Source organism: Arvicanthis niloticus, chromosome 9 (genome assembly GCF_011762505.2).
Source record: "Arvicanthis niloticus isolate mArvNil1 chromosome 9, mArvNil1.pat.X, whole genome shotgun sequence".
NCBI classification, from domain to species: Eukaryota; Metazoa; Chordata; class Mammalia; order Rodentia; family Muridae; genus Arvicanthis; species Arvicanthis niloticus.
In genome coordinates this window covers 14,497,188-14,569,276 of record NC_047666.1, presented here as the reverse complement: position 1 = coordinate 14,569,276, position 72,089 = coordinate 14,497,188, and positions in this window count along the sequence as shown.

The window sequence follows — 72,089 nt, the reverse complement described above, 5'->3', positions numbered from 1 at the left end:
CCCAAATAAACAAGGCCCGTGGTCATGAGCAGCAGCGAATTATTTCCGCAGGCTCAGACCACCGGCTCAGGCGGCCAGAGACACCAGCCCTGCCACCCGTGAGATGCCAGCATGGGAGATGGCTCTGCCAATGGAGTCTATAAGCATTGATAATACTGAATATATTAGAGAACTAAAGCCTTAGTGAGTGGCATATCCACAGAACCAGAACAAATAAAAAAATGTTTAATACAGTCTCACTTTTTAATCCAACTTTCATTAGCCAACATTCCAGAAATATAAAGGATTGACAGGTTGTGATTGGCACATGCCATTGAATAAATTAAACTGTTTCTGTTTCAATGAAGTATCTTATAATTACTGCAGATTTCCTTTACTTCATCAGAGTGTTAGATCATTATATTTTGTAATTCTAACACAGAAATGGTGTGTGAGATAATAGAACAGAAAAGCATTTATAATTTTGTTGCCTGCCTTCACTTCTTTTTTTTTCATTTTTGAGATTGTAATATAATTACAACATTTTCCTCTCTCCTTTCCTCCCTCCAAACCTTCTGATATAACACTTCTCAACTTTCCTACAAATGTATGGCTTCTTTGTTTATTAATTGTTATGAAACCACATATATACATATATGTGTGTGTATAGTATATGTATATACACAATTATATTAAGTATATTTCTAAGTATAAACTATTCAGTCTGTGTAATATTAGTTGTATGTGTGTTTTTTATACTTTTTAACTGTGCTGAGATAAGTTTATGTAAGCACAGAAGCCTTCTATGCTCTTTTTAAACCTGGTAATATCTTCACCCTGTTTGTATAAAATATAAAAGGAGGGGAAATAGTACTTTGCCTATTGACTAGCTAAAAGTGATACAATAATCTATAAAAATACATTGTAACATCTTCCAGTTATAAAAAAAACATAAGACATGGACAATACCATTAATAACTTTCTAATCCAGGAAAAAGGATGAGGCATCGTTATATATTAAGTCCAAGATCCGAAAGACTTTGCCATAAGATTTCATAAGATTGCATGACACCCAAGGTGCTATGATAATTTCCTCAGAAAATTACACAGTGTGCACCTCACATAGCTGTGAAATTTATGAATTACATGAACAATTTGGTGAAATTTATTTCCATTTCACATATATTAAAAGAACCTGCATTCTATCATGTGTCTTTCCCTCCCATTAAGTGTACTTTGAAAATGTTCTTGCAAATAAAGTTATAAAGTCAGAAACACCATAGGTAAAGCTCAGATATTTACATGTAATCTGCAATATTGGGCATATAGTATCTTAAAGTGTTACTTGAGAATTACTATATAATATTTGTTTGGTGGAGCTACAAAACACTAATATTGGCTAGATAAAATGAGCATAGAGGATCTGCAAGCTATGGAATCAGAGGATCAGCTTATCTTCAGTACTCGTGATAGTCAGTTTAGAATCTCAATCTCCTGCAGATTAGATATGTTTGAATAATCTCTTCAGGCTCAAAAGTATAGGCCTGGTCCAAGGTGTCTGACACCAGGCCCAAGGTTAATAGTAAGGATAAATGCTGAAACCCATAAAGGATGTGAATAAGGTATGTTCAAATAATTGTTCATGACAAAGTGGGGCTACCTCTATCCAAGAGCTTTAATCCTGAATCAAGGCAACACTGAAACAAATGTTATATTGTAACATCTAACCACAGCACCTCAGTATGTTAAATGATGGACAGTTATTTCTTCTTCATCCCCTGTGGTATCACTTGAACCATTTTATTTAGCTTGTCTGAGCTCTACTGCCCTGCTGCCATGCTTAACGGGCAGGTAGTAAATGCTACCTCTTTATTCAGGTTTATTCTCTGTGTGTCTGTGTGTCTTATATTTTGAAGGCTCTGAGAACAATTTTGACATCCTTTTTTTCTAGGATATTTTATTTATTTACATTTCATATGTTATCCCTTTCCCCATTTCCACCCCACCCCCAGAAACCCCTTATCCTATCTCCCCTCCTCCTGCTCCTATGAGAGTGAGCCCCCACCTACTCACATACTCCCTCCTCCCTGGCCTCAAATTCCCCTACACTGGCGCATCCAGCCTTCATGGGACCAAGGGTCTCCTCTCCCACCTCTGCCTGACAAGGCCATCCTCCACGACATACATAGCTGGAGCCATGGGTCTCTCCATGTGTGTTCCCAGGCTGACATTTTAGACTCTGGGAGCTCTGGTTGGTTGGTATTGTCACTCTCCCCATGGGGCCACAAACCTTTTCAGGTCCTCCAGTTATCTTTCTAACTCTCCACTGGGACCCAGTGATTAGTTTAATGGTTAGCTGCAAGCATATATATATATATATATATATATATATATATATATATATATATATATGTCAGGTTCTGGCAGATCTGTCTCTCAGGAGACAGCTATAATAGGCTCCTGTCAGCATGCACTTCCTGGTATCCACAAAGATGTCTGCATTTGGTGACTGCACATGGGATGGATCCCTAGGTGGGGCCGTCTCTGGATGGCCCCTCCTTCAGACTCTGCTCTAGACTTTCTCTCCATATTTCCTCCCATGAGAATTTTGTTCCCCTTCTAAGAAGGACAGAAGAACCCACATTTTGATCTTCCTTCTTCTTGAGCTTCATGTGATTTGTGAATTGTATCTTGGGTATTGTGAGCTTTTGGGCTAATGTCCACTTATCAGCACATGCATACCATATGTGTCCTTTTATGATTGGGTTACCTCACTCAGTATGATATTTTCTAGTTCCATCCATTTGCCTAAGAATTTCAAGAGTTCATTGTTTTTAATAGCTGAGTAGTATTCCATTGTAGAAATGTATCACATTTTCTGTATCCATTTCTCTGTTGAAGGACATCTGGGTTCTTTCCAGCTTCTGCCTATTGTAAGTAAGGCTGCTGTGAACATAGTGGATCATGTATCATTGTTATATGTTGGAACATCCTTTGGGTATATGCCCATGAGCGGTATAGCTGGTTCCTCAGGTAATACTATGTCCAATTTTCTGAGGAACCACCAGACTGATTTCAAGAGTTGTTGTACCAGCTTACAATCACACCGACAATGGAGGAGTGTTCCTCTTTCTCCACATCCTAACCAGCATCTTCTACCACCTGAGTTTATGATCTTAGCCATTCTTACTGGTGTTAGTTGGAATCTCAGGGTTGATTTGATTTGCATTTCACTGATGACTAAGGATATCGAACATTTCTCTAGGTGCTTCTCGATCATTCAAGTGTCCTCAGTTAAGAATTCCTTGTTTAGCTCTGTACCCCATTTCTTAATAGGATTATTAGTGTCTTGAGTCTAATTTCTTGAGTTCTTTGTGGTGGAACATGCCAGTAGGATTTGCTGAAGGAGGCAGAGGCGGGAGGATCACAAGTTAGGCATCCTTTTAACAATGACAGCAGAAGCTAGAGAAGAACTGTGGGACTATGATTAAAGCTACTTTTGCATCATATTCACAGCTTATGTCCAACTGGCAGTGAGCAGAAAAATGGTCAAGTCCAAAGTCAAGGGATATAAATTTGAGCATCCTACCTTTGGTGGGAAAGACTTAACTACTACACTGAAGAGCATGGAAACATAAAGGTGAATGTGGTGATTTGAATGTGGAATGGGACCCTCAGGTTCAGGAATGCTCAGTGCTCAGTTTGTGATGTTTTCTGAAAGCCATAGAACCCCTGAAAATAGAGCATGGTAAGGAAATGTGAGATACTAAGGTTGAGACTGGAGATTATGCCAACCCATGGTTCCAATTTATTTTACTCTTCCACCTGTTCCTCTATCCGTGAATATGTCTCATCTCATGTTCCAGTCCTTATAGAGGAGACATCTGCCTTGCCTTCCTCTGTTATGGACTGAAAGCCACTAAGCCAATATATCCTCCTGCTCCTGTCATGCACATGGCACAAAAGGACCTGAACGCCCAGAAAGAAGTTTAGAAACATAAATGAACCTATTACAGACAGGATGAGGGCAGATGGTCATCAGGTGATGCTCTAGCAGTTACTCATGACAGGATTTCATTGTCTCCTGAGGTGGCCAGTGCTTTTTAACCATCCACCCAGAGAATCTTCCACATTCAGATTTTCAGAGCTCCTTCCATTCCTGAAACTTGGCAGTATTACTTTTCATTGTTATTTGAAGGAATAATACTGAAAAGGCTCCTTTTCCTATTTCTGAATACACTATTCTTTAAGAAATACGGTTGATTCAACCTTCTCATTTTATATATTAGCTGGGGCCTCCATTTCTCTTAAGTAAAGAGGATGGCAGAAATGAGAGAAATACATTTCATAGACTCTGTTGGAACCCTTCCTTTTTATTTCTTCTCTGTTATTTTATGCTTTTTTCTTTAAACCTTTCTTAGCTTCCCCCTTCTTTATGAGTTTTTCTCCTTTTATCTCCTTTCTTCTCACAAAATTCTAGCTCTGCACTCTATAAGATCATTTATTGGTTTCCTCACATTGTTTTTATACAGTTTTTGTCTCTTCATTCACTCCATTATAACTTGCTTTCTACTAAATTTTACTGTCCTATTTATCAAATCATAGTTTCTATTGCTTCTTTTCCAAGCACCCCTGAAAAGCTAAATTAATGGGAGAAATCCTTTAGGTTCTATTTAAATTTGTCATTTTTATAATTATAAATATATGAAGGTCTATAGAGACTCGATTTCCTATTTCCCATAGTAGATGGACAACACAGTCTCTACCCAATTTGGACTATTCTTTGCTCAAAGAAGGTAACAACCAGATTGCAATGCCTAGAGAAAACATTTTAAATGTTATCCAAAGCTGAATTATACATGTAGAAAAAAATGACTCAAAGTAGTCCTAATTTCTCAGATGAGTTTTCACACATTCCCAAAAGCAAAACAGTAAAGCAAGAATAATTGTTATATCTTGAATTGATCTTCAGGGTAAGTTTACAGAGACTCATGTTATTTTCAGAGAGATGGCAACTACCTCTGTTTTTCTCCCTGGAAGAAAGTGCCATGCTCTCCTGGGCTGTCCTTGAAAAATAAAACAGAATTTCATTATTGCCTTGAACCAGGAACCTTTATACTCACCTTCACAGATGAGCTATAGCTTCTTCCATAATAACAGGCCCTTGAAATCACTACTGTTAATCTTAAAATCATGGGCTACAACTTCAAAGATTTCTTAAAGCCAGAACGTCTTTCAAAACATAATGGTGAAATAAAAACATCACTCTGTCCTTTGCTTCCTTTCTAAGACACTCAGCTAAAGCTAAATTAATGGGAGAATTCATTGAAGTAGCAGTATCTTTGCTTGGTAAATGGCAGTACTATGAAGGATAGAGATATACTGCCCCAATGGGTACCAAAAACTTAGAGATGGCAGTGATGAGCATAAATATGTCTTTGCTATAACTTGCTTAAAAATATTCTCACTCACAAACTTGAGAGAGACTCTGAAATGATATTTCAAAAAGAAAATCAATAGACCTGCAAAAACTCTACTTGCCCTTAAATGTTGAGCCCTATCTGCTGTATTTCCCAGGTGTATTCTCTCCATCGCTCTTCGGCTTCTCTCCAGCCACTGCTCAATCACCAGGATGAGACAAGAACTTCTCAGTGCTAATCAACACAACCCAGGCTTTCTCCGGAGAAATCAAACCTCCTTTTCTAAAGCCTTTCACTTTCTTCCTACCTACCTGCCTTGGTCTATGCAAAGATAATTTTTGTCATTCCTGTATAGATATAGATGTTCTCTTCTCTCTCTCTCTCTCTCTCTCTCTCTCTCTCTCTCTCTCTCTCTCTCTCGTGTTTGTGTGTGTTTGTACACATCTATATACTGTGGCAGGGAGAGACAATGAGCAATCATTAATGTTGCTCAATGTTCTAGTTTTATTTCAGTTGATATGACAGAAAGGTCTTTATTTTATCTCACAATTCCATATTAAAGTCCATTATTGTTGAGAAGTCAAGGTGGCAGAAACCTTAAAGCATCTAGTCACATCACATCTTGTCAAAAGCAGAGTGATTAAATATATGCACACTTAGGACTCAGTCCCCCAGATATAATTATGGGGCAACCCAATCTAGACAGTCCTTTGTTGGGAGCCGACTCCTAGCAGAAAGTGGCTATCATCTTTGCAGCCATCTTGAGCCATATGCCCTGACAAGAGAACTTGTTTTCAATAGCCTACAACAGCTGAGCACACTTTGATAAACATCTCATTTTTCTCACATATCTTGTTTTGTTGTTTAGTGGCTCCATCTGCAAGGCACACGTGGTAAAGTGTCTTCAGTTGTGCTCCCCTGCTTGTCCAGGGCTACAAGGCACGTGGTAAAGTGTATATATACCCATGATGTCCTTTCAATAAATAAGACTTGAACAGACTCTGTCTTGTCTCCATTCTTCACGTCTCTTGCCCCTCCATCCCCACTCTCTCTCTCTCTTGCTAGACCCTGTTGACTGACCCCTGTAGACCGGGTCATCTGGCCCTAAATGTGGGGTGCAGACCAGAGTACCTGGCCCCCAAGCGTGGAGCAGTGTGGGCCAAGACAGTCCCTCATCATTGAGTCTTCTTCCCCAAATGATTCTGGGCTGTTCCAAATTGGTAATTAAGACTAAACATCATGCTTAATAAATTATTTGATTAACAATATTAGTTAAGAGCATTATCAAAGTATCAACACTAAAAGGCAATAAATATTTATGTGGAAGACACAAGAAAGAATCTCCATCAAGGACATGAGCCTCAAATAGGCTTAGAGCATTAAATGGGGACTTACTGAATACTGAGAAAGCAGTGCTCTGTTACTGCTATTTTATTAACTCTTGTGTGGCTTCCTATACCCACTCTGTTTGCCTTGTCCTATGAAGTCACTAAGTCCCTGACTATCTTAGCTAACTATCTCAAATGTGGGTTTTTTTTTTCTAGTCTATACTGCATAACAAATGAAGCATGATGATTTTTTTAGAACCTCCTCTGTATTTTCTGGGTGTGCCCACTCTTCAAACCATCACCCAGTTGTCAATTCTGCAGGAATTTATAGCTGAGCACACTGCGTGGCAACAGTGTGTCTTAACCTTGCCTAGACAGGTCCTAAAGGAACAATAGCATCTTGTCTTTGTAAATGACAGGGTAGAACTCTTGGGCACTTCTGAGATAACATACTGTGCACTTACTGGCATTGATGCACAAGCTACATCCTAATGTTTTAAGGAAGGGTAGAGAAAATCCACTGCAAGTCTGTTTGGAAGTTCTGTCTTCTCATTTTCTTTACTCAATTTTCTTTGAGAATTCTAAAACTTTATCTGCGAGTGGCAGATTCTTGGGTTTTGTTGGTTGCTTAGATTCAGAGTCTTTGTAGCTGCTGGTCTAAGCACTAATGGATGTCACCTTTTCTACCTCTGTCCACTGAAGATCTTACTTTTTTCTCTACTAAATTCTTTTTATCTTTGTTAAGCGACTGAATAAGTGTTCTCTTGATATTATAAAATAGAGAGACTGAGTAATTAAGAAGGAATAAAGGTGTATTCTCCTTAAAGCTCAAAGACTGCAATGAATAATACTGGTAGATGAGGTCCTGCTTCCTGATGGAAGACCATATGAAACAGAATCCTGCTCATGACTCCTCTTATGTTTAAAGCTACAGTGTGCACTCATTAACCCTAATCACTCCCAAATTCAACTTTCAAATATTACAATAATATTAAACTTTTATCCACCCAATAGCTTAGCATGGAGATTAAAATTTGATATCAGTGTTGGCATGGACAGTTAAATTTTAGAAGATTTCATATATGTTTGCCGTGAGCTTAAATGACATTTGTTGGAAATTTTCATTTTCTTGCTTCCCTCAGAAGATGAGCATATCAGAGGAAATAGAGCTCAGGGCTTAATATCTGATTAAATCTGATTCTCAATTCTTTTGCCTGTTAAATGTGTGATTCTGAACTATTTCAACATTATTGAAGCCTTTTTCCTTTGTGTAAAAGCTAGCAGATGTAATGCTTACTCTTCTAATCTCAAAAGATTTTTGATGAACCAACCAATTAAAAAATGTGAAGGTCCACTATGTGCTGTCTGTCAAGTACATTATACACAGGTATATACCTCTTTTTAAATATATTTTTATTGGATATTTTATTTACATTTCAGATGCTATCCCCTTTCCCCATTTTGCTCCCCCCCCCCAGGAACCCCCTATCCCATCTCCCCTCCAAACCTCTTAAATATCAGGTATTAATTTATGATTTACAAAACTATGATTAATGTATAAGTACATAAGTGATCAATCTCTATTGACTCAGAAGACATGAATGATCTTACTTTTTATGCTCATGGGCAGCACACATCAAGACATTTGATATGTTTTATATTGCACTATTATTTAATAGTAATTTTACCATGTGGTAGAATACATGTATGATGCAGCTGTAGTCCTCAGACTTCAGGACAATATGCACCCCTATGATGACTAAGCATTTAGTATTTTGGTAAAGAAGCAAAGAAAATATGGTGAGTTAAATTTAAAAAGATGAATTGTTGCTGGTTACATTATTTCTCTTCCAAATTCATACACTGAGATGCATTGGAATATGATTGTATTTAAACATAGTCTCTCAAACAGATAATTTATTTAAAGTTAGAATAATCGTGTCCATAGGTTATGTAGGATGGAAATTCCTCCACCAATGTAAATGGCATCTTTGGAAGAATTGGGAATTAGGATGCTGTGGGCACATCTGAAGACATGGAAAGATGACAGCTCTATACCAGCTATGGAGAGAACTCTCAAAGAACCCAACTATGCCAAAACATTAATCTTGAATTCCTAGAATCAAGAATAATAAGAAAATCAGTATTTGTTATTTGAACTTCCCAAATTGTCATTTTTATGCATCCACAGAGTACTAATACACCTAAGCAGATGCCTACTAAAATAGTGGTCACCCTGATCTCTAAGTGGTGCCATTTCTAACGTATATAATACTCCTACATTGTATTTTTAAAGATTATCAAAATAAGAAACTAATAAATTGCAACACAAAACAAAAATCAATTGGCAATGACAGAATAATGGAAGTACTCAGAAAATTATCGTTTTAGGATATCAGTAGATCAGATACTATGTGTGTATATGAAGTGTGTATGTGTACATGTGTGTGCAATAATGTATGTGCATGTATGTGTACACATATACTGTGTACATATGGAGATAAAAGATAAACACTGGTTGTTAGTCCTCTGACACCTTCTAACATGACCTTCCATTGGCTTGGAACTTTTTTTTGCATAGGCCAGGGTAGAAGACCCAAGATTATTGAGATATCCACATGTCTCTACCTCCCATCTTACTGCCACTGGGATAAAAGGCAAACACAACTACACTCAGCTTTCACTTGGGTTCTGCAGAGCCAAACTCTAGTCTTAGGAGATAGGCACTCTTAGGAGATAGGCACTTTACTGTCAGCCAACTCTTTGGCCCAAGATGTTTCAGTTTAGTTAAAATAGACATCAACTAGCAACTTATATTTTTACAGTTGATTTAGGCTATGGAATTTGTCTAGCAAAAGCTAAAAGTATTATTTAGTTATGGACTACTTGAATAAAGATGAATTCCAGGCATAGAATGAATCATGTAGGACTCAACAAATAATGAATAGAAATTCAAATAAAAAAGACATTCAGGAGTCACTGAGAAGCAAACCTAGAAAGAGTGCGTATCATGGACATCTGCATGACCGTTGGTGGTAGAATAGGCCACAGGCACTAACACAGACTCCCAGGTGCAGTAGGACCACACATCTAGTCATGACCCTTCAGGTACCCTGATATCACCATGGCCTCAAATATGAGCAGTTTAGGCCATTCACATCAGTATGGCCCCCGAAGGGGACAGCATGGCCCATGGACTTTAACATGCTTTCAGGCAACAGAATAGACCATATCTGTCTCTACGGCATTAGGTGGTAATGACACCAATAACACAGGTCACAGACATCGACCAGACCCCCAGCCACATCAGGAGGACCAACCACACATGGTATCATGGACCATGGTGGTTCTTTAAGGAGATGCAATCCAGAAAGTGAGCTGTTCCTCATCTCAGGACTCACTGCCCAGAGCCAGGGTAATCCTGTGTTCCAGCTAGGGGACTGAGTCATTCTAAGCTCCAGGCTGTAGCGCGCTACCCCACCAACCCCACTGGGCAACAAACTGTCCACTGACATCCTCAGCCCTCCCTCACCCCTGTGACTGCCATCAAGTCTCCATGGCATGGAGGTGAGAGGCAGGGTGGGCTTCAGCCAGGCTGGCTTCTACTGTCCTGTATGCAACATTAACTCTTCTTATTGCGTTTGTATTTGTTTATATCTCACAAGCCGCTATAATCCCTTGCTGAGTCACCGACTGGTCCAAACTGCCCCCCACCCCCAGTAAAAGTACATATTGATATTATAATGTATTTAAATACTGTCACTTGAGCCAGTGAGCTACTGTAGCAAATAAATAGACATCTCACCAAACCTAAAAATGACTGACACAAATTGTTCTATGGCTTCCACATACTGCCCATTAGAGACAAAGGGTAACACACACACAAGTACACACAAGCACATGCACACACACATGATAATAATTTTAAATATAGTCACTGGCTAATGGCTACTTGAAGAAACCTTCTCTAAGATATAAAAAAAAAAGTGACTTTATTTGAGATTGTAGAGTAAACAACATTTAAATGACATACAAAATGTTTGTGTTTAAAACCACGGACTGATACAAGTCTAAAAGACAGAGACAGTATAAGTTCTAAAATATATCTACTCTCAGTGCTGAGACTAAGTTGTAAAACATCATTGTGGTGAAATTTTCTTTCCTTACTCATAAACATTGAGTTTGTAATTCTCTACATTTAAAATAAATGAAAACCTGAAGGCTCTAAGATGATTATCCATTTCCCTCCCTAAAATCATCTGTGTGCCCTACACTGGGAATTCACACCTAGCTATTATTATAAAACTTATTTGTAAAGGAATTATATTTATTTTGTTTAGATGAACTATTCAAATACTAATTTTATTCTTAGAAAGACTCAAACATTCATATGATGTATATTGATCATATCTGTCTACTAACACCTCCTTCCAACTTCCCTTATCGCCTCTCACCTTATTTCTCTCCCAACTCTGCATCCTTTTAAATTTCATTCTGTTATTGATAACCTCTCACAACCTCACATAAACTAGTACTTTCCATATGCACATATGGTATGTGCAATCTCCCAGCAGCCAAATATTTCTCCCTCAACAAACTTAAGATATAGTATAGTAGGAAATTCTGTTGAGAAAGTCTTGGTGTCTGTTATATAATACATAACATATTAATTTTTATTGGATACACAGAAAACACTTTAAAATTTTACTGTACTCTTGAACATGTTTTAATAGTACTATTTTAGACACAGACTATAAACAAGTTGCACAGAAGCTTGGCAAGGGCACAATAGTCTTCAGGACCTTATGGGATTTCTTACTGCTATGGCACTAAAACAATTATACACAAGGCTCCTTATCCACAGGCATTTTAATTGTTCTATTTTGTTTATTTGAAAGAGATAAATATCATTAAAATGAATAGTATGCATGAAATAGTAACAAATCAAATAAATATTTGTAAAAACAATGTGAGAATATCTCTAAAGAACATCACCACTGAATCACAACCAACCAGAAAAATCCAAGAAGCTATTTCTTTAAATGGCAATGTTTTTAATTAACTAAACAGATTTTATTGTGAGCACAAACATGATATTCCTTAATTTGCATAAATTATCACTTTTAAAATACTTCAATAAGAGGAACACACACAGACTGTGAGCAGATACATGCTAGCTGAGTTAGCTTCAGTCAAAGTTTGGAAAGTTGTGATCACTGCAGTCTTTAATAAGCATTTAAATAAACAGAAGTATCTACTAGGCATAGCTTAAATTCCAATATCCACAGAGTCATTCTAACATTTTGATAATCTGTCATTTTTCAGTTACCCTGAAACCTTCTTGTATTCACAAAATGTGGGGTACACCAAAATTCTACTTTGGGATCATGGAGACTTAAGATCAAATCAAATTATATCCATATCCTTTTCAAATTTATTTTGTTTTCCTACATGGTTTTCAGCCATTTCCTTAGCTCAACACTTCCACGTGTGTTATGTGTCTATAGAGATTTAAGAGAGGTACCTCGAGTCACTTTTATTTCCCAAGAGAAATAACAGTGTTATTAAACAGCTTCCACAATCAGGGTAATTTCCAGCTCATGTTGGATCAGAGGTCCAGCCTCAGGTCTCACTCTTTCCCTTCTGTGATGCATGACTCCACAGTATTGCTTTGAATTACAAACAAAAGCCTGGAGCTGAGAAATTTCTTGGTGGCTAAATTGCTTGCTGTACTGCATAAGTACATGAGTTCAGATCCCAAGTATCCACATAAAAGCCAGACATAGTAGCAGGTATAACTCCAATGCTGGATCAGGGGGTGAAGAGAGTCACTGAGTTGCCCTGGTCCAGCTTCCTTGAGAGGCATGTGTCATAGGTTTTGCAGGGTAAATTCCATGGCTTCTGAAGCGCTGAGAAATTGAGGTATTCTCTCAGGCAGTGAACCATTCAAGCTGCCTTGTGATTTTTCTAGAAGTCAACAAAGCATATGGAAGTTTGACAGGACAGCTGGTCTCAGACATTAAGCTTGTGTACCCTCTATTGCTTGAAAATATCATCATATCCTGGAAACTACCACTGTTTTCACTGTGGCAACCACCATTATATTCCGTTTCTGATAAGTATATGAAATATCTGATTGTTTAGATAAACTGGTCTAAACCCCAGACTTGTTGGCACTTCTCCACCCTGACCTAAATAAAAATTTCTTTTTTCATCAGCCATATCAGGTAAGCGTGGCTCAGTAAGTAAGTGCTGGAACTTACAGGGGCAATGGTAGGAATATCCCAGTGGTTTACTGGCAAGTCTTCCTAGCCAAAGAAGTGAGCTCCAGTTTCAGTGGGAAATGCTATTTCAAAAAATAAGATAGGAGGGTAGAAATGGCTCAGTAGTTAAGAACACTGGTTGCTCTGGCAGAGGACCAGGATTTAGTTCCCAGAAACCACGCAGTAGCTCACAACCATATGCAAATCCAGGTTCCAGACACCTGACATCCTATACTGACCTCCATGGGTACAAAGCATACACATGGCACACATAAATAGACACAAGCAAAACACTCATACAAATAAAATAAGTAAATCTGGGAAAATGGTGATCTAGAAAGACACTCAAGATTTGGACATCTGCCCTGCACATACTCAAAACACAATAATGCATACATAAACACTAAAATTTAAAGAAAAAAAAAAACAAACCAAAACAAAACAAATGCTGTGTGAAAATCAGCATACTGAAGGAAATGGGATGCCAATGTGATTCCAAAAATTTAAAAGTTGAGAGATATTTACTAAGCGCACATCCATTGAATTACTGTTGTTTTAAAATTGAAATCAATATATTACCTTTATTTTTATTTATGTGTCTTATACTAGCTATTAAGTTTTTAGAGCCATCAACAAAAAGTCATATGGATCTGGATTTATATCTACAAAAAAATTATACATTTGCTTTTGACCTGTAAGTCATCAAATATATTTATAGTGAATAATTAAGAACAATGATAAGAACTTTTTTTTCCCCATGAGACTCAGCATGAGAGTCACACCGGAGAGACAGCAGAATTCAAACTCGGAGAGAAGGGCATGGCTGCCCTCTGGGGGTGAGCACTGAAGCCATGCACCACTACTTGCTTGCTGATAAGAACTTTTGAGAATTCCTAAATTCAAACAATCATCTTCTTATCTCTAGGGGAAGGAGCACTGGCTTTATTTCTATTTTTATGACAACTAAAATTTTTGTGGAATACCTAGGATAATCTAATGAATCAAGAAGTAAATAACTTAGTTTTATATTCACTATTTCAGATACAAAAGTCTTTGCGACAATTTCAGTACATTTTTCTTCATTTTCCATCCATTGTATAAGCACCTAACCCTCAAAATGAAGACTGTCATAGAGACCTTCACTTCCTTAACAATGCTTGTCTGAAACTGAGTAAACAAATCTAAATTAGTCTTAATGTAGTGTATTTTTCACCATAACTTGAACTTCAATACATAGAACTTCATTGTGAGAAATCAAGGAAAGACATTGTGTGTGTGTGTCTGTGTGTGTGTGTGTGTGTGATGCTCTAAGCTCAATACACATTAAACTCAATTAAGATACATAAGATACATGTGTGTGTGATGCTCTAAGCTCAATACACATTAAATTCAATTAAGATACATACTCCACTAATTTTGACCATGAAAAATAGTTCTATACAATGCAGACCAAGAGGACTATGCACATTTTCAGTGAAGAAAAATACAATTATGATCAGGGGACAGACCAGAATAAATAGTATAGGGTATTAGGAAAAAATTTCTTGTAGGAGGATTAAGGCTTTATTTAACTAAAATTCAATTTCTTAGAACCTGTCCAGTGGGGCTTTTTTTTGGATATTTTATTTATTAACATTTCAAATGTTATCCCCTTTCTCAGTTTCCTTTCCAGAAAGCCCCTATCCCATCCTCCTCCCCCTGCTTCTATGAGAGTGTTCCTCTACCCACCCACCCACTCTGCCTCCCTGCCCTGACATTCCCCTATGCTGGGGAAATCAAGCCTTCACAGGACCAAGGGCCTCCCCTCCCATCGATGTCCAACAAGGCCATCCTCTGCTACATATTTGGCTGGAGCCATAGGTCACTCCATGTGTACTCTTTGGTTGGTGATTTAGTCCCTGGGAACTCTGGGGGGATCTGGTTGGTTGATAGTTATTCTTCCTAAGAAATGCAAACCTCTTCAGGTCCTTCAGCCCTTTCTCTAACTCGTCCACTAGGAACCCCATGTTCAGTCAAATGGTTGGCTGGAAGCATCTGTCTCTATTTGTCAGGCTCTGGCAGAGCTTCTTAGGAGACAACTATATCAGGCTTTTGGGCTAATATCCACTTATCAGTAAGTGCATACCATATGTGTTCTTTTGTGATTGGGTTACCTCACTCAGGATGATATTTTTAATTCCATTCATTTGCCTAAGAAGTTCATGAATTCATTGTTTTTAATACCCAACTAGTAATCTATTATGTAAATGTACCACATTTTCTGTATCTATTCCTCTGTTCAAGGACATCTGGATTCTTTCGAACTTCTGGCTATTATAAATAAGGCTGCTATGAATATCTGTATGACAAGAACTTCAAATCTCTGAAGAAAGAAATCAGAGAAGATCTCAGAAGATGGAAAGATCTTTCATGCTCATGAATTGGCAGGATTAGTAAAGTAAACATGGCCATCTCGCCAAAAGCAATCTATAGATTCAATGCAATCTGCATCAAAATTCTTCATAGAGTTAGATTTGCAAATTCATTTGGAATAACAAAAAAAAAAACAGAATAGCAAAAAATATTCTTTACAATAAAAGAACTTCTGGAGGAATAACAATCCCTGACTTCAAGCTATATTTCAGAGCAATAGTGATAAAAACTGCATGATATTGGTACAGAGACGGGCAAGTAGATCAATGAAACAGAATTGAAAACCCAGAAATGAACCCACACACTTAGGTCACCCATTTTTATCTTTTTGTACTAAATTCAAGTCCAAGTGGATCAAGAACTTCCACATAAACCAGGTAAACTAAATGTAATAGAAGAGAAAGTGGGGAAGTTCAAATACTTAGGCAAAGGGGAAGTTCCTGAACAGAACACCAATGTCTTATGCTCTAAGATCAACAATCCACAAATGAGACCTCATAAAATTGCAAAACTTCTGTATGACAAAAAAACACTGTCAATAGGAGAAAACAATAACCAATAGACTGGCAAAAGATCTTTACCAACCCTACATCTGATAGAGGGCTAATATTCAAAATATACAAAGAACTCAAGAAGTTAGACCCCAGAGAACCAAATGACCCTATTAAAAAATAGTGTACAGAGCTAAACAAAGAATTCTTAACTGAGGCTGAGAAGCACCTAAAGAAGTGTTCAGCATTTCTGATAGTCATCAGGGAAATGCGAATCAAAACAACTCTGAGATTCCACCTCAAGCCAGTCAGAATGGCCAAGTTCAAAAACTCAGGTGACAGCAGATGCTGGCAAGGATGAGGAGAAAGAGAAACACTTCTCCATTGTTGGTGGGATTGCACACTGGTACAACCACTGGGGAAATTAGTCTGGCAGTTCCTCAGAAAATTGGACATAGTACTACCTAAGGACCCAGCTATACCACTCCAGGGCATATACCCAGAAGATGCTCCAACATATAACAAGGACACATGCTCCACTGTGTTCATAGCTGCACAGTGTTTCTATGGCACTCTTATGACAGTTTCTTCCTCTCTTCCTCCCCTTTCCTTCCTCTTCCTGTCTCTCCCCTCCCACTCTTCCCTCTCCTTCATCCTTTCCTCTTCCTTCTCCTCCTCTTCCCCGCTCTCTCTTTCTCTCCTTTGTCTTTGCTGAAAACACGTATTAGAGCCTGAAGATACAGCAGTAAATGGGATACAATTTAAGTATTACCTTCAAAGAACCACAGCAGAGTTTATATACTTAAAAAAATGCTGATCAATATACAAAAACTTTGTACTAACAGAAGTTTTAAGTTAATAGCTATTTCTCCTCTGATACACAGTTATTATAAGCCTGACGTAATCTCCTTTAAAAAGTTAACTCAGGGTAGTAGCAAGGAGATGCTATATCAGCTACTGCATCCTTAAAACAAAGCTGGTGTCTCTTTGGACTTTAAAATTGTTCATATGCAGCTTATTTCATTTTTATTTAATCAAATAAAAAAAATGAAACCCAATGTGGTAGAAGACAACCACAGATGCTCTGCCTTCCCTGGCTAGAGGATCACAGGCTTCTGGCATGTGTGTCTGTAGATTATGTTCTGCCTTTTACATTTCATAGGCTCCAGGAGATATATGGGCAAGTACTGCCTTGTTTCCTGCCCTTGAGTGTCTCTGACACCATCATTTTCCTCTGAGAAGTAATTAGTGTGCAAGAAAATGTTACAGAACTGTCATAGTTGCATACAAAACTAATGTAACTTAAGTCTATTTCCTTCTCACCTACAACTGGGACACAGATGAAGAATTCTGTTTTCCTTGCTCATATTTTCTCTTATGCTACATACTTAAGAAGACTATGATTCTCCAGCTATTATGAAAATGTTAAAAAGAAAAAAACAGTCTAACATGTGAGAGTCCCTCAATGACAAGACATCTGTAGAGATGCTTATTTGGGCTTTTTGGAGATTTTTATCACTCCAAGTGCTCAGGAGATTTCATCTTTTAAAAAAAATAGTTTTAAAATTACTTTTTATTTTAATATAAAGATACACATTAATCATATCCAGTAGTTATTAATACAGCAAAAAGAACTGTCAAACAAAAAACTAGACACACAAATGTACATTTCTTAAGAAAGAAAATAAACTCTCCTAGAGGTCACATAGCTACCCTACAGACCACAGAACTCCAGAGTGCTGAAGCACCGTCACCTCAGCAAAGCCTTCCAAAAAGATCTAAGTCAATTTCAGACCTGCTGCATTTGCAGGGAGTCTGTCTCTGGCCCAATAAATATTACTTGTTTAAATTGTCTCTCTGTTGCTAGGATTACAATAATATCGCCAATGTAGATTCTCTTCCCTCCCTCTCCCCTGCACCCACCCCACAGCACATCTGCTAGAATTCCAATAATATCACCAATGTAGATTCTCTTCCCTCCCTCTCCCCTGCACCCACCCCACAGCACATCTGTTAGGATTCCAATAATATCGCCAATGTAGATTCTCTTCCCTCCCTCTCCCCTGCACCCACCCCACAGCACATCTGCTAGGATTCCAATAATATCACCAATGTAGATTCTCTTCCCTCCCTCTCCCCTGCACCCACCCCACAGCACATCTGCTAGGATTCCAATAATATCGCCAATGTAGATTCTCTTCCCTCCCTCTCCCATGCACCCACCCCACAGCACATCTGCTTTGATATGCTCTTTATTTGTGTTGTCACTCAACTACAGAGCTTTTGTTAAGCTTTTACATTTTATTTATATTTTCATTTATTTTTGAAATTTTCATATATAAAAGTGTTTTGATTATGCCCACTCCCCCATTCTCTCTTCCCTAACTTCATGTCTACTTTTCTGATTAATACTAAGCCACTGAGTTCAACCATAGCTGAAGAAATGTGCATAAGAATGAAACCAACTGCTTGGCAAAAGCAGTCTCATTCATTACCCATACTTGATACTGATTAGCTATCAGAATCCAGTTGCTACTCATCTAGAGAGGTGGAATCTTGAGAACCCATCTCCCATCCATGCTGTGATTTTTGACTAGATTTTGTACATCCTTATGCAGGTAACCAAGGATGCTTTGATTTCATGAATGAAATCATAACTACATTAAACTGTCCCAGGGTCTTGAAAGGGAAGACCATGTCCATTCCAACCTTTCCCAGGAACACCAAGGCAGAGGTTCCCACACAAACCCACACAAACTCCCCTCTTAATTTACACTTCTAGGGTTTCAGGGTACATGTGAACTTTCAAAATTTGGTGGAACCCATTTTCAATAATTTTCCTTTTAAAAAAAATTATACGAATTCATTTTAATTTTTTTAAATATTTACTATAGATAAGTTCAACTGTGTGCAAATATAGTTTCATCTCACTCCTACTCCCATCCTTCCCACAATAGATTATATTGGCACAAGGTAACATAATTATTTGATCTGTAAGTATGCCATTTAATTTCTATAAATATATAGCAAATTACTACTAATATATTATCTTAAAACAGTATCCATTTATAATTTTGTTGTTCTGTAAGTCAGAATCAAGTGAGCTTGACTAGATTTTCTGAGTCCAGGGTCTTTCAAGGCTAAAGGGTGTTGGGTAGACTGCATTTGTTTATGTGGAGGTGTGAAGAGATAATCTGTTCTCAGTTCTACTCCAGGTGTGTGGGAGAATATACTTCCTAGTAGCTGCAGATCTGAAATTCATTTCCTTGCTGCATTTAAGTGCCTGCAATGTTGACTGCTCAAATCTGCTTGCATTCCTTTGGTGTCCATCTTCAGCTACAAACCATAAATTGTTCTTTTTATTTTTGAAATTGTTCTGACTTCCCATTCCCCACTCCTCTTCTGTGTAGTATCAGGAAAAAGATCCCTGTTTGTCATACCTTTGATGCTTGCATTCGATCTAGCTATGTAATACAGACTCACACCTGCCCTTACCTTAAGGTCAAATCATTAGTTATTCTATCATATCTTCAAATTATCTTTTGTCATGTCAGTAAATACTCATAGGGATAAGAGTTCACTATATTTATGGGTACTTGGATGAACAGAACATTTTTATTGTGTCATTTTTTGACTGTCCAACTTTACATGAGCTAATATTGATCAAGAATTAAGGAGTATTTGTTTTCTCTATCTTCAAATGCCTATCCTTGATGTCCAAAATTCCCACATACCCATCCCACAGTTCTTCTAAAATATGTCATAATTTCAACAGGATCAGATCTATATTTAAAAAGAAAAAAACATAATATAAATTTATAGTTTGAATACAGGAAGAACTTGAGACGGAAATATTATCAGCACTGCCTCATGAGGAGAGCAAGTATGATAACAATGATGGGTACATCATTCCCATCCCTAACACGTCCTTTAACCACTTTACCCACACAGTTTTGTTCCAGCTAAAACAGGTTAAAGGATGATAAAATAACCATGCTAAAATAGTTAATCATAAAAGTAGCTTTAGAAACCCTCAGAGATAAGATATAATTGTATGCCCTTACAGTGACATTTCTGTGAGAGAGCCCAGCATGCTATTTTTCTCATTCCTATAATGTTTTCTCAGATCACAGAAAAGTTTCTTAAATTTCCATTGAATTGAAAAAGTTTCAGTGGGTCTATTTCAAAGTGAGAAATTTGTAGCTTGGCCTTTTCCACCTTTTTTTTCAACAACTATTTTGTCTTCTTGTAGTAATCACAAATCTTTTCTTCCTGGAGGAACATCCAAGATCATGGTTATTTTTGTGTCCCTTTGTCAAAACATATGCTGCTAATTTTTAAATAGTCTTGTCTATTCTTTATTCAGTTATATTAGTTACTTTTTCATTGCTGTAATAAAGTAGCTATACAAATCAGCATAACACATGAAGAGTTTAATATAGCTCACAGTTTCAGATGCTACAGTTCGCTGTGGCAAAGATGACCTGGTGCAGGATCAAGAGGAGACTAGTCATACTGTAATCACAATCAGGAATGGGGGAAAGAAGCTTGGGGGGCAGAAATGACTTGTGCCCAGGTGGGTTGCCTTTTTCCTTTCTCCTTATTATTCAATCTGAGATTCCAGAAGATGGGATGGTCCACCAACACTCAAGTCTACTTTCATTCTCCAATTCATCCTCTCTTTAAACACTCTCCAAGACATACCTAGAGATGTAAATCCTGGGCAATGATAAATATTGTTGTTAACCAAATTTTACCTACACAATAATATGCTGATTTATGTATGTTGTTTAATACATTGTTTATCATTGTCATGTAAAAAAGTTTATTAATTATTTAGCAAGCAATGTCATACCTTGAGCTAACAAGACAAAGAAATTCGAGTATTGCTAAAGGAAGATACTAGAGTTCATCATTTCTGTTCTTCATAGATTGTTTCTTTATTAAAGTATTTACCTGAATTGTAGCTAAGAAATTTTGTTTCTTACTTTCCAAGTGGAATTTTAAGACATTATTATTTACAATGACATTGTCCTACGTATTTTTTTTTAAACTTTCACTTTTAATAGAGTGCTTTGTATAAACTAGACACTTGGAGGTGTATAAAAAATATTTCTGGCCTCTAGAAATTTACTATTCAGTAGCAAAAGGAGCAATCCTATCAGCTCAATGCAGACTGCTACACAGGATTTTGAGATTAAGAGCCCATGTTCTGTGTCTGAATAGGATTTTTCAAAACAAGGTTACTTGGGTCTATAGATTGATGACTTTGAATGAATAGGGAGCAAATAGTTTTCCTCAGTCCACAAGTTCTTTTCATGTTCAAAGAGGAGAGTCTATTCAATTATTCCCCTTCTGTCAGATTGCCAAGTTTTGTACTGTTGATTAAAGTCAATGTTTGGAAATTATAAAAATATTTTAACAAAAAGGGCCTAACACATAGATCATAAGTGATTTAAATTCTAACGAAGTTGCTTCTCTTTTTGTGGGACTTTTTTTTTTTTTTTTTTACATAAGGTTTCTTTTGAACCTTTGTGAATATTGCCAGGAGTTTTCAAGCAATGTTTCTTGTATTAACCTTGGCTTTCTTATTAATTTTCAGATGGACTTTGTCAGAACATTTCCCACAGATGCATCCTGAGAGACAAAGATCTATGCTGTTATTTTCTCAGATATGTTTTTGAAATGTTTGCTACAATCTCAAGACGTGCAGCCTGCTAAAAAAATAATAAGGCTACCTTCTCTGTGCCCTTTCTTTGATCAGCTCCACACCATGCACTCTATCAAAAACCTTTGTCTTCTAACTGCTCTCTGCTCTCCAGTGTCTACCAATCAATGCCAGCTAGTGCTTCTGCATCACTTTGAAGAGGCCAAGTCACAGAAGCCTCAGCAAAGAAATAGGAGGAAATTATTTTCACAATCTCTTTTAAAATATTGTATGGAGAAAAGTCAATTTACAAGATGTACATATTTTTTATAAGAAAGATTGGGTGTAAGAAAATTTTGACTCTGTCATTCCAACAGTGAATGTGTAAAATGACAGAAGAGGCAAAACTATGTGTCCTAGAGTGTCTTAAATTAGATTTGCAGTTGACAGAAGTTATAAAGCTGAGCAGAAAAGAAAGCTGTAGCCCACCAGATATTAGATAAAATATCAAGAGTCTTCGAGATCAGAGGAAAGACATTTTCTTATTGAAAATAATTGTGTGAGTTAACAAGCATGGAATGCATATTTTATTTTGTGTGTGATGGGCATCATCATCAAACAAAATATAGACTATGTAAACCAAACAATATCACAAACAGATATAAAATAAATAATCACTGATAACCAATAACAATACTGATGGCATGCCAAATGTTGCAAGGATGCCAAAGGATGAAGAAAGTAAAAATGAAAGGAAATAATAGGTAAAAAAAAAAAAAAATAGAGGTAGCCGTGAGCTTGGAGTGCTTGCCAGACACAGAGCATGTAATTGTTCTCATATATTTTGAAATTTACTCTAATTATAACAAGAAACCTTTGGGGGTTATATATAACAATAATTTGATTACATTTGTGTAATGTTGAAGATGAAAATTAAACACTGAATTTTGATTGCAACCCCCCCACACACACACTCCTTTGCCATTAGCTGTATTACTTTGGTTAGTGTGGTCATTTGCAAATTGGCATGATGTTATGTAGGTCAGAAGAGAATGGGAGTTAAGGAGAATGATGAAATGTCATTTATTGTGCACTCATGGGTACAAGAGACTACTCTCTTTCATTAATTCTTGTATCATTGGGTAGTAAGATCATGCTTGTATCATCATAAACCTCTTTAAATTGAGTAATATATGCACATTCACATACTTATACACCTATAAACTAAGCAATCTCCAAGGGCTTCAAACATCTCCCTCCTTCAATGTATTTGGAAATGTGGAACTGTATATTATAGGCTTCTTAGTATATTCACTAATGGCACATTACCACTGTTAGAAACATAACACATCATTGTTTGGGCTATGTACAATCTTTTGTACTTCTGTATGAACTTCAGGGTGTTTTGGAATTTTTTTCTGTAAATTTCTGGGGGATTTTTATTGATGTCACATTGATTCTATAAATCTTATGGTCATTTCCCCACTATTAACTCTTCAAATCCATGAGCAGAAAAAGTTTTTCTATTTCTGACATCAACCTCAATCACTTTCTTCAGAGATGTACAATATTCATTGTAGATGTCTTTTACCTTTTTGGTTAAATTTATTCCAAGATACGTTATTCTAAACCCATATAGCTTCTAAGGGTATTTTAAACACTTGATTTTATACCCATAAATAAGCATATCTCGCAACCCTCACCAAAGAAGCTTACTACAGAGATCCACTAGTACAAAATACAAAGAATGACTGTGGGATGGTCAACTCCAGTTTCATCTTGGTTAGGCTACTACAACATAACTCTGCCATCAAAGATTCATGAAACATCTTGGAAGAGAGGTCCTGAGAAAGTGTAAGACCCAGAGGATCAGGATGTCTTCTGTGAGAGTGTCTTTTTGTCATAGCAGGATAAAAGGAAATAAAGTCACATTTTTCCCCAGGATTTTCACTATAAATCTTTGTTTTTTATTTCCTCACTTTACATCCCTATCACTGACCCCCTCCTGGTGGCCCCTTCACACAGTCCCTCTCTCCATTCCCCCTCCCCCTCTTACCTGAGAGAGTAGAGAACCCCCTGTGTATCCACCCAACCCTGGCACACCAAGTCTCTTCAAGGATAGGCACATTCTCTCCCACTGAGGCCAGATTAGACAGCCCAGGTACAGGAACAGAATCTACAGACAGACAACAGCCTTAGGGATAGAGCCTGCTCCAGTTGCTGGGAAACCCGCATGAAGACAGAGCTACACATCTGCTACATATCTGCCAGGGTCCTAGGTCCTGCCCGAATATGCACCACCGTTCAGTCTCTCAGAGCCTCCAAGAGTCCAGGTTAGTTGTCTCTGTTGGTCTTCCTGTGGAGTTCCCATTCCCAATGAGGACCCTCAATCCTTTTCCCAAGTCTTCCACAAGACTCACCAAGCTCTGTCCAATGTTTGGCTATGGGTCTCTACATCTGCCTCAGCTCAGTCAGCTTCTGGGTAGAACCTCTCAAAGGACAGTTATGTTAGGCTCCTGTCTACAAGCATACAGAGTATCATTAATAGTGTCAGGTACTGGTGCTTGCCCAAGACATGGGTCTCAATTTGGGCCAGTGATTGGTTAGCAATTTCCTAAGTCTATGCTTGGCTTTTTCCTTGCATCTCCTGTAGATAGGACAAATTTTGGGTCAATAGCCTTGTGGATAGATTTGTGGTCTTATCCCTCCACTAGGGGGGAATGTCTGGCTACTGGAGGTGGCCATTTCAGGTTCTATAACCCCACTGCTATGAGTCTCAGCTAAGGTCACCCCCATAGACTCTTGGCAGCCTCATCCATCCCAGGTCCAATTCTGGAAATCAATCTGTCAATTTCTCAGAAATTGGGAATAGTTCTACCTGAAGACCCAGCTATACTGCTTCCTGGTTTATACCCAAAAGATGCTCCACCATACCACAAGGACATGTGCTCCACTATGCTCATAGCAGCTTTATTTATAATCGTCAGAAACTAGAAACAACCCAGATGCTTCTCAACTGAAGAATGAATACAGGAAATGTGGTTCATTTACCCAGTGGAATACTACTCAGCCATTAAAAATAAGAACATCATGAATTTTGCAACCCAATGGATGAAACTAGAAAATATTATCTTGAATAAGGTAAGCCATACCCCAAAGAACATGCATGATATGTACTCATAAATAAATATTAGCCATAAGGTAGAGGATAACCACAGACACAAAGAAGCCAAACAAGAAGGAAGGCCCAAGTGAGGATACTTGAATCACACTTAGAAGAGGGAATAAAGTAGTCATAAGAGACAGATGGAGGGAGAGAACTGGGGTGGGGAGGGGATGATGAGGGGAATGTGGGTAGTTCAGAGTCAGGTGTGGGGAGAGTTAGAAAGAGAGGGACAGAGGGCCAGGAGAATGACTGGAAATCTGTAACTGGAAGAGATGGAGAGTTGGGAAATCTCTAAATAGTAACAACTTTAAAATGTTCAAAGAACTAAATATGGAGAGGAAGTTCAGTTTATAAGATTTCCTTGCAAGCGTGAGTACCTGAATTCAATTCCAATAACTAACATTTAGAACACAAATGAAGTCAGCAGTGGTGGAAAAGTCTTGTAATCCCAGTACTAAAGTTACAAAAACAGATAAGCCCCTTGGAATCTCTGGCCAGTCAGTCTAGCCTATTTTGCAAACTCTAAATGAATGAAAAATTCTGTTTCAAAAACAAAATAAATTCTTTTAAAATATGAAATAAAATAAACAAATAACACAATACAAAAATGGTGAACAGATCTTTGGGAAATACACTCAAAGTTGTCCTTTTGCTTCCATGTGTACCTGCAAACATGTGCATCCCACTACATGTGAACATGCACACACATACACATGCATACTTCCCAAAAGTTCAAAATACTCCAGAAGGGTGTGTAAGAAATCAAGTGAATGATATCTACAACACTTTTCTGGAAGGCTCACGCTTATCTTATAAACTCTATAAACTCTAAAATTTGACATATTATATTTTCTTAATGCCATCATATTCATAACCAAAAAAAAATCTCTTCACTATGATCTCCAGAAAAAAAAATTATGTTTCTAAGATACAATGGATCAGGGTGTTAGTATTCTGTCTAAACTCCACCTCCACAGTTACCTGGCAACAGCCAGATATGCTCCTCCCCACAGTTACCTGGCAATAGCCAGGTAGGCCTGGCCCACTATAAAAGGGGCTGCTTGCCCCCTCCTCTCTCTCTCTTAATCTCTTACTCTTTTGATCTCTTGCCTCTAGCTCCTCTCTGTCCCCTCACCCCTTTCTTTCCCCCTCTCTCCACGTGGTCATGGCTGGTCTCTACTTCTCTTCTTCCTCTCTTCTTCCATCTTCTTTCCCCCACTTTTGCCCTATCTCCTGAATAACACCCCCCTCTTGGAACTGTTTGGTCTGGAGTGGTCTGTTCTAAGCTGTGCTCAGATGCCTAACACCGGACTTCTAACACCGGACTTCTAACACTGGTGCTGCGAACCTACGTCTAACACAGGGTAAAGATTTTTATTCCAAAGAGAAAAACTATGATAAAGCCAGGAATAAACTAATCAAATTGAAACCAAAACCCAGCAGAATAAGCTTCAAAACCTGCAGCTCTATGTCTAGTTTTTAGGCAGGGTACACACAAGTTCTCTCCTTGGCCATATCCATGTTTGAAGGTCTCCTTGGTGAGCATTCCATAGTTTTAGAATCTCCAATATCCTAGAATCTCAATGGAAGATGAAGCTTCATCTTCACCACTTCATACAATGTTCTTCCAGGCCCTTTCTGCAAGGACTTCAACCTTGCACATAGCAAGTGATCTCACCTGCTCTCAACTATGCTCTCAAACTGCCGCCACCCTCCTTGACTTCCAAAGTAGCACCCAGTGGATGACATTGCCAAGTTCAACTGTCAACTCAAGGTGTAGACTGACCCCTTTGAACCACAGCAGACCACAGACAGTCCTATCAGCTTCTGTGTGCTGACTCTGGTAAATATTTTCCTAGAAAGTTTCTTTTGAGGAGCAGGGAACCCCTTCAGCTTAAGCTTTCTTTCTTTAAATGACTTTAGATCTGCAAAAGATGTAGCTTCCAGTAAGTAGTAGGGTTTTGTCATTTGAATACCTTTCCCATCCTTCCAATGCTCCACAGGAGGCCTCTCTTGAGTAACACTGATCTCTTTAAGGAATGCAGCTGTTTCTCAGCACCAACACTGATGTTTTCCTACCAAAGTGACTCAATCCATTGGCTTGAAATGCAACTTCCCTCAAGATTTCAGGGCACAAGAAAGATGAAGCCAGACTCTTAGCTAATGTAGCATATGAATAGCCCCTGTTTCAGACCCTAATAGAGCCCTTGTCCCTCCTCACCTCCATGATACTGTATAGGCTTGGCCTCCTCCACTGTTCACACTTCTTACAGCACTCCTGTGTTCCAAGAGTCCACCAAAATGGCCCATTAAGATCTGTGTCTATCACTCAAGGGATTCTCTAACCCAATATTCTAGTAACCTAAGAACCACATAGGTTTATCACAGCAACTGCCCAACTTTGTGCTACCAATTTCTGTTTTACTTTTGTTTTCTCGTGCCATGACAAAATATTCTGACAATCGCATCCAAGAAGAAAAGTAAATAAAAGGTTCACTTTAACTCACAGGTCAAGGGATTAGCCATCATAACTAGGAAGTTGGGGAGCTAGAGGCTTGAAGTATCTAATCACTTTACTTGCCCAGTCAGATGAAGGGAGAAATGAATACATATACAGTAGTGTTCTGTTCACACTTTCAATTTTATACATACCAGGATCTCTTGCCCAGGGAATGATGAATTAGTTTTCCCATACTAATTAATTAATGCAATAAAGAGAATCCCCAACACATATGCACAGATGACCATCTCAGAAGATTCTACAGTCAGTCAAGTCAACAACCAACACTATCATAAAATAGAGCTGACATGGCAGATTTTTCCTCAGAAGCTTCAGGAATCAGAAAGTCATGGCCCAATACTTTTGAATGTATTGGTAATTGGTCAATACACTCAAATTGTTAAAAAGAGGAGAGGAAACACTGTAAATATAGACTTCTATAAAGGACAATAAACCAGTCACTATAGATCTTTTCATCTGAAAAAGCTGCTTATCAAAAGTCAAAGAAGTTAAGTTCTTCCCAGGTAAACAAAAAAGTAAAATTTGTTACCAAGAGACCAGCTTATCAAAAATCCTGATGGGAGTTGAAGGTGAGCTAAAAGAACAGTAAACAATCATTTGAAACTGTATTGAAGCATGAATATCCACCAAAAGATCAAAGGATGGAAATAGCAAAATCTAAAGTGTTTATAACAATTTATATTTTTTTATATTACTTGTATTAGTATATGTTATTATAAAATTAGTTACTGTAAAGGCTAAAGGATTGAAAATTTACTTGTGGTTTTATAATTTTTTTTCAAAATAATTTAGGAACTAAAAACTGATAAAGGAAATGACATCATGCTTTAGAGGAAACTAAACTTAAATATGCAATTTTGTATCTTCAATGAACAAAAAAGAGTGAGGCTGGATCTGTTCAAAGACAAGGGGTTACTGCAGCTATGATGTTATTAATTCAAATTCTTATATTCTTTTGTTATTTTAGGACAGGAATTTTTAAATATTTGGTGCATAGAACCCACTGGTAGCCTAGTGATGCTTGTAGATTCAATTTTGAGAACTATTTTAAAACTTCATTTAATGAGGAACATAGAACCTCATAGAATCCCCCCAAAAAATGTATTAAAATTATATTATAAAAGTATTTCAATGTTCTTGGGGTTTATAAAAATAAATTCTTATTTAACTTCTTAAATTAATTATCCCATAGTGAACTTAATAATTAGTGTAGGTATGAGCTTGCGATGGTTACAAAGCACAGTTCAGTATATGCAATGGGATATTAAAATATGCATCATTTCTATTGGAGACAGAGTCATAGATACTGTAAGAAAGGCACTTAATTGACATGTTTGTGTGGGTACATTTTATATCCTCAGAGGCAACTTTTACAAATGACTGTGGTATTTTGAGTACTCTGAGTTTGAATTAATTCAAATTCTAATGTTATACTTTAAAGATGTTAACTACAATCTCCATATAAAAATGAAGAATGAAGATTGAGGACAGAATTTAACTTTTATTACAAAGGTCGAATATGGGGTTGGGAAGATGATTCAGTACCTAAGAGCACTTGCTGCTCTTCCAGTAGACCCAGCTTCAAGTACCAGCAGTATTAACTGTTTGTAGCTCCCATTCCAGGAGAACTGACACTCGGATATGTTCACCATGAATACTGCAAGCATTTGCTGCACATAAATTAGTATAAGGACATATATGCATAAAAATAAAATATAAATTAATATGTTTACTCATGCATAAAATTATGTATAGTACGTATTTTATGATACAGATAGTTAATTGTATGATTCCTTATATCTTTTTCAGAAATTCCTTCTTTTATTTAACCCTCTTGCCTCCTTCCTCTGTATTATCTCCCCCTTCCTTCCTAATTAGAGACCAACCTCGTTTCCTCATTTCCCCAGTCAATTTATTTATATCCTGCTATGCCTTCTCTCTAATGCTTGCACAAACTCCACCCCAGCAAGGATATATTTTTAGTTTCTAGGACTTTGAAGTTCCTTACAGAATATACACTCATGTTTGAATATTTGGAGTTTTCACATCTGAGCAGACAATGTTGTATCCAAGAGTCAATGACCATTATACAGAATTCTCAACCAGGAATGAAAGATCCTCTTTGAAATTGTTGGTCAGTGTTGTACAGACGACTCCTCAAGTATCCCAGGCCATTATTCTTGCCCTTATTTGCTCTCCAAAGACAGAATTTAAGTTCCTGTTGTTGAAGAAACTGTGCACGTCAGAACTGGGACCCACAAGCCTCTGCTCTGAAATTGACCTGATTTCCTCCTCCATGGGAAACACATTTTTCATGGTACCAGAAGATATCTTGAAAGCTTCCAAAAGAAGGGAGCAATCAACATTCCTACCAAGCAATAACGCGTACAAACCATAATAATAACCAGCATGGCATGACAGTCCTATGGGTGTAACAGTAGCACAGATAATTTGATGGTAACCAACAGCCTTCTAACCTGACTGAAGACCTTCTCAACAAGAGTAAAGTCAAGCCTGGTTACCTGAAAGCGAGGCAAGCACCTAAAGCTAGTGAAGTCATGAATTTTTAAGGAGAAGCTACAACTACCGCTTTACTAAATCAGCATAAACCTAATTATATTCTAAGGGTTTCTTTTTTCTCTTATGCCCACAGGCAAGTGTAGTTTTCACCCTCATCAAAGAAAATTTTCTTTTCAGCAGAAGGAAAATATTATATAAAACCACTATCAACTACAAAGCAAATTTGTGGAGTCTAATTCCAATCGATACATCTATAAAACAACTTCTGAATCTAAAGATTAGGGAACATTGTGGAAGCAGGGCTTAGAAGATTTCATGAACCAGGGGATCCAGGGCTTGCTGAGAGATTGTCAAGGCATTTGAGAAGGTCAAAGGCTATGCCATAAAGTTTCATGAACATGATGTCAAAACATGAGCTGAACAAGAGCAATGGTAGGCTCACCAAAGTGATTGAGGGAAAGACCACAAGGCCTCTACTCTAAACAAGAAACTACAGGCAACTAAGAAATCCTCAGATTGGGAAAAATGTACTTTCCCAGGAAGGAGTTCATCAGTTTGTTATCCAATACCAGATGATCAGCTCTGAAAATATATAATTGACAAGAATGATATAATTAATATAGAATGAGCAGGTTATATTTAGAAAAATATATGTATACATATATACATATATGTATGTAACAACAATTAATAAAAATAGATGCCAGGAATTTGAAGGAGTGTGAAGTGTATATAAAAGGACTTTGAGAGAGGAAAGAAAAGGAGTAAATAATAGAATTAGATTATAAACACAAATTTAAAATAATAAAATATTAAAATTATATAATATTAAAACAAAAATGTAAGTGAGATATAAAAGCAAGTGGTAATGCAAATTATAGAATAAAAACCAAATAGGCAGAGGGAATTCTACTGTCAAGACTGTAGAACTATATCCTGTTTTATCAATAGTCACTTTAACTGTAAGTGGATTAACATCTATTATAGAAAAGTTAGAGATTGCCAGAGTAGATAAAATGTTACAATCCATCAACATACTGCCTCAACAATCTCATTTCAAATAAAAATATTATACAAACAAATTGAAAACCAAAATTAGAAGTGTACATCTTGTGTAAATAATAAATGAATAAGAATCATAAATATAATAAAGGGGCAAAAGTTTTCATATGGCGATAAACTTCTAAAATTATTAGTATTGACATATCTTATCACAGATAACCAAAGTAAATAAAACAAAAGCTGTCAAAACTGAAGAAATGAACATATGAGCTATTATAGTTTGAGACTTCAGTACCCAACTCTCAATAATTGATACGTCAATCAGATAGGCAACAAGAATGTGAAACAAAATAATGGGCAAACTACATCAAATAACCATCGACAGGGCACTATATCCAAAAACAGAATTGGGTAAGATGACTACTCACTGCAAAATCTTGGATCTAGGAAGACCTGGCCTCTTTATATCATGACCTCAAGTATGTCAACTGAATATCAAAATAAAAAGTAAAATGTTAAACAGAATAAAAACATGAAATATTTGAACTACAGGAAGTCTGACAAGTAGCATATAAGAAGTAATATATCATTTTGGCCTTTTGTGATTGATTAAAAAATCAAATTTTCTAAAGCTCTTTTGAGCAGTGTCTTTCTTATTCAATAGAATAAACTTAATTAGTTCTCTAAGTCTCAAGCCTGATTTAAAGGGTAAATTCATCCAATTACTTAAGATTTCATCAGTTTTAGATGCATGATATTAGGATCTTAGTGAAACTTGGATACTTACAAAATACATAATCCATAATATAAAGAAGTATAGTCTGAAAATGCTATCCCAAAAGAATGTACTTGCCCTCATTAATCACATATTAGAGAAATTCCATTTCTTGCTTGAATCAACAAGGTTCAACGTATGTTCTCTGATTCCAACTAAAACTTACATACCATCTGCCTGTTCTTCTTCATTCAACTGCTTGCTCATTCACTTACACATAACCATTTGTTATCAATAACTAGAGGATCAAGTGTTTATGACAAACAGAAGCAGTGGCAAACTCATGATTTCCGTTATGTTTCTCATCTTTTTCATGACTATGGTAAAATGTCTGACAACAAACATCCCAAGGAAAGAAGGGTTTAATTTGGTTCAGTCCACTGTGTCAGAAAATGAAGGCATCAGGAGCTTGCATACCTCATCGCCTTACAACCCCAAGCACAAAGCAGACAGTAGTGAATGCCGATGCTCAACTTTCCTCTCCTCTCTACTCAGTCTAGAGCCCAGGCCATAGGATGGTGTTACCCATATCTACCTCAATTAAACTAATCGAGAAACTACGTCAGAGCTATATAGTCAGAGATTTGTGTCCCTCTTGATTGTAAATTCCATCAAGTTGAAAATTGAGATTAACTATCATTATATGATGATTGACTCATGAATTATACTAAATGGGAAGTAGCATAAAGTTCTCAATTTGGAGCCCTCCAGGTACTTTTAAATCATATTGATTATTCTTAATGTATCTTTGAGGTAATTTTGGTTCATAAAACACTGCCCTATGAAGCAGTCCTCCTATTCTGCAGGAACAATATTTGTAGATATATGGAACTTGTGGAGGGGACAGAACTACACATAGCATGGAAAGGGAATTTGTTGCAAGAGGCAGCCAAAGCCAGAAAGATTACCTGCTGTTACAGAGGAAGTTACCCTATGCAAACCCACTGACATATGAAATACGAAATATTTGCTGGAGTTTTATAATACATGCCCCTGAAGCTGTGGTGCATTTTATCTAAAATCAGCTGAGAGTTTACAGTTCAAAATATAGGAAATAGGCTTTTTTCCCCTTTCTAAATCGAGGGCTTAGAAGGAAACCTGGGGAAATGAAGATGTCCAGGAGATTAGTGCTTCAGACTGCAGGGTGACTAGGTTAAGCCGCTGACACTGACCCTCACCTGTAAGCAGGTCTCTCAATGGGAGGATGGCATACTGTAGGGTAGGACTGGTGTATTTCATGCATATGATCAGCACCAGAACTAACATCCATCTCCCTACTGAAGAATAGATAATAATAATAATAAAAAACCAGACAGAAGACTGTAGATGGAGCACCATTTCCTCCCAATATACTCCAGTGTTAAACATGCGTAGCTGCTAACGTACTGATCACCTAACTGCATGCATTTTATTCTATGCAGAAAGCCCTTCATTGAAAAATCAAGGTGATAGAAGACAGTGTCACTCTTTTCAACTAGCTCAAGCCTCTTGAACTAACAATTGAAATCAAATACTGCAATTCTCTATATTTGTCATTAGTCCTCAACATGCAAGGCATTACTTGTCACTGCAAAGTTAAATCCATGGTTTATCTTTGCACTGTTAGAGGCCCATAATTCAATCACCCTCAGGTACTTGGAAGCAAAGCCATCTACCATTTGTGTGTCTGTCTACCAGGCTAAGGAGTGTGGAACAAAATGTGTCTCTCCATTTCTGATGAACAATGAAGGAATCAGAAAACATAATAACTTAGCTGTTTGCACTAGAAAAATACAAGTTCCTGCAAAACAAAACTGTAAATAACCTGATCGGGTCATTAACTTTAAAAATACCAGTTTGGTTTTTATTGGTCACTTCATACTCACATGTGACTACCATGTCAAAGCCCTTTAAGAAAAGAGATAATTCAAAGTCTGCTGAATAGCAGTGTCTACTGGAATTTGCCATTTTAAACTTTAAAGAATCTTTAAAAGGTGGGCTTGTCCATTGCTTGTACAAATGACCCTACTCAAACCGTAATACTACAAGCCTTTGTTCTCTTGTTTCAAGTTGTGTTGCCATGCGAGGATTCCGCTATGGGAATTTTATTAGTTACTACACTAAAAATAATAAATTTAGTTTTGGCTTTATGGTTTTGACCTTTCTGCTTCTTGTTGTTCCTCTTTTTTCAATCTGGGGAGTAACCCATTGGATATAACTGGTAAACCCTTTCTTTCTCCATGCCTTTGGTAATTTGATATGTGAGTCCAGGGATAAACAAGTTGCAGCCTGTCCTGCACAGTATGGTATTTTCAAAGCTTCCATATAGATTAACCAAACTGAAACTGATGGATGGCATCAACTCTTGCCTGCCTGTCTCTACTGTGAGGGCTATGGGTTCAGAGAAGGGATTAAGACTTAATGACATTAACTCATCATGAAGATCTATGACAGTGCACCGGGCCAGGTACCTTCCTGGACCCCTAATATAGTTGCCCTGTCTGACATCTGAAACTATAGATTTCTAAACATCGTGCTTGAGTTGAACATGTGAATGTTAACATGAAATTGTATATTTTAAATAATCCTAACTATCATTATTTATAAATAAAATTATATTCTCATTATTCATCCTTTATGGCCACCAAATCAATCACAGCTTTAAAATGGAAATGGGTAGGTTTAGATATTTATGATCTATTTGTTGTTCTTCCATTGTCAAATATAATTTCCAAGACTTTGTAGATTATTTTAAGATTTTAGGTCACATTGATATGAGAGATGAAATGCAAAAAGCGGCAGTAGCTATAAGTAGCAATAGAGACCTGACCTATAACCTTGGTAACAACCAATGCTATAGATTAAGACCTCACTGGTACAAATTAGCATAATTATGCTCTAATATTTTGAGAGAAAAGTTTTATTTTAGCAGGAAGGGTGATATGTAGGAGGAGCTAAGATGAGAGGGGTACCGAGAGGAAGAGAAAGAGTAAAGAGAGGAGGAGAAGAAGGAGAGGAGAAGCTAGGTGATGAGAGAGAGAAAGAAAGAGAAGGGGGGGATATGGAGGCAGTTGTTCACGTGTCTCCACCAGTCAAAGATAGTTGATATATCTAGGCTGGGTATTAGGTTACACTTCTGATTGAGCATTACCAAACTTATAAAGTCTTTAATTAACATTTTTAAAAAGTGTATAAAAGAAAAAAGAAAAAGGGGGCATGGGATAGGGGTTTTCTGGGGGTGGGGGGATGGGGAAAGGGGATGGCATCTGAAATGTAAATAAAATATCCAATAAAAAATAATTGAAAATGAAAAAAAAAAAAGACCACAACCTCTGAAACCAATGATCAGGATGTATTGAATATAAGTTTTCATAATTTTCTTTATGGCTTTAACATAAGACCAACCAGAGAGGTAGACAATCAGATAGGTTTCTGAGTGTATCAGTTAGAACACCTAATTTCTAGTTAGACCACCTATTTGTGCCACTCAGTCACACTGGAGCCTTCCCCTTCTCTGCTCTGAAGATTCTCCCCAGCCTGCTTGCCTTGAGTATTATCTGACTCCAAATGACGGTGACTAACTCCTACTTGTATTTGTGCAAGTACTATACAAATACAGGAAGCCTGGTCCCATTTGTGTAGCTACCCTTTTATTTTTCTTGATAATTTATTTATTCAACTTTAGTCCTAATTGTATCCCCTCCACATCCTCTCCTCCCAATCCTTCCCTTAAAAATCCCTCCCCCATTACTCCCTTGAGGAGAAGGGATAGCTCCCCACATTGGGTACCACCCCACTCTAGAGCATCAAGTCACAGCAGAATTGCAGTGAAGGGAAAAAGATATCAATTCACCCACAAAACCTTCAACCCAAAATGTGTCCTGCCTACAAGATAGCTCTCCTTTAATGCCATCATATTTTAAAGAGCAAAACTAAACAAACTTGATTGACATGATTTTTCCCCTTTGCTTGTGGTTCTTATGATGAATGAATCAGTGTAACACGTATCTCCATGGAGGTATTTCTCTTTTTGTGTGTGTGCAGGTTGACCACGCTGTGAATGATTTTGGATATCTTTAACTCATTTACAGTAAAAAGCTATTAAGTGAAGCTTCTGGTACCAGCAGATCCTGGGCAGGTAGGGACCACCGCCAACATGTGAGAAGACATTGCCTCTTTAGTTCTGTAATCTTGTAGCTTTCTCTACCATGTCCTGTTGAAAGTTTTATTTTTGTGTGTTTACTTTTTTTACATTTTCATTTTTCCATGATTGGAAACCTGTGTTCAGTACCAGAACAATATATTTGAAATCTGAAGGATGGAGGTTGATCACATACATTGAATCATAGCTTAGACAGAATTACAGTAATAAAGCAGGAGTCAACTGCTAGGTTCTAGAGGCATGTGATGTGGTTCATACTCAAAGTTTTGGATGTGTTTGAATCATATGAACCATGACATAAAATACTGATTTTTCTGAGAGTATTAAAGTACGGTTGTAACAAAGGCTATACAAACAGATTATAGATGCTGACACCACAACAAAATATCTCACCACTTTTGCCTAAAGTGAATACCTCACAGAGACTTAACCTTCAATTAGCTCTCCTAATATGCAATAGCAGCTGAGTGACAGTTACTAGCCACAGAATGATGCAGACAAAAGGTAAGAATAAATATGCCCTTTATTTACACTCCTTAAAAACACTTATTACCTTACTTTTAATTTATATCTAACTGAGAATATATATCCATTACTATCTAATGTAATATATACATTACTATCTAATATTACAAACTAATATTTTAGTTTACACAAAATAATGATTTTATGGTATAGTTATACTTCTGTATCATTATAGTTCTCTCACATCAACTCTCTCTAGTCCTTAATTTTTTCCTCTGCCATTCTGCTAATCCCTTCCCACCCCTTATATAGTTCTCTTACACACACACACACACACACACAGAGAGAGAGAGAGAGAGAGAGAGAGAGAGAGAGAGAGAGACAGAGACAGAGACAGAGACAGAGACAGAGACAGAGACACACACACAGAGAGAGAGACAGAGAGAGAAAGAGAGAGAGAAGAGAAAGAGGTGGAAGAAAAGAGAAGAGAGAAGAGAAACAAACATGTAATACATACATACATACATGATATTTGTCTTTTTTTTCCCCTCAAAATCCTCTCTTTTTCTCTTTTATGCTAGATTCCTCTCTGCTCTAACAAACCAAGCTAGATATGCTAAAGTCTCTGACAAAATACTCTTGCAAACCCTGGAAAGAAGAAAGGTCTCATATATAGGCCTCAGTGTTTCACCCACAGGAACTGTGACTCGTGGACTGATATTTAGCTCTAACTATCAGTCTAATTATTTTATCAGTCTTCACTTATTTGTGCAAGTATCATCACACACATTCTAATTACAATTTATATTTTCCTTTTACTACCATGATGTTTAACCAAAATTATATGGAGTAGAATATACTAGATCAAATGCATGCAAAACAGCCTGGAGAGACCATGGATGGTGAGGAAGAAAACTTTGCTGTTAGAAAGACATAGTTTGGCTTTCTTCCCCAAAACATATTTTACTCCTAAAAGACTATACTAAAACTTCAATGTTTCTTACTATTGAAAAGTTGTATTTAATATCATAGATAACTCAGAAATAAGAAAACACAACAAATGTTAAAAAGCATTACCCTTAGTCCCCTGATTACTGAAGATTTAATGAAGGTGTTGGGATGGCAGATTAATATGAAGCTTTTATGTGAATGCATCACCTTGTTTCAAGACATAAAAGCTTCAACTTACCTTACTTGTTATATTACACACATCTGCATTTCATAGCCAAAAAATAAAATACCCCAAGCCTGGGAAGATGTCCTTAGATACTAAGACTGTCTTCACACTGGATTACTATACTAGGTTTTGAGTCAACATATACATCAAATCACCTGAATGGCAAAGTCAGAATCACTCCTCACTCTGGGTCTGATGTCCCATCTTACTGAGCATATGGAAAATAGTGAATATGATCTAGGTTTCTATCTTCATCAAGCTGTCACTACAATAGAATAAGGACATTGGTAGAACTGGGGTCAGAACCTAGCCTGAATATAATTTTGAAAATGTCAATGTTTTTTCAATAAACTACAGTCAATGTGCTTTCCTACCACCATGCTTCAACCTATGGATTGTCCTAGAGTACACTAGAATTTTGAACAAAGTGTGTGTGTGTGTGTGTGTGTGTGTGTGTGTGTGTGTGTCTATGTATGTATGTATACTCTGATAAACCAAGGCTCTGTTCATTAGGCCACTATGCCCTCCATTCCCATTCTGTAGATGACAGGCAGGAATGGCTGCATATTAGTGAGTTTGTACTGAAAGACACATGCTCTGAGGACCATAACCTTCGTGTATTCCTCTCTTGCTTCCTGATTTGGAAATTTACTGGCAACTTAGGGCAAACATGGAGATTTCACTTTTACAAGCTAACATAAATGTCTAAGTGTTGTATGCTGTGTTCCTCTATCTTCAAATGAAATTGATAATAGTTGTTAGTTGAAGCTAACTCCAAATTTGGGATTATTGTCTTTAATATCTATTTGAGGAGAAGGCTTTCAACATTACTGAGAAAGAAATAATGGAACATCCAAGTTAAAAGAGCTTTGTTCACCTATCACAAAGCAACTAGTTTTCATTTAATTGCAAATAAGAAATGACTTTTGAATCCTAAGTAAGATTTACAGATGTTCACAATTCTGGCCCAGTGATGTAGCTCCAGAGGTAAAGATGCTTGCTGCCAAGTGTGAGGATTGGAGTTCAATCCCGAAGACCTACATGATGGGAAGGATAAACCATGTACAGCATCTTGTCCTCTGATGGCCAAATGCAGGCACATGCATATTTGCTCACATGAAGATATATACTAGATAGATGATAGATAGATAGATAGATAGATAGATAGATAGATAGATAGATAGACAGACAGATAAATAGATTTAAAAATTGTTTTGTTTCTGACCACAACTTTCTTTTCAATCATAAGTGTGATTGTATTATGGTCTTATTTTATTTATTTGAAACTTTTGAAAGTTTTCTTTGGGAGAAAAAGTCTTTCTTTCATCCCCCTTACTCTATTCTTCGACTGACTTTGTGTTAAAATCTGCACTTCTCCAACTTTATTTCTGTTATTGAATTTTGGTTAAATTTGATTTGGTTTCCAAAAATATACCATGATTTTCTTTACTTTTAATTCAAAATTATTGCATTCATTTATTCTTTGTGTTTATGTGAATGTGCCCCAAAATGCGTATGGAAGTCAAGGGACCACTTGCAGGAGTCAGTTCTCTCCATCCATCATGAGGGACTCACGGACTTGATTCAGTTCATTGAGCTTGGGCAGCAGGTCCCTCATTCCGTCTCACTGACCCTATAATTTTACTTCTTAAATGTTAATTCAAATTTGTGTATTAGCCTAAAACATTGTTTATTCTGGGAAAAAAACTTCATAATCATTTGTATTATTGTTTTAGGCTTTATCTCTTGTGTTTGTCATAAACATTATTGGAATTTCCATGTTTATGCCTCATTAGTGCTATTACAGTTTCTACTTAGCATTTCAGTTCTGTCTATACAGAACACCTTGACACAACACACACACACACATACACATGCAGACAGAGAGAGAGACAGAGACAGAGAAGAGACAGAGACACAGAGAGACAGAGACAAGAACAGAAAGACAGAGAGAGACAAAGAGTCAGAGACAGATAGACACAGATACAGAGACAAAGAAACAAAGTCAATTCTATGTGATTTCATTTATTTAATGTTTAGAAATGGGCATCTTTAAATCACGAGTTACCCTCTTAAAAATACTAAAACAAATTCTGTTAATAAAAACATTGAAAAAAGGATCTGGTTTCAAAATAATCTAAGGAGATTTAACACCCAAAATGTAAGTTCCAGATGGAAGAAATGAGAATACTTCATAGTGAGATTATCAAGCATTTTATCTGATCTTCCTAATATAATGTTTCACCTACCCTTATTAAAATCATATCTAATATAAAAAATCAAATTTTATCTTTCATAGTGTTGAAGGATTGCCTACACTACATTTCTTTCACATATCCTAAGTCCTTCCCATGACATCTGTGAGACCCAAGGGCAGAGACAAATGAGAGGTATGAACACATCCAATTTAAGTTCCAGGAGCCTATGGAGGGAGCAGTGTTCAGCTGTGTGGGTGTTGAAGAGGTCCCTGCAACAGACTTCAGCGACTGTTACCAATGGCAACAGGCTCAAGTGAATACTCTCTGATAGGAAGCAAACCTGCAACAGGATACATGGAAAGATCAAACAAAAATGTTTTATTTAGAATAGAATAGGCCTCCGGGGGCACTTCATGTTCTTTGCAGTTGGTTTATTTTATTCTCTCCTTACTTTTCAAATTCATCTGCTGCCTATGCTGCTCCTCCTCCCTCAGCCCCTGCCCCGTTGTACTGTAATTTATTACACAAAGTCCAGTTTTTCTCTTTAGGTTTCTTAAAGCAGACGTTACATTAGAACAAGTAGACAAATAATCACCTTGTAAACATCCTTCAGGAATGCTCACATCCATCATCTGGAATGCCTGGAGTGAGGGAGATGGGAACTACATCTACTGAGCCTGTTTACTGCTGAGCACGATGATTTCACAAATGCCTTTAATGATTATGGTGGTCTGGTAAGAAAAGAAAAATGTGGCATTCTGCTTGCTGAATTCTGTTTTCCATGGCTCCCAGGGAATAAACTGGACTGGCACCAAAGGTGCATAAGAAATCCCCAAAGGGAAGGACTCAGCTGAGACCCAGGAGGAGGTTACATAGTCTAAGAACAAAAGGGTTTAGACTTCCACTGGGTGGCCAGTTGCCAGCCCGACCTAATTACCTTTCTCTATACCCACAATCAATCACGAATACCTCTCTCTCTCTCTCTCTCTCTCTCTCTCTCTCTCTCTCTCTCTCTCTCTCTCTCAAAATTCCTGAGGAAATGTCTTAAATTTCATAAAAGTGCTTTAAAAGATCTAAACACATCACTATCCATGTGTGGCATGCATATTAATTAGTAAGCCTGTGAAACAGAGATATATGAATAGACATAATATTAGAAAGGGCACCCTAGTAGACTAAGACACAAATAAAGCTTTTCCCAATTGTATAAGAATGCCAGACTCCCACAGTTAAAAAGAAAAATCTATTCCCTAGGCCTTGGTACACCCTTTGCAAATGTGAAGTTTTTCTTGACAAGGGAGGCATTAAAACATTTGTATTTATGTGTCTGGGAGATGGAATTGCTAATCAGCTTATTCCTGAAGATAAAATCTGATATGAAGGATTAAAGAGAAATGTTCAAAGCATTCACAGGCTTTTGAAGACTTCTCAAGTGGAAGCCTCTGACATGGGGGAAAGGAACTACACAAAGGTTTGCTGCAGATATCAAGTAGAAATTTCAGACCCTAAGAAACAATCAAATCACTATAAAATGTACCTCAGAAGGGAAGAAAAAAATTAAATCCCTAAATAATCAAAACAATCTTAAGAAGAAAAAAAACAATGTCTGGAAATTTCATTCTTTCTGACTTCGAACTACATTACAGCTAAATCAGCCAAAACACTTTTAGTATAAATCTAACAATACAGCTAAATAATTTTCAATAGTATCTTCATGAAGCTGCATGAAGGAAATCATAGTCTCTAGCGTGTACACTGCTAATGAAGTGTAAAACTTAACTCAGACCCTTATCCCACGGTGTGAATAAAACTCCAGCCAAAACTGAAGAGCAGCCTGAGCAGAAACCAGAAACCATAAATATATTAGAAGAAAACATGGGGAATGAGGCTGTCTGCCATTGATCCTCAAGGCTTTTGAGATATGGATCCCAAGCCTCACACAATAGAAGCAGAAGCAGAGAAACAGGACCACATCAAAGTAAAACAGCTTCTGGGTAGTGGGAAAAATGATAGACAAATAGGAAGGCAGCTTAAAGTTGAGGAAGCTATACAACAAAGCTTGTCAAACATTTGTCTTTTGGAGGAGTAATAGCCAAATGAAAGGAATTCACACAGACTAAGAGCAATGAGAACAAGAAACCTGATACTCAAACCCAGGCGGTTTGAGAGGGCACAGCAACTTGACTCTCACATTTCTCAACCTGTGGGTCATGACCTCTGTGGGGTCCCATATCAGACATCCTCCATATCAGAGATTTACATTAGAACTCATAACAGTAGCAAAATAACAGTTATGAAATAGCAATTAAATAAGTTTATGCTTAGAGGTCACCACAACATGAGGAAGTATATTAAAGAAGTGCAGAATTAGAAAAGTTGACAACTACTGACCTAAAGGCACTCACCCTACAGAAGAGCATTCTAACCCTGGGACCCACACAATAAAAATAAAAAATGAATACATACACACAAATAAACAAACAAATAAATGAATAAATATTTTATAAAAAGTTAAATAAACCAAAAAAAATATTTCTTCAAAGAAGGCATACAAATGGTTAACAAAAGCATAAATAAATTCCCCAAATTACTAATCATCATAAATCAGAATCACATAGAATACTGCTTCACACTGTTGATATGTCAGTTATTAAGAAATACCAAGTTTTGGTAATGATGCAGAAGGAAATAAATTCTCCAACTCTTGATAGAAATGTAAATAGTCATAACCATTCTAGAAAAAAAATGGAGGTTCCATAAAATGTAAGCATTCAACTACCATATCAGCCAATAAAGCTCTCTTCAGAGCATATACTAAAATAATACAAGATCATCAATAGGGAGAAAAGAGATGTCTCAATGCTTAACAGCATGCACTACTCCTTCAGAGGACAAGTGGTTCCCAGTAATCACATGAGGTGCCTTGATCCAGGCCAGCGCCTCTGTACATCTTTATACATGACAGAAAATAACAAAAACAAAAATCTTTATTTTAAAAGATCAGTAACTACAGAGGTATTTGAACTCCCAAGTTTACCACAGAATTAGTCACTATAATGGAAGAGACATAGAAACAATTTCAGTGCCTGCTGATGAATAAGGAAGCTAATAGCATGCACACACACACAAAGAAATGCAGATCCACTTCAAAAATGAGATCTTAGCTTTTGTGAAGGCATGAATGACCTTAGATGGCATTATGTTAAGTGAAATAAGCTAGCCAAAGAAAGAAAAACACTGGTTGATTTCAAAGAACTCTAAAAAGTAACATTTATTATGAATTCTTTGGTTGATTGACTTATGGTTTTTATTTGTAGTCCAGACTAATCTCAAACTTGGGATTCTCTTGCCTTAGTCTCCTAAGCTCTAGAATTGAAGGTGTGAACCAATACCTTCATTTTTTTTTAACTTAAAAAATGTCTGTTCCCTTACATTCAGCATTCTATAGATTCTAAAATAAACAGATTAACCATCCTTTAAAATACTTTGTAATGACTGTCTTTTGATGACAATGTTTAGAACATTTGCATTTATGTATATCTACTGGGATTCAAATTTGCATTTTTATTTTATTTTTTAGTTTGTTCTGTGTTTTGCCATTTTCAGATTTTTCCTTCTTGTGAGTTCCTTGATCACATTTTAGAATTCCATCTTCATTTATTAAATAGTGTAACAGTATTCAATCTACACGGCATTTTAAAGGACTGGTTAGCTACTCATTAGTATACATAATTTATCCAACATTATTTCATCCTTTTGACTAATTAAGTAAAGTTAGAAAAAAAATTGTATTATGGGAAGGGTTCTTGTCACAAGGCTTGACAACCTGGGACCCGTGTCCTCCAGGGAATCAGGTAGAGCACCTCCACTCTCTTTTTCATCCTTCCATTCCAAATGCACAGACTTATTCTCAGCTTTGCACCAGATCACCTGCTGAGACTTTTTCTCCTCTCTACTCACATTTAGAGGGGACTAAATGATCTTCTCTCTCCCACAGCCTTCCTTGTTCACTGCATCTCTCAGTTTCAGCCATCAGTACCTGCTTTCTCCCTGGCAACCTGCTGGCCATGTAGGCCAGGGAATCAGGTAAGTTATTTCACTGTTCTTTCTGTCCTCCAGGTCCAATTCTGCAGTCTCATCCCAAGCATTTATCTGAGCACATAGAGGGACTTATCTTCACCTGTTTCCGTTCCCTGTGGACTCCAGAGATCCTCCTGGCAATTTTCTTCCATCCTGTGAATCCTTTCAGCACGCTACCCTTCTAGCCCATTCAGTTCCTGCATGTGAGTAACTAAAACCGAAGAACATGCTCGACCCAGGACCCCAGTAATCACATCTGGTAAGAACTCAGATTCTCTGTACCCCCTCCAAAACAGTCCACACCCACCACATGCTCCTAAGATCCAGAGAGGCCAAAAGAAAACAGGGAGTAAAAACCCACCAACAAACAAGAACAGATATCAGAACCTAGAATCATATCCATCCCAAATCCAGATGCCTAAATGCGAGCATAAAAACAAATCAGTAATAGTCAGTATAATATGTCTCCACTAGAGCCTAACAACCATACTACAATAATCACAGAGAAATGAAATATAACTGAAGCATATGACAAGAACTTCAAAATAGCTATTATGAATATGCTTAAGGATATTAAAGAGAATATGAACAAATCCAATAATGAAAACACAAACAAATAATATAATGAAAAAACAAAAACTTCTCAAAGCATTAAAGTGGGGGAAAATTGAGTGGAAAAAAAAGGAATTTAGAAACCTGAATAGGAATCTCAGAGGCAAGTCTCATTTAAGAAATGTAATATGTGGAAAAAAATCTCAGGCATTGAAGACAAAATAGAAGAAATGGATACATTGGTCAAAGAAAACGTTAAATCTACAAAATTCTAGGCATAAAAAGTCCAGGAAATCTGAGATACAGTGAAAAGACCAAATGTATGTATGATAAGAATTGAAAAAAAAGGGTAGAAACACATGTCCAAGGCACAAAAAATATTTTCAATAAATCATAGAAAAAAATTTTCCAAACTGGCAAAAGAGGTGCCCATCAATGTGCAAGATGCATACAGTATATCAAATAGACTAGACAGGAAAAGAAATTCCCCACGATACAGGCTAATCAAAACACTAAGCATGTAGAACAAAAAGGAAATATTACAAGTTGTAAAGTAAAAATAAATAAATAAATAACATATAAAGGCAGACTTATTAGAATAATACATAACTTTCCAATAGAAACTCTAAAAGTCTGAAGGACCTGGACAGATATTCTACAAATTTGAAAAGACTGCAGATGCCAGGCCAGCCCACTATACCCAGAAAAACGTTCAATAACAACAAATGGAGAAAGAAATACATTCCATGAAAATACTTATTTCAGCAATATCTGCAAATTCAGCCCTGCATAAACTAATAGAAGTAAGACTTCAACCTGAAGAGGTTTACCACATATGCCTAAATAATATAAGGAATAAATAATATCAGACCAGAAAATCCAAAGAGAGGGAAACCCACACCACTACAAGAAAATAAGTGGGAATCAACGAACAGAGCTCATCAATGACTTTCACTAACAGCAGTCTCAAGTAACCCAATAAAAAGACACAAACTAAAATATTGGATTGTAAAACAGGATGTATCATTCTGCTGCATCCAAGTAACACACCATAAGATCAAGGATAGATAGTGCATCAGTGTCAAAGGGTATAAAAAGATATTCAAGCAAGTGGACCCAAGAAACAAACCAATGTAGGCATTTTAGTATCTGACAAAATAGACCTCAAATGAAAATCAATCCAACATCCCTTCATGATAAAAGTTCTGGAAGGACTAGGAGTACATCAATTTAAATGGAGTGAAATTCAAAGAATTTTCACTAAAATTGGGAGTAAGACAATGTTGTCCACTCTCTTCATAATTATTCAACATAGCATTTGAAGTCTTAGCTAGAGTAATAAGATAACTGAAGGAAGTCAAGGGTATGTAAATTGGAAAGAAAGAAGTCAAAGTATCTTTAAGCAGATAATATGTATGATTGTACACATAAGAGACTCTAAAAAGTTCCAACAGAAATTCCTACAGCTGATAAACACTTTCAGAGAAGTATCAGGATACAAAATTAATACACAAAAATGAATAACCTTTCTATATGCAAATAACAAAATGACTGAGAAAGAAATCATGGAAACATTGAATTTTATAATAGCCAGGGGAAAAAAAGCCATAAAATATCTTGGGTTTACTATAACCAAGCAAGTGAAAGACTTGTATGATTAAAAGAAGAAAAAAAAAAAACCTTTAGTAAGTTGGAGAAACTGAAAAAGTTATCAGTAGATAGAACTATCTCCCATGCTCACTGATTAAAAGATTGATGTAGTAAAAATGTCTATACTTGCAAAAACAATCCTCATCAAAATCCAACCAATCTTAGTTTATTTTTTATTTCATTTTTTTCATACACCTCTTTGTTTTCTTATTGGAGAGAGCAAGTAAGGCTGTGGGGTTGGTGGGACAAAAGGATGAACTTGTAGGCATTGCTGGGGTAGGAATCATAACTGAATTATATTGTTTGAAAACTATTTTCAATTTTAAAAAATTAGAAAAAATGATAAAAATGCACTGTATAATTATAAAAACTTCAAAAAGTAAATAAAACTTAGTGGTAATAAATCAATGCTACCTAACAAACGGTTAAGATGCCTTTTATTTTCAGTACATGCAGTCTATATACATACTCTTATGCCAAGCTTTACCACTGTAAAAGATGCTCTTAGTCCCCATCACAGATCTGAAATTTGCTGTGGATCATTGAAAGTTAAGACCAGACTTCTCAGTACTAAGGAGTATTCTGAGCACTCAGGCTGTACATAGAGTAAGTGAATTCTGAGTTTCCATCCTGCACTAGACAAAGCATCAATTGCTAAAATTCTTGCACTTGCTTGAATAGCAAAGTTCTCTCATAAACTGTAAATAGGAGTTAGAAGGAAGAATCTTACTGTTTTATGACCTATAACCCTCATTTTTCTCACCACACAAGGACAGATTTCATGACATTAAAATAGCATGCTGAAAGCTGGGGGAGAAATGGTTATTATCTAACATCTAGACTAGAGCTTTAGAGTCTGATATCTTGGGGCAGAAATTTACTTTCTCTTCAAAGCTTTCTCTTCAAAGTTAGTCTGTATATGTTATGATTTGAAATCAGTTGTGAGCTAAGCAATACCACCTAGCCTTGAAGCCTCTCAGACTGATTGAGTACAGGTTTCTTTCTATATACCACTGGTTTCCTATAGGAAAGCATGCCTAGTATCAAATTAGTTCAATAATTGATTTTCAAATCAGGCCTTGGGTCTCTCTGCTCTCAACAGGAATCTCATAACAAATAATAGAACAAGGAGGAATCTATGGAAATGAAGCAGTTCAAAACAGCAAGCCACTTGATGGTGGGTAATAGCAAGCAGGCGAGATACAGTGCACTGTTACTGTGACTAATAGTAGGTATTTGATGGAGGTTAGACAAAGAAATTGGCAGCTGAAGAAGCTACAGCTAGCACTTCCTGATGTGCCTAATTGCATCTGGGGAAGAACTTAGGGCCAGGGGTGACACCAGTTCAGAATTAATTTTACGCTGGAATTGCATTTTCTTCCTAGAAGATCATTCAGTATTTCACAAGCCTGAAATTTCCCAGTGGGCAGTAATTCTTACAAAATCTCTTCTCCACAGGTTGGCAGCAAGAATGCCAGAACCAGAACAAAAAATCGTCTTCCCCTTCCAATGGTGAGTATGCATACTTGATAATCAAGAAAAAAAGTGGCACCCACAGAATAAGAATGAGTTATGGTGCTATTTTTTCATCAAAGCCATTGATGTATTTGACATGTATATACTGAGTCTTTTGCTTCTGTGTATGTGGCTCTGTGACCAGAGATTGGACTTCAGAGTATACAAAGAAAAATAGTAGAGGAAATAAAGAACCCATTAAGAAAAATAGGCTGAAGATCGAAACCAAGAATTCTCAATAGAAAATAAAATGACTAAGAAATACTTCAAAAAGTGTTTATCATCCTTAGTAATTAGGGGAAGTCACTTCAAAACAACTCTGAGAAACCATCTAACCTCTGTCAGAATGGCTAAGATCAACAAAACAACTGACAACAAATTCTGGCGAGGTTACAGGGAAAGAGGAGCCCTCATTCACTGTGGGAGAGAATGCTAATTAGTATAGCCACTCTGGAAATAAGTATGGAAAATCCTCAAGAGATTATGATGAAATCTACCATATGACTCACCTATACTACTCCTTAGGATGTGCAAAAAAGGACCCAACATCCTACTACATACTTGTTAGCAGTGTTCATTGCTGTTCTTATCATAATAACTAGGAAATGCAAACAGCCTAAGTGTCTTATAGCCAATAAATGAATGCAGAAAATGTGTTATATATACACAATGGAATACTATTCAGGTCTAAAGAAAAATTAAATTCCTAGATAAACGGATGGGCCAAGAAAAGATTATAGTGAATCAGCTAACCTAAATCCAGAAAGACAAATGCTACATGTTGTCTCTCCTCTGTGGTTCATTGCTCCAAATACTTAGATGCGGAGTATACAATGCAGAGGTTATATTCAGAAAACAGCACCCAGTTCAGCTTGTTCCCGGGCAGCCATCATATTCCTGCTGCTTCTCAGCTCTGATCGGGGCTCGAGCTAACTAGATGCACAGGCCCTGGCACCCATAAGACACCAGCATGGGGTATAGCTTTGCCAACCCACCACGCTGTATCCACAAAGCTCGGCTGAACCACAGACAATATCTGCCATCCTTGAAGTACCCAGTAGAAATGAGACTCTTAAAGCTTAATGATTATCTAATAGATTTATATGTTTAGAAATGCTCAACCAACAAGATGCCCACACAAATAGAGTTATTACCCAATATCTAACCTTTTGATAGAAGTTGCTACCCAGGACAGCTTTTGACCCATCTGTGGTTCTCCATGGTTGATAGCCTCCTTCTTCTCTTCCTCTTCCTCTTTTTCTCCCCTCTCTTTCCTCTCTTTCTCTCCCAGATCCACTTCCTCTTCTACTGCCTTATCATTGAACTCCACTGTGAATACAATGTAGCAAATAAGTATCCTGTTACATACAATGCAGAATAAATGTATATTTTGTTAGGGGGAAAAAGAACCTTGCATTCTTCTATATGCAGATATCCAGTTAGACCAGCATCATTTGTTGAAGAAGCTTTCTTTTTTCCATTTTATGATTTTGGCTTCTTTTTCAAAGATCAAGTGTCCATGTGTGTGTGGGTTTATTTCTGGGTGTTCAATTCAATTCCATTGATCAATCTGTCATCTTCTGTACCAATACTATGCAATTTTTAATCACTAATTCTTTGTAGAACAGGTTGAGGTCAGGTATGGTGATTCCTTTACCATGCTCATAGCAGCCTTATTTGTAACAGTCAAAAACTGGAAACAACACAGGTGTCCCCCAGCTGAAGAATGGATACAGGAAAAGTAGTTCATTTACATAATGGAATACTATTTAACTATTAAAAATAAGGACATCAAGAATTTTGCAGACAAATGAATGGAACTAGAAACTATCATCCTGAGTGAGGAACTATAGACCAAAATGATATGCATTGTATGTACTCCCTGAGAGGTGGATATTAGCCATAATATCCACTTATACAACAAAAACCATTATACAACCCACAAACCCAAAGAAGTTAAACAAGAAGGAAGACCCAAGTGAGAATGCTTGAATCACTTAGCAGAGGGAAGAAAATAGTCCTAGGAGGCAAAGGGATGGAGAGACCTGTGTAGAAGAGAGGAGGGGGAGGGGAATAGGGACAGGATGAGGTGTAGGAAGAAACAGGAGAGACGCAGGGCATGGTGGCACACACATTTAATCCCAGCACTTGGGAGGCAGAGACAGGCGAATTTCTGAGTTCGAGGCCAGCCTGGTCTACAGAGTGAGTTCCAGGACAGCCAGGGCTATACAGAGAAACTCTGTCTCGAAAAACAAAAAACAAAAAACAAACAAACAAAAAAACAAAAACAAACAAAAAAAAATAAAAATAAAAAAAAAAGAAACAGGAGAGACACCTAGAGGGCCAGGAAAATAAATGGAAATAGCTGACAGGGGTGGAGGGTGTGGGGAATCTTTAGTCAGTCCCTGAAACCTGGGATGGAGGAGGCTCCCAGAAATCAATCCAGGTGACCTAAGCCAAGATGTCTAACAGTGGAGACATGGAACCTGAAAAAGCCACTTCCTTTAGACAGGCAGGACTCCCAATAGAGGGATAAGGACACCAACTCACTCATAAAACTTTTGACCCAAAATTTATCCAATCTACAAAAAATACCTGGATAAAGATGGAGCAGAGACTGAAGGACTGGCCAACCAATAACAGGCCCAACTTGAAACCCATCCCATGGGCAAACACCAATCTCTGACACTATTAATGATACTCTGTTGTGCTTGTAGACAGGAGCCTAGTGTAACTGTCCTCTGAGAGGCTCTACCCAGCAGCAAACTGAAACAGATGCAGATACTCACAGCCAAACACTGGTCAGAAGGGTTGAAGGTCCTGAAGGGGATAGGAACTAACCTGGACCTCTGTAAGCTTAGAGAGACCGAGCTACCAACCAAAGAGCATAGAAGGGTTGGACTGAGGCCCTTGACACATATGTAGCAGAGGGCTATCTTGTCCCACCTCAATGGGATAAGGTATGCCTAATTGTGCAGAGAGTTGAAGTGCCAGGGTGGAAGGATATCCAGAGAGCCCCGCCTTCTGAATTGAAGGGACATGGTGGGGGAGAAACTCTGTGATGGGAGACTGAGTGAGGGCAGTCTTTGGGATGTAAATTAATTAATTAATTAGTTAAAAAAGAGTTATAGAAATATGTTTAAATTTTGAGAATGAGGGGGAAAAAGAAAGACCTGGACTGTGCCTTTGGAAACCCAGGATAGTCCTTTCTGGCAACTTTGCTTACATTATTTAATTTGATTCTAACAATAAAGTAGATAAAATTAATGGTTTTCATCTCCCCTAAATCATTGTAAGTGAAGCTATTACCAAAATGGATGCTGAAGTTAAATAATAATTAAGTGAGGAAAGGAGAGATGGCTCAGCAATTAAGAGTACTTGCTAGTTTTGCAGAAAAATCAGGTTCAGGTGTTAACACCTATATAGAGACAACTATTTGTAACTCCAATTCCTGAGGACCTGGCACTCTCTTCTGACTTCCTTGGATACAAAACCCACATGTAATGCCCACACGTATAAACAGAAAAAACACTCATATGCATAAAATAAACAAATTGAAAAATAATTGTCTCAAAAATTCTGATAAAATTCATAGTATCACCAATAAGTGTTACTGAACTCATTGGGGCTTGCTGTTGTCAGTGACAAGAGTCAGTGCAGTATCCACTGAGATGTGTAAGGTAAAGGTGCATTCTTTCAGCTGGACAGCCTAAAATCGATTCCCAGAACCCATATGGTAGAAGAATAGATGCCACTCCTGAGGGTTGCCCCCTGACTTCCATGATGAGCTTGTGTGCATCCCCATACATACTCACCAATTAATAATTTATTAAAACTCAGTATGGAATCATGACATTATTATTTCCTTCTAAGCTAAATTTTTAGAAACATTTCAATACCATCTGGCCACTTCATCAAAAGGATTAATAAAACTCTAAAAATATCCAAGTCAGAATGATAAGTTTGAAACCAATTATACAGTCTTTTCCCAAAGGTGCTCCTGATATTCCTGAGCTCACACTCACCTCACAGCTATAAGATCTGATTCTATAGGGGTATAGGGAAAAGGAGAAAAAGTCGGCAAGAATCCCAGTGCCACAGTATAATATCCTCTCTGATGTGAAAGGGAATTGGGAATAAGGATGGGTACTTTCTTCCCACATCAAGGCCCGAGGGGGAAAGTTTCTTGGGACACCTGACCTTGAGTAAGAACCTCAAGAAGCTTCAAAACAGGAGGAGAATGCGAAAAGCTATTATGGGCTTCCTGTGTGAATAGCAGTACAAAAATAAAACATCATGCAGGCAAGTATCCACATTTCTAGGTCATTAGAGAAAAGGGTAGAAAAGATGTAAACCAATTACAGGAAAGAAACACTGAAAACAAGCTAAGGGTTTCAGAAAGGAGCAGCTGGAGTGAGCCACAGAGAATGTAGCAGGCAATGCTCAGTTAAAAAAAAAAAAAAAAACCAAGTGGAGATACAAAGATGGCTCAGTGGTTAAGAGCACGGGCTCTTCTTGCAGAAGCCCAGGTTCAATTCCCAGCACTTACATAATTGCTTACAAGCACCTGGAACTCCAGTCTCAAGAGATATGATGCCTTCTTCTGGTCTCAGCAGATACCAGGTGTTTATATTATGCATAGACATGATTTCAGATAAAACACATACATAGAAAATAAATAAATCTTTAAAATTAAAAACTATGCAATTTTTAAACCCTGAGACAAGTTTTTTTTTCCCAATACATCTAAGGAGATTTTCACACACACACACACACACACACACACACACACACACACCACTGCATATGCATGCACACACACAAAAACCACGTTCACCTGATTTACTGCACAGTCTGCACATGAAAATCTCTGGAGGGAGTTAAGAGCAAGGGCAAGCTACACTCTTCAGCAGAGGTGCTTTCATTATCAGGTCCTTTCCTCAGGCACCTTAATGGCAGAACGCAGAGGAACCCCCTAGTCCACTGTTGGTAGTCCATGCTTATCAAGATTTTTGTCTTTTACTGTCTATTGTATTGCTATGTGTAGGCCTCAAGAACTGGAGTCTGCCCATGGCCCCTATGGCCTGGCCCTCAGGCCCCAGTTAATTGTGATTAGTAAATAAAGATGCCACAGCCAACAGTTGGGCAGAAGAGATATAGGTGGAGTTGAGGTTTTGAGGGTTTGGAGAGAGAGGACCAGGAGGAGGGGAATAATAGGAGGAAGCACCATGGAATAGAAGAAGAACAAAGAATATGAAGGAGAGGAGAAAGGAGAACCACCATGGGTTAGCTGAGCCATAACAAACATGGCGGTGTGAACTGGCCAGTTGGAACTAAAGGCAGTCAAGATGACACATAGTAAGTAAGAGCTTGGGTTATCGATAAGAAAGTAGATTCTAACAGCATGGAGGGTAGGCAGCTGCCCAGCTATTATGCTGCCTAAGGCATATTAAAAACATAAAGGCTGTGTGTGTCTTTCATCTGGGAACATAAATGGTCTAAGGCAGGAAAGAAGCCCCAGGCCGGGATTTTTAATATTTTTTACTACAAATGCTTTTCTACCAGCCCCAGGTGAACTGACCTATAAATGAAATGGGATTGTCAATTAAAGAAGCTGACTGAGGCTAGATCAAAGCAAGGCTTTTCAGAGTCCAAAGTTTTTGTCAGTCCTTGCTCTTATATGTTACATGGACGACTTTTGTACCCATCCTTCTCAACCACCAATAGAAAGCTTGGCTGATGGCCATTCGTTCACAATAAGTAAGTCAAGAAAATGTAAATAGTGATCCTACTCCTTTTAAAACATAAAATAGCCATCTTCTTTTAGGTAAAAATTAATCATCAATGATGAGCAATTTTATAGGGTTTGAATACAACTATTTTCTGATCAGTAGAAAGATTGACCCTGACTCCAAGACTCCAAGAAAAGAACAGTCTTACTGACCAAGGAGAAATTTTTTTTGAAGTCACAGCAAAATCTTCTCAACGAACATAAAAATAACTACTAAAAGTCAATACAGAAAGGACAGGAGGTCAACTCAGACAGGAAGAGTCTGTGTAAGAGTTGAGCTATGGATGAGCTGACATGGAAACGAGCATCAGAATTCAGTGGCTACAGCCACATCTGAAAACGTGAAAATTTATTTTAATATGTTTGTTTGGAGTCAGGGTCTCAAGTAGTCCTACCTAACTTTGAATTCAATATGTAGCCAAAGATAACTTTAAATTTTTGTTTCTCCTGTTTTTACTATCCAAGTACTGGGATTACATACACACGTCAGCATACCCAGGATGTGATCTGCTTGGATTGAACCCAAAGCTTTATGCACTCTAGCCCAGCACCGCACCCTACCAACTGAGCTATAAGCCCAGCCCAGACAAGATGATTTTTAAGCAGATGAAAGTCTGTAAACTTCACTGACCATGGAAAAAGCATAGAATTTGAGAAGTAGCTGTCCATGGACAATGCTGAGGCAGAAATCAAGATTAATGAAACATCACTGCAAACACCTGGATTTCAAATCTTACTCCTTTTCTGTATCTGTGCAAACAGAGGCTGCAGAATCCTAACGGATCTTATCTAGTTAGTTCATCTTCTAAGGAAAAGTGTTCCCACTGTCTCAAGAGACTAGTTTTTTCCCCATAACATTTGCTTCTCGATCTACTACACAGCCCACAGCAAAATATGCACTCATATGCAACTGATCTTGACATATTCTATTTCTTCATCGTAATATCTGATAGCAGGTTCCAGACAAGCCAGTTGTTCTATATTTACAGATTGCTACTTGTGGGGCTTAAAGAGACTGCTAGAGAGGAATTAGAGAAAAACTCTGCACAAGCCAATAAAAATGATTACAGCAAATCAGATTGTTCACATCTTTAAATCTAAAGACAGGTTTCAGCTATTGTCCCCGTCTTAGTCAGGGTTTCTATTCCTGCACAAACATCATGACCAAGAAGCAAGTTGGGGAGGAAAGGGTTTATTCAGCTTATACTTCCACATTGCTGTTCACCAAAGGAAGTCAGGAACTCACACAGGGCAGGAACTTGAATCAGAAACTGATGCAGAGGCCATGGGGGCTAGGGTACTGTTTACTGGATTGCTTCCCCTGGCTTGCTCAGTTTGCTTTCTCATAGAGCTCAGGACTGCCAGTCCAGTGATGACACCACTCTCAATGGGCTAGGCTTTTGCCCCATTGATCACTCATTGAGAAGATGCCTTACAGCTGGCATTTCATGAAGGCATTTCCTCAAGGGAGGCTTCTTTCTCTGTGATAACTCCAGCGTGTAACAAGTTTACACACAAAATAAACCAGTACAGTCTCCCTCAAGGTCCATGCATTACAGCAATTGAGGCGTGGCTTGCTTTGACATGATCCTGCCAGGACTGAAGAGCTGCCTTGCCTTGAATTCTTACAGTGGGGGTGTTCACTTTGCACCTCACTAATTGAAGGCCCATGAACATAGATGACTTCACAAAGCCAGGCCATAAGAATTGCCCGTTTCATTCCATGCCCCATATACAGACAAGACAGCTGAAGGAAGGGAGAATTTAGGTGTCTAAGCAAAATCTAAGGTAATATTTCTAATAATATTATATTTTATTATTTCTGTAAGAACATACATTATTCTTTGAAATTCTCATCCATGAATATAAGATGATTAGATCAATTATATCTCCCCACTATCTCTCTCAAACTTAGGATATACTATCTTATTCACATTGTAAATTCATTTCATATATATATATATGTATATATATATATACATATATATATATGTATATATATGTATATACACACATATATAGGTATATATATTATATTATAAACCTTATAGTGTTATTGTTATTGCTATTAATTGCCACCAAGTCTAATTATGGTGACTATACATGAATGGGCATGAGGTTATTCACTAGGGCATGGGCCACCTACCAAAGGCAATACTCCAAGTTACAAAACAAAAAGCTACTGTCTCTCCACTAGCAACCATCAACTACCAATCCTCAAGAGCCCCTCCGTATTCTATGATGAAGTTTTTAATTGTGTTGGTGATGTTCAATTATTTTCCAAGTAACCACAGCTACTGTGACTTCATGATCATAAGTAGCATTTACAGCCCTTCTGCTTTCAAACTCATAGATTCTTCCAGCTCTTCACCCACAATGCTCCCCTTGATGGTGAGATAATTTTTAGAGTAAGATTTTTAAAATTTCTTTCTCTCTCCCTCACTCCCTCTCTTTATGGGGAATGGACGGATAACACATGTAGGAGTCCCTGCAGAGGTCAGACGGAGACACCAAATCCCCTGGAGCTGGGGCTAGAAATGGGTACTTTGAGGTGCTGGTGCTGATGCTGAGACTAAAACTAGGGTTCTCTGCAAGTTACATAATATTCATAACTCTGAGCCATCCCTCCAAGCTATGTTGAATGGGACATTTAAGAGTATGTGTGAGCATATATCCTTGTTATATGTTGAAGCATCTTTTGGGTATATGCCCAGGAGTGGTATAGCTGGGTACTCAGGTAATGCTATATCCAATTTTCTGAGAAACCACCAGACTGATTTCCAGAGTGGTTGCACCATCTTGCAATCCCACCAACAATGGAGTGTTCCCCTTTCTCCACATCCTCGCCAGCATCTACTATTACCTGAGTTTTTGATCTTAGCCATTCTGACTGGTGTGAAGTGGAATCTCAGGGTTGTTTTGATTTGCACATCCCTGATGACTAAGGATGTTGAACATTTCTTTAGGTGCTTATCAGGCATTCCAGTTTCATAGCAGCCTTATTTATAATAGCCAGAAGCTGGAAAGAACCCAGATGTCCTTCAACAGAGGAATGGATACAGAAAATGTGGTACATTTACACAATGGAATATTACTCAGCTATTAAAAACAATGAATTTGGGAAATTCCTAGGTAAATGGATGGAACTAGAAAATATCATCCTGAGTGAGGTAACCCAATCACAAAAGAACACACATGGTATTCACTCTCTGATAATTGAATACTAGCCCAGAAGCTTGAAAAAGATTCAACTCACAGACCACATGAAGCTCAGAAAGAGGAAAGACTATGTGTGGGTGCTTCAGTCCTTCTTAGTAGGAGTAACAAAATACTCAAGGAAGAAAATATGGAGACAAAGTGTGAGACAAAAACTGAAGGAGGAGCAGTCTGGAGACCATTCCACCTGGGTATCCATCCCATGTGCAGTCACCAAAGGTAGACACTGACATGGATGTCAGGAAGTGCATGGTGACAGGAGCCTGATATAGATGTCTCCTTAGAGGTCTGCAAGAGTCTGACAAATTGAGGCAGATGCTAACAGCTAACCATTGAACTAATCAAAGGTTTTCCAATGGAGAGGTTAGAGAGAAGACTGAAGGAGCTGAAAGGTTTTGTGACCCCATGAGGAAAGCAACAATACCAATCAACCAGAGCTTCCCAGGGTCTAAACCACCAGCCTGGGAGCTCATAGGGAGGGACCCATGACTCCATCTGTATATGTAGGAGAGGAAGGCCTTGTCGGGCATAAGTGGGAGAGGAGATACTTGGTCCCATGAAGGCTGAACACCGAGTGTGGAGGAATTCAAGGTTGGGGAGGTGAGAGTCGGGGGCGGTAGGTGGGGGCACATCCTCCTCATAGAAGCAGGCGGAGGGGTGATGGGATAGGAGGTTCCTGGGCGGGGGGTGGGGGGAAGAAATGGGGTAAAGGGATAGCATCTGAAATGTAAATAAAATATCCAATAGAAAATAAAAAGATAAAATAAAAGAGTATGTATGAGAGGATCATCAAATATCACAGTATCTAGTAAAGCAAACTGTTCAGGACATGATTTCACTGAGGAGTTGCACTCACTGATGTTAAGAATATCTTATTTATTCAGTCATTTTATGTTCATCAGAGCCCTGAGTTATAGGAAGAAGAAAAAATTTCAAACTTTAAGATGAAAATTTCGTGAGAAAAGCAATCCGTCTAATCAAGAGCCTAAGGATACTTCGAAGGCTTTGGATACATTGCTCTCATTTTTAAAATGGTTCAATTATGAGACATCTATTCACATGGTTACAAAGAAAAGCAGTTTCTCTTCAGATTAAATAAGAGAACTGATTCTTACTATGTACAGAAATCATTTCTTATGTTGTTCATGCATTGGCTATTCCACTGGGAGAAACTTCAGGCTATGTGATTTTAACAAGGTGGATGAATTAAATCTGGCCAGAGAATTACCACTTCTGCTATGGTCATAGAAGTAGCATTTGTGTGATTCTGCTTATGTTTTCTTTGGTCAGGGATTTTTCTTTGTGTTATATCAGTGACAAAGACATAGGAGATGGAACAATTTTAAGCTAGTTCATTTCCAAGAATAGTGAATTAGCCAATTTATAAGAAATGCAGGTATGAGGGAAGGAGCAGAGACTGAGGGAATGACCAACCAGTAACTGGTCCTCCGACTTGAGACCCATCCCATGGGCAAGCACCAATCCCTGACACTATTCATGATGCTGTTATGCTTTCAGACAGGAGTCTAGCATGATTATCCTCTGAGATACTCCACCAAGCAGCTGATTCAGACAGATGCAGAAACCAACAGCCAAACAGTGGATGGAGTTTAGGAACTCTTATGGAAGAATAAGAGAAACAATTCTGATACCTAAAGGAAATAGGAACTCCACAGGAAGACCAACAGACCTGTACCCTTGAGGCTCTCAGAGACTAAATCACCAACCAAAGAGCATATATGGGCTGGACCTAGGCCTTCCCTGCATATATATAGCAGATGTGAAGCTTAATCTTCATGTGGGTCTCAAACAACTGGAGTGGGAGCTATCACAAAAGCTATTGTCTGTCTGTGGAATATGTTCTTCTACCTGGTCTGCCTTGTCTGGGCTCAATGGGAGAGGAACTGCTTGACCTCTCAGAGACCTGAAGTGCCCAGGGTGAGGGATACTCAAGGGGTTACAGGTCAGAGGAGAATGGGAGAAGGGTTGTGGGAGGGAGTGACTGAGAGGGGTCCCAGAGAGCGAGATGTAAAGTGAATAAGTAAAAAATAAATGAATACATAAAAATAAAATTTAAAAAATACTGGGTTACAAAGAACTTTGAAACTATTCTGACATGTTGGAAGGGAAGGAGCTACTCAAATTTCAGAACTCTCTAGACATTGCATCAGGTACAACAGCTTAGCACGTCATATATGGCTGCAGCCAGATTTTTGTGAGACCACAATAACGCATGAGCAGAAAAATAGAATACACATCTGGGTACACACACCACTCACAGAAATGTTCATTCCAAGACTGACCAATTAGCCTACAGACAATGCAGTAATTAACACCCTCACAGCTGGAAAAAGGGACTAGTTCAAATGAAATTCTGTCTAAAGCACTTGAGAGATAATTATGCATGAAATATAAAATCAGTCACTGCAGAGTTCACAATTACAATCAGCAAGACATTTGAGGCTTTCTTTCCCCCAAAGACAGAACAAGCAAGAAACAAATATAACAGGTGATTAATACCAAAGCAGGCAGCAGAGCTTTGTGAAAGCAACCCTCCACTCTCTAATTAAACATCTAAATCCAAATTTTGGCCTTCTACTAAGTCACTGTTTAGATTCTTGTTATTTTCAGCAAGTCTTATTATTGCCCATGGACATTAACCTCTTCAAGGTACAAGACAAATAAATGTACTGCTGATTTTAGCTCAGGCAGCTGCTTGCTGTTGTATAATAAATACAACCCCAAGCAACAACCTGCGAGACATACCTACAGTTCACAATGACAGATGATCCTCTTAGATTTTCTCCCAACTTTCAACCTGCATAATTTATTCATAATAACATATGACTGGACTTTTCAGTTCTATATGGCTGTGGATTTTTAATTAACAGTGAAATGTATTTTATGGTATTGCCATCACTTATTCCCCATTAAAACACAGACCACATACAGATTAAGCAAATTTCAACTTGCAGATCACACTTCAGCACTAATTTTTAAATGTGACTAGCATGGGACTTTGTTTTTCATTAATTAAAAAAAAATTACAAAACACTACCACATTTTAGGTTTAGGGAACATTCCAGAAAGGGGAGAGAAAAGATTGTAAGAGCCAGAAGTTCAGGAAGTTTTCTGTAGGATTGTATCACCTAGGAATGTTAGACATTATATCCATAACGATTTTCCAACATGAGCTGAACACAATGACATCTAGCAAACGTGCCAAAGTAGATGGGGAAATAATCCCAGGAGGCCTCAACTCTATACCAAGAACTAAAGGGCACTGGGGAAAGCTAAGAGTTGGAGAGGTGGCCTTGCTGAGGAAAGAGCAAGCCAGTTGTTCAGTGACTGAAAACAATGAAGTAATATTATATGAACTGAGCAGGTTATATTTAGGGGTGTGTGTGTGTGTGTGTGTGTGTGTGTGTGTGTGTGTGTGTGTGTGTGTAATAGAAATGAGTGAAAAAAGAGGCCATAAATTTGTAGAATAGAAGGCAGTGGTATATAGGAGGGTTAGAAGAGAGGAAATACTGTAAAATATTTTTAAATATCTTACAGCTTGTAAATAAATTACCTGGTGAAGCTTAGGCAATGAGTGACTTACTCTACAGTTTCTTCTGCAAGCAGTCATGTAACCTTGATTTTTAAGAAAATATTCTGACCATTGTGGCTGTACCTAACATGGCTACAATAATATGAAAATGTTTTATATATTACTCTTTTTTAAATTTTAATGACAAAATTGCCCAAGGCTACAGTTCTTGTGTAAGTTCTCTAGCTTATTGATATGAAAAATTCCCAAATAAATTTAAGACAATATGTTTACCTAAGACCTGGTTCTATTCTTAACTCTGTTGCCCACCACCGATTGAAATTCTAGTAATTTGTATAACCTCTCTGAGTGTGTAAATCTATTTTTGAGTTAGATAAGAATATCCAAAGGAGATCAAACATTGTATCGGAGAATACCAATTGGTAAACAGAAATTTAACTGTTTCTGATATTCTTGATTCTTTTTCTTTTTAATCATTTTTATTCACTTTACATCCTGATCCGTGTCCCCACTCCTGGTTACCCCCTCTCATAATCTCTCCCCTTCCTCCCTCCCCTTCTCCTCTGAGAGGGTCAAGCACACACCCCCACACACATATCTCACCACACTGGCACATCAAGTCTCTGTAGGGCTCTCCCACTGAGGCCAAACAAGGCAGCCAGCTAGAAGAACATATCCCATGGACAGGAACCAGCTTTTGGGATAGGCTTCTGCTCCATTTCTTCAGGAACTACATGAAGACCAAGCTTCACATCTGCTACATGTGTGCAGGGGAGCCTAGGTACAGTCAATGAATGCCTTTTGGTTGCTGATTCAGTCTCTGAAAGCCCCAAGGGTCCAGGTTAGTTGACTCTGTTGGTCTTCCTGTGATGTTTCTATCCCTTTCAGGTCAGCAATCCTTCCCCCAACTCTTCCATAAGAGTCCCCAAACTCCATCCAATTTTTGGCTGTGGGAAGGATTAACCAAGAGTGGGGGCAAGGATTAGGATGTAAAGTGAATAAAAAAATTAATGTTAAAATTAAATAAAAAATTTAAAAAAAGAGACCAGAGCATCAGAATACTTAAGTGCCTCCTTTATCCAAAGTCCCTGTCATGTCCTTAAAATGACCCCTCCTTCTTACCCTAGCCAGTTGCAGATTTCCAGTCATTCTCATGATCATCTGGCCATCTCTCCTGTCTTTCCACATACCTGATCCTGAACCATTACTCCCATTTCACTTCCAGTTCCCTCTTGCATCCAGTTTCCTTTTAGATACTTCATGAGGATATATATAAACCATCTCAATCAAAACAACTTAGGTTCTTCCAGGCCTGATGTATTGTCATGGCTGATTGTGTCTATCAAGTTCATCAGAATAAGATGTGCCTAGGAGAATAGGGGGCATACTTCTGGGTGTGCATGTAATGTTTCCAGGCACAATTAACTATGGACATGATAGATGGAATAATAGAAGACAATGTAGACGGCTGTGAAGGTCTGTTTCTTTCTCTCTCTCCTTCTCTCTCTTTCTCTCTCTGTATCTCTCTCTTCACACACACATATCACCATCATCATCATTGCCATCATCATCATTAATCTCAACTGTTTTCCCCTCTTTTTCTCTGTCTCCCCATTTCTTATTTCTTCATATAACATGTGACATGTTCTATTCCATTGCACCCCCAACTCTGTGATTGGAACCTCTGAAATCATGAGCAAAATAACTAATTCCACATTTTAAGCTGTTCTGTCAAGTATGTTGGCACTGTGATGAAAACTAATACACTTAATTATAAATGATTTCTCAGAAATTACACCTGATGGTATCTTAATTATATTTTTTGAGATTCTTCACCCTCTATTAAATGAAGAATCATGGAAAATATAAAGAGAAATTCCTAGATGTTTCTCCTTATTCTATTTACCAGATGCTTTATTTATACTCATAGATATAACAAGTAATCTAAATTCAATGCTTTGTTGTGTATTCAAGTGATTGAGGATGGTCTATGATAGTGTTTTACTTAATACTTTGTGTAAAAGAAAAACCATATAGCTCCTACTAGTCTTCATTTTTCATTACTTACATGCTTCTCTGTACCTCCTTCCTGACGGGAGGACTTCAAGATATCAATATGTACGTGAGTATCCACATGGAATCAGTTTGTGCCATACCCCATTCGAAAACTGCCTTGTTTGAGGTCAAATTCATGACTAAGACAACATGCTCAGTGGTCTGGGAGGAGGCCTACGAATATGAGAGTAAAATAGCCTTTTCAACCCAAAAGTGAAAGCTTTTAAATGCCAGACTCAAACCCAGCTTCAAAATTTCTTACAGAAGGTCCTGTGAGAAAAGGAAAAACAGTCTGAGAGTAGCTATGAGTACATTAGGTTTTCCATTCAGGTTCATGAGCAACCTGAAATGGAAATGGACAGCCCTCTTCAGAAATGTGAATATGATGTGATTTTTTTTTCAAAATCTGATTTACCAAACTGTGCCAGGATAAGCAAACCTAAGTAGCAAACCAACTAAATATTAACATTAGAAGTGTTTGAATTTTTGTTTCACTAATTATGAGAAAGTTGTGTACTTATAATCTTTTATGTGTTTTTAATCTAGAAGAGGCACTGTTTTAGGTATCAGCTTCAGTTAATTCCTGCAGTCCATTCTCAATCTAATAGTCAGGTGTGATAACCTTCCTGAATTTATAGGGAAGGAAACTGAGGCCCAGTGACATGAAATACCCTGCCAATATAGTACAATGAATAACTAGGAAAAGTTGCTATTGAATGAACAAACTGTGACTAAGATATCACTAATGCTGTAAACAGAGTCTACATTCTGATGTTGGATGTGGGGAGGGCACATACACACCCCAATGAGAACACTACTTCACACTCTGTAGTTTAGCAAATGTTAGTGTTCATTGATAATTATGCATGGAATTGGGGCAAAAGGGAAAATTCTAAGTTTTACTGGTCAAAGTGGTAATAGTATAACAGTAATTTTGGAAATCAAGTTGGCAAAATGTAGGAAGTTTTAGGATGAAAATGCAATTCAAGAAATTACCATAAACTCCAAATATCCTGGGCAACTGTCAATAACAACTCGTTCAGATACATCCCGAAACTCCATCAGGAGAGGGATAGATACATCATTGTTTAATCATACAATGTTCAGCACAAGAATAAAATCTAAATACAATGTAGTAAGTGGCATTCAACAGCTTCATCATGTCAAACTTGGCTGCATTACAATAATTGAATAAAAGAAATGACTCTATCAGATTCTCTATAGTATTAAATAAAAAATAGAAAGTGGCTAACAAAAAAAGTATCTCAGATTAACTGAGAAAGACACAGATCATGTCATCATCCTTAGAACTTGCATAAATTTTCTTAAATCTTTCCTTGAACTGAAGAATTATTGTTGGGGGAAGGAACAATAGTTCACTGGATAAAGGCACTTGCCACCAAGCCTGATGACCTAAGTTCAACTCCCAGGATGCACATAGAAAAGACCTGATTCCTACCTGCTGTCTTCTGACCTCCCCACCCCTTCATGCACACTATTCCACATGCACATGCAAATTCATTCATTCATTCATTCATTCATTCATTCATTCATTCTCTCTTTCTCTCTCTCTCACTCTCTTTCCATCCATCTTGCTCTTCCTCCCTCTCACTCCTCCCTCCTTTTCCCTCTCTCCCCCTCTACCCTCTTGCTTTACCTCCCTCTCCTTCACCCTCTCCCTCACACAGACACATAAACAAAACAAATTTTAAAGAAATAGAAAAGATTTTGTATGTTTTAAGCTATAAGAGGCATTGTTTCTAATTTCTAGTTTTATGACACTATAGCTGTTGCTATATATGACTTCTACTTTATTGAGCTTCCAAATATTTATTTTTCCTATCATGTATTCATCTTTTAGAGTTACTTCTTTCACCCAAACCAAAGGTCTCCAATATTATTTTTATTTCTTTACACAGCAATAGAACATTTGGTCACATATAAGCATATTTATTCACTTGTAATCATATCTATCTTAAATGATAATATACATAAACATGTCTGCATAAATCAATCTCCTTCTTTTTAACTCTTTAATCATTTGTTTTCTTTTTTAAAATCCCCTTTCCAAGTTTCCCCTTCAGAACCCTCTTTCCCATCCCTCATCCCCCTGCTTCTATGAGGACACTTCTCCTTCCACACACCCACTCTCACTTCACTGCCCTGGCATTCCCCTACACTGGGGCATTGAGCCTTCACAGGACCAAGGGCTTCTCCTATGATTCCCCACAAGGTCATCCTCTGCTACATAAGTGGCTGGAGCCATGGGTTGCTCCATGTGTACTCTTTGTTGGTGGTTTAGTTGCTGAGAGCACTAGGGGGTCTGGTTGGTTAATATTGCTGTTCTTCCTTTGGGTTTGCAAACCCCTTCAACCTTTCTCTAACTCCTCCATTGAGGACCTCGTGCTAAATCCGATGGTTGGCTTTGAGCATCCGCCTTTGTATTTGTCTGGTAGAGCCTCTCGGGAGACAGCTATAACAAGCTCCTGGCAGCAAGCACTTCTTGACATCCTCAGGTGTCTTGGTATGGTATCTGTACATGTACCTGAACACAGCTATATTCTCAATCATTTGTATATAATCTGAAACATTAATTACAAATTCATATATAATAAATAATGCCCTTATTCACTATGCACATTTTCTTCTCTGTATAATTGTGTGGCATCAAAAAGAATATGACAGTCCTTTTTATAGTATGCTTTCTTCCATGTCTTCTCCTGTTACCTAGAGGTTTGCTAGGTTTGATTTGTGAGTGACCACTGCTGATTGGGTGCTTAGATGTTCATAATATTGTAGCTTGTGACCTTTATCACTATGTTAGTTACTTGTCTGTTCCAGTTATAGAATGCTTGACAGAAAGCAATTTAGAGGAGAAAAAGAAAGTGCTTTCACACTCACGGTTCTGGAGACGGGGTCATAGAGTCCACCATGGTAGAGGAAGCATGTCAGCAGGAGTGTGAGGCTAACCTCAATCACTTGGCATCCACATAGGTAGCAGAGACTGTGAGTAGGAATGGGGTCAGTCTGTGAACTCTCAGACACCATTTCTAATGATGTACTTTCTCTAGGTAAGTGTCTACCTTCTAAAGAATCTACAACCTTCCCAAATGGTGCATAGGGACCAAGTGCTCAAATTCATGAGTCCATGGAAAGCATCCAGCATTCAAACCAGAAACACCTATAAGAAGAATCCTATGCATTATAAATGTGTTTCTTTAAAACTCTGTCCGGTCTGGAGCCAGATCTCAGCAAGACAATAGTCTCTAAATGTAATATCACTAATCTATTTACATCTTTGTTTTGAATTTTGAAACTGATATGCAATTTAATTTTTAAAGTAAATTTATTAAATATAAAATCAATAACATTTTTGTTGTACATGTAAACTATATAACTATATTCAAAGAATTATGTTGAAGATCTATTTTGCTGAGATTTTGTCAGATTTTGAAGAATCAGAATTTCCCAGTGTTAAGGGTCTAATAAGCATGTAAAATCTTGTTCATAGAAAATACAGTATAATACCCTTTATCCAATTTCAGTTTCCCAATTGAGGTGTCTGAAGTAATTCTACCAGGTCTTTTATTCATTTAATTCTCATAGCACTTTAGTCCCTTGCCTTACAGATATGTAATTTTTTATTGCTGTTGGAGTGGCCTAACCTATGAATTAATCCTCTCTCTCCAGTGAGCAAGCCTTCTAGTCATAGACTCTATTGGAGGCATCTGTTCCAATGAGCAATCCCCAAAAGTCCTCCCAAGGACAAATAATTAATTTGGATGAATTATGAGTATAACAGAGAGAGTCGGTAGGGAAGAGATTCAGTTGACTGAGGGACTGTGACATTATTTTGTAAAAAGTCCATTCATTAGTCTGATGTCTAGGAAAACATGTCTCTCTTCTCACACACTAATTGTACAAAATGATGAGGTTCATTGACATTGTCGTTTTTGCATGTATTATAATTCCCTGTTAGCCCTCCTTATTGTCCTTTCTTGACTTCTCCCTCTTCCATCCTTCTACAGTCTAGTAATCTACTTCTACCTGATTTCATATAACAGAAAACTCGATACTTATATTCATAAGACTAATTTATTCCATTCAACAGGATATGGAGCAATTCATGGATATGTTTTTTTTCTACTACAGAAGCTGTGCTGGTCTCTGCATCATTTTCATTTTAACATGTATGCTGTTAAAATGAGCATCAGGCAAACACATTTTAACAAAGACTGTGAGTAAATGCACAAAGATAAGGGAACTATGACAGAACATCATACTCGATGTAATGTGAAGAAGAAACACACAGGTAGGCATGTCGGGTGTTTTTGCCCAAATTGAGTACAGTCATGTATGCCCTGCAACAGGGTGAGGATGTTATCCTACTCCTACTAGATAGAGCTGATGATTAAAAGTGCTTACTGAGGAAAATGCCATGATTATGATTATCTTGAGGAAATTTATTGTCAACATTTCAGGAAATACATCTCATGAAGTAAAGGACAGAAGATTGGAATAAAACCTATGGTTGGAAGTCATATTGAACCACTGAATGAAAATAGAGTGCACAGAAATTAGTAACTGAGGGCTGACTTGCTTCCATCCCCATACTCCATTTTCTTTTACAGACAAAGCCACAGCAGTGAGTGACATATGTATCTCTAGTATTTCTCTTCCTCTACCATTTTCGCTTTATTTTTGCAGAGATGGTTAATAGGCATATTAATACTCTGTGCCATACTGTCTAAGGAAATAAAATAACTCAGAAATATCAGGATCCCAAGTGAGCACTATGTATGGAACAGAAGCAGGTAATGAATGGTTTCAGTAAATAAATAGCCAGTATTCATAAGCAGATTTCATCTCCCAAGGTGGAGATTCTGCGAGAAAATATGGTTAAAATACTCTTAAGCCATTAAATTACCTTGTCTCTGCAAGCCTGATGCCCTGGGCACTCCCAGACCATATGGCAGAAAAATATCTTGTCAAGAATTTCATGGTTGGCATCAATCTGTGCAATGAGAGGCACAGCTGCCTCACTGGATAGGGTCCAGGATGTCTCAGGACTGCGACGGCTTGTTGTTCCAGAGATGGATGGAAAGGTTGAGGCCTGGGCCCACAGCTTCATTTGTGTCTCTCTACAAGGGGCAGAGATCATAGCCCATAGCATGGTGTCCTGCTGCTGCAGCCCTTCTGCTCTGTCTTTCTCATAGAAATAACAGAAATGTTAGCCAGGGCCATCAGATTCAGGGAACTTTTGTAGAGAAATCAAGCTTCTTGGTTATGATGTTGATTTTCGTGAAGGAGTTAAAAGGGAGCCAGGTAATAAAACTGACTGTAGCGTTCTCTCTCTCTCTCTCTCTCTCTCTCTCTCTCCTCAATCTTCCTGAGAAAAGTTTTAGTTTCCTAATAAATGTCTGGCTGGCCTAGAACTAACTCTGTTGATTTTCGTGAAGGAGTTAAAAGGGAGCCAGGTAATAAAACTGACTGTAGCGTTCTCTCTCTCTCTCTCTCTCTCTCTCTCTCTCTCTCTCTCTCTCCTCAATCTTCCTGAGAAAAGTTTTAGTTTCCTAATAAATGTCTGGCTGGCCTAGAACTAACTCTGTAGATCACACTGGCCTTAAACTAGCTGAAATCTTCCTGCCTCTACCTTGCAAATGCTGAATTTATAAGTACATGCCACCACATCAGGATGGAAAGTAGAATGATTTTATTTGTTTCAACATTAGTAATACTAGTTGGATCTAGTATCATTTTTTTTTTAGAAGACATAGAGTCTCAAGTTAAATTTGGAGATTCTCATTGAATTAAGTAATTTTCCAATGTCACGTGTGTATATACAATATATTACTCACATTCATCTCCTGTCTCATTTCATGTTCTCCTGAACTCATTCTTCCAAACCTGATACCATTTTGCCCTAAGTCCTATATTTCTAAGTGTCCAGTGACTTATCAAGTTTCAGGAAGGCTGCTTGCTTGAGCATGACTGAGGGGGTTATCTACCAGAGCATTCAGCTAGCCAGTGGCCACAACACTGAAGAAGATGTGATACACTCTCCCTCAGTAGCTCTGAAGAACCTTAGCAAGCAGTAGGGTCTTCCTTATGAGATCCGTCTCATGCATGATGGAAGGTGGTGGACCCCTTTGCATGCTTCATGGATAACCACAGCTGCTGTGGGTATGTAAATACAATTGCCAAGAGCAATCTTAATAATAGACCAAAACAAGCAGTTATCTAAAATCATATGCTCTGCCAGGCAACTCATTTGCACATTCTGATAAATATTCTGCTATTTTACCCATAAGGGTTCCCTGACAGTGAAGCTATTAGCTTAATTATTATTAGAAAATATGAAATCATCTCATTAAGCCACTGTTAAGATGAAAATACTACCCCTCATAGGAACATTTTTGATGATGTGTTTGAAGTATTTTTTTCTTCATTTTGTTATTGTTTATATGTTTAGATTTTTAGAGGGAAAGACAGGGCTATGTGTGAGAGCATGTGTGTATGTCTATGTGTGTGTGGTAGAAGCACTATACACATGATGCATGGATGTGAATGGTTGCACATGCATATGGGAATGTATGCATGTGAAGGACAGAGGTCAATTTCAAGTGTTTTTGTCTAAAAAGTCCTTCAGCTTATTTCTCTGAGATGGGGCATCTCAATGAACCTACAGATCACTGATTTTACAAGACTAGCAGGCCAACAAACTCCAGAGATCCTTCTGTTTCCTCCTCAGCTCTGAGATTATAGTTATTCATGACCACATGCAGCTTGTAGATAGGTATTGGATTGGATGAGCTTGGATCCTGATGCTTGCCCAGTAGGAACTTTATCCACTGAGCCAATCATGACCTTCCTTCATTATTGAGTTTAGCCTTCTATGAATCGTCCACAAAGGCTACATATTAGCAATAAGACATCAACCAGTCTTGGTATTAGAAGTCATCAGACAAGCAAGACAATAAAATAATAGTAGAGAAGGGACATTTGGGCCTTCATATTTTATTATGGTAATGAAGGAAAAGGCAGATTGGAAGGTTTGAGGGCCAGAAGCATTAACCTGGAAATAGACCATACTTAGAATGGAGTTATGGGAAAATCAAGGGTGCCATGGAAACACACAATGAATGAAAAATTGTCCTCAGACTCCTTAGTGTCTAGTGAAGACATAGGCCCAAAATGAGTCAATCAAATTTAATCTCAAAAGATGATGTCCCTTGTCTACTAAATTAAGCCAGGTCTGCATATTAGAATGTTATAACTAGGTAACATTATGACCTCACATCTGGTTTGGCAGAAGACTCCTGCAGTGTGTGTGTGTGTGTGTGTGTTGGCGGAGGGATGTTGGTGTGTATGCATGCCTGTGGTAAAGGATACATGAATTTCTAAATAACTTTCTACCATTATGCTGTTCTCATAAATCAAATTTTCAGAGAATGAAAAAACCTATTCACTACATTTTATTCTTCCTTCAGGAACATAAATTTGTATCCAGCAAGTATTATAATGTTACAAAACAGGATAAAAACTTTAACCTTGATAACATCAGAAACAGCATAACAAGAGGAAGGGCCTTTCAGGATTAGCTCTTCCTTTGTTGGGCTTAGCTAAAATAGCATTTTTCTCATATATTTGTGCTTCAGAACATACTGGCAGAAATTTAAATGCAATAAAGTTTTATTTGATAAGATGAATTAATAATTGGAAATGTTTTAAACAATTAACAACAAAATTTAAATCTCACCCAGCTTGCATCACAGGTAGGAAATGAGCAAACAATGTTCTTTACAATAGGAAACAAATATTCTTCCTTTGGAAAAAAACAAAATGTGTCAGTTTAAGCCATCTTTTATTTGGAGACAAGTACATTACACAACAACTACATATGACAAATTCCATGACACTTAGGTCTTTAATATGGAAAGATCACAAAATAAAATTGGAAAGACAGGATTTGGAGGTGAAAAGGGAGGGTATAAATGACATAATTCTACCATAATGTAAAACAGTAATTTAAAAAATCCCTGGTTAGTCATTACTGTTTCCATTTTTATTTTTCCTGGTTTCAGTTCTTTATAGTTTTTATCAAATTTCTTGTACATGGTGAGAACACCATTAACAGGAACTTTTGTATGTTTGCATGCACATAGAGGCAGGGGAGAGAACAGGGGATGGGGGGTTTACAGAGGGGAAACCAGGAAGAGGAACAATATTTGCAATGTAAATAAATAAAATAACCAGTAAAACATAATAAAAGGCAAAGTTCATTGTAACAAAAAAAACTATAAATAAAAAACTAAGATATTATAGTTGTTCACCTTGAAAGTTAACTTGATGGGATTTAGAATCACCATTGAAACAAGCATCTAGGCAAGCATGTTTGTGAGAGAATTTCTTGATGAGGTTCGGTTATATGGGAGAAACCACCAAATGTAGGAGAAACCACCATGGATGGCGATCTTCAAAAGAATAAAAAGGGAAAATAAGATAAGCACTGTGTTCACTGTTTTCTGATTCCAGGCAGTGTATACACTGTGATTGGATACCTGGTGTTAATGCCTGCTGTGCCTTTCTGCCATGATGGACTGTATCCTTGAACCATAAGTTACAATAAATTCCTCTGTTCTAAAGCTGATGCTGTTTATCTCAGGTATTTTGTCACAGGAGAAAGTAATTAGTATAGATGTCATTCTAGCAGATGATTTTATATGCAGTAGGATGAGAAAATAAGCTTTTCCCTTATGAGGTCCATCTTTCTCTTCATTGTTTACTTTGTTCTCCCCTTTTCATTCAAGAGAAGGGGAGAGGAAACTACTACAACACAGCTCAATGCAAAAAGGAAAGCCCAAAGCTCTTCCCAAGGATCTTGTCATGGACATGAGCAAAAATGGCCTGGCATTGGGTGACCAGACAGCACAGCTGGCTACCTCACTTGCTGGCTCTGCCTTTCTGCCATATATATTATTACATTATCCTGGTTGGTTGGGTTTGTTTGTTTGTTTGTTTGTTGTTTATTTTACAGCTTGACACAAACAGAAGTTATTTTGAAAGAGGGACTCCAAACTGAGAATATGACTCCATAAGACTCACCCTTAGGCAAATTTTTTAGGTCTTTTCTTAAAGATTGATGTGGGAGGGCACAGCCAACTATGGACTGTGCCATCTCTGGGCAGATAGTCTTGAGTTACATAAGAAGTGAATATGATCAAGCCCATAAGCTGTTGGGAGCCGTAGTGAGTATGTCAATATCTGCCATTCCAAGATGGCAACAATAAGCCACATTCTTCCATGATTTCTGCTTCAGTTCCTGCCTTGAGTTTCTGCCCTGACATCCTTCCAAGATTGACTGTAAAGTGGAAGTGGAATCAAATTAGTCCTTTCCTCTCAGGTTGCTTTTTGTCACAGTGTTTTTTGTTGTTGCTTTATTTGTTTGTCAACTGGTTGTTTTATTTATTTACATTTCAAATGTTGTCCCTGCTCCAGGTCTTCCCTCTAAAAAGCCCCCATCCCATCCCCCTCCTTTTTGCTTCTAAAAGGGTGCTCCTCCACCTACCCACCTACTCCTACCTCAACCCTTTAGCACCCCTATGCTTTGGCAGCAAGCATCTACAGGACCAAGGGCCTCCACTCCCATTGATGCCAGACAAGGCAATCCTCTGTTACATATGTAGCTGGGGCCACTGTCCCAGTGTCTTACCATAGCAATAGAAACATAACTAAGACAGAGTTCAACAAGTCTGAGTTAAAAATATTAATGGTACATCAACAAATATAAAATGTATGAGAAAATTATTTACCATGGAAATATTATTGATGATATGACCCTATAAAGCTTATTTTTAAGTTGTTGAGCATTATAAAACAGTGAATGTGACCTCTGTCTCAAAAATTATGAAGCTATAAATGAACATTTGTAACCCTTACCCACAAGGCTGAGAAAATAGATGATTCAATGCTATTGTCAGTACCAGTCATCATGCCCTGAGTCCTGTTTTGTAATGTCAAAAAAGGAGAATTCACATTCAAAGCCTTAAGGTACTCATACTGTATTCATCAAAGAGTAAAAATGCCTAGTACATCTTTCTTGAAATGTAAATGGATTTTTATTTTGTTTCTTTTTTTATTAGATATTTTATTTATTTACATTTCAGGCGTCA